The 72,089-nt window shown below is 32.4% G+C and overlaps 4 protein-coding genes across 4 annotated transcripts in view; 2 read left to right on the top strand and 2 right to left on the bottom strand.

Moving 5' to 3' along the window:
- Nucleotides 1–2,851: 2,851 nt before the first annotated feature.
- LOC132639850 (uncharacterized) lies at nt 2,852–21,624 on the bottom strand. The gene is made up of 6 exons (XM_060356246.1): nt 21,553–21,624; nt 14,980–15,102; nt 14,691–14,774; nt 12,888–12,940; nt 12,062–12,119; nt 2,852–3,232 (listed from the first exon to the last, which is right to left on the bottom strand). The coding sequence occupies exons 1-6, from the start codon at nt 21,622–21,624 to the stop codon at nt 2,894–2,896; spliced, it is 729 nt and encodes a 242-aa protein (XP_060212229.1). The 3' UTR covers nt 2,852–2,893.
- Nucleotides 21,625–23,211: 1,587 nt separating this feature from the next.
- LOC132641679 (nuclear poly(A) polymerase 1) lies at nt 23,212–32,937 on the top strand. Its single transcript, XM_060358744.1, has 12 exons — nt 23,212–24,002; nt 24,519–24,596; nt 24,674–24,781; nt 25,719–25,781; nt 25,871–26,029; nt 27,685–27,798; nt 27,876–27,938; nt 28,058–28,387; nt 29,867–30,031; nt 30,131–30,958; nt 32,253–32,323; nt 32,405–32,937. Exons 1-12 carry the CDS (start codon nt 23,913–23,915, stop codon nt 32,445–32,447), a joined length of 2,112 nt encoding a protein of 703 aa, XP_060214727.1. The 5' UTR covers nt 23,212–23,912; the 3' UTR covers nt 32,448–32,937.
- A 17,506-nt stretch (nt 32,938–50,443) lies between these two features.
- On the bottom strand, nt 50,444–55,186 carry LOC132642767 (zinc finger CCCH domain-containing protein 15-like). Its single transcript, XM_060359810.1, has 4 exons — nt 55,100–55,186; nt 53,760–54,189; nt 52,953–53,167; nt 50,444–51,311 (listed from the first exon to the last, which is right to left on the bottom strand). The coding sequence occupies exons 2-4, from the start codon at nt 54,148–54,150 to the stop codon at nt 50,994–50,996; spliced, it is 924 nt and encodes a 307-aa protein (XP_060215793.1). The 5' UTR covers nt 54,151–54,189; nt 55,100–55,186; the 3' UTR covers nt 50,444–50,993.
- A 16,352-nt stretch (nt 55,187–71,538) lies between these two features.
- LOC132642768 (24-methylenesterol C-methyltransferase 2-like) overlaps nt 71,539–72,089 on the top strand; it is a 1,453-nt gene continuing 902 nt past the window's right edge. Inside the window, exon 1 of the mRNA XM_060359811.1 lies at nt 71,539–72,089. This exon is cut by the window's right edge and continues 902 nt beyond it. Coding sequence (XP_060215794.1) covers nt 71,556–72,089 — 534 coding nt within the window. The 5' untranslated portion in view covers nt 71,539–71,555.

Genomic DNA, 72,089 nt, shown 5'->3' on the forward strand with positions numbered 1-72,089 from the left:
TATTTCTTAGAGGAGGGTTTATTTCTCTTTTTAAAAGACCAATTGTCTTTGTATTATTAGAAGCATTATCTAAAGCAATACAAAGTGTTTTTCTATAAATGTTAAAAAATCTCGTAATAGTAGACATTGAATCGGCTAAAAATTTTCCATCGTGACGACCTTTTCCTTCGTCATATAAAAAAGCTATAATTCTTTTTTGCATAACCCAGTTGTCATCAACCCAATGACATGTAATAGCAAAAAAATCTAAATGGTTAATACTAAGACCCAAATCAGCGGTAAGACAAACATTACAATTTAAAGAATTAAATACATGACGCAAATAAAATCTATATTTTTTAAACAAATCTATAACATCGGCTCTACAAGTACTTCTAGGAATACCCTCAAATAACGGGTTATAACAACGTTGAATGTAAGTAACAAACCCCAAACCCGAGGGAAAGGAAAATGGTAAACAATCATAAGCTACCATTTTAGCTATTTCTACGCGTTCTTTTTTCTTGTCATACTTAAAATTTCTACCGGTTCGTGGGTCTATCGTCATTTGAATCCCCCCCACATTTGAACCCGTTTGCTCTCCCCAAACATCCATATGTTTGGTTCTCATATGAGCATTTAGTGTACCCGTTCCACCATCCTTACCAGTTCCTTGCTTAAAACTAAATACTTGTCCACATAGGGTACACGTAGCTGTTTGGTTTTCCCTATTCTTAGTCATAAATTTCCAAACTTTAGCTGTTGGCTTACGAGTTCTAGGCGGTTTGTCTTGTGTATGTGATTGTGCAGGACATGTATCTCCTATGAGATTTTCGGGGGGTTGTGTTTCATCATCATCATCTAAGTCTTCATCAAAAGTGTCGATAAAATGTTGTTGCATTGCCTCGTGACCTAAAAGTGGATTATTTCCACCAACATCAATACCTAAATTAGGTGTTTCTTCCACAAATGTTTCCTCATTAAGCGCACCCCTAACAATACGACTACTACTACCGGCACCACGTCTTAATCTCTTTGACATTATTAAATAGAATTAATTTAAATCACAATCAAATAAATCACAAGAAAATAAATTACAACAAATTAAATTGCTAGAATTAAATTGCGTAAATTAAATTGTGGAAAATAAATTGCTAGAATTAAATTGCGAAAAATAAAGATAGAGTTGGAACGAAGGTACCAAATTGCCGGATTAATTTCCAACAAAGTGAAGGCGGCTAGAATTGCAAACCCACCAAAGCTACTTCGGATTGTTGCAAAATCACCAACTCCACCAACAATATTATAATTGCAAAATTAATAATTGAAAGTTGAAACCATAATAAGACTTTGTGGCTAATTATTGCAAAGTAACTATAATTGAGAGATTGAGATTTGAGAGAAAGATGAAGAAGAGTGAATTGGTGTGAATTAAAATGAAAATGAAGAAGGGTTTATATAGGGGTGGGGGATGGGTTAAAGTGCTTAAAAAAAAAAATTGGGGGCCAAAAATTAAGAAAATGACCGTTTGGCAACGACCATTTTTGCAAATGGACCGTTGCCAACGGTCCATTAATAACGCACAGGCGGGTGGCCCAACGGCTCTTTCCTTTTTTTTTTTTTTTTTTTTTTTTTTTTTTCACCGGTTAAACCGGTTCCGGTTTCCAAAATATCAGAACCGGACCGGTAAACTATTACACGGTTAACCGGTTAACGGGTTCTACCGGTTCTGATTTAACCGGTCCGGTTACCGGTTAAAACCGGTTAACCCAAACCGGTTGCCACGTTTAGGTCATGGGCAAACATTAACTTATATTGTAAACCCATGTATATTTTAAATTTTTTATTGAAAAAAAAAGTTGAAAGCTTAAAAAATTGTAAAAAAAAGATAAATATGAATGGTGGTCATAGAGAGATGCCACATCACCCTATCTATGCCTAGCTTTATTTGTATATATATATATATAGATATAGATATGTTGGCTCTTATTCATACAACAACAACAACAACAGCCCAGTGAAATCCCACATCTTGGGGTCTGGGGAGGGTATAATGTACGCAGACCTTACTCCTACCAAGGTAGGATGGCTGTTTCCGAGAAGTTGGCTCTTATTCATAAGAACAAGAAAATGATGTCAACGCTGAGAGAGGTTTAAGGTCAGGCAACCATAGGTAGCTTTGATTAGGACTAAAGTTTACTTTGCATGAACAAGACTTTTTTAGACGCACATTAACATTGTTGACTCTCATGGTCATCGTCCTTTCTTTCGAAGATATGAGGTGGTTTAAAACCACTCCTCAATGTCCCATTTACAAATTACAATATACTGCTTTTTTTTTTTATGAAGGGGTAAAGGTAAGAGAGAGGAACTGGTTTACTAACCTGTGATATTAATAATTTACTTTTGATTACTTGATATAGATGAAAATAAAAATCAAGATACTCTGTTTATTCACATTTACTTATCCAAAATGTACTTTTCACTCCTTAAGAAACTAATCTGGTGTTATTCGAGTCACACGACTTTGTCGGACTGTTGCTTCCTTATCCACCAACAAAGCCATCAAACGAATAGCGCAAACAAACATATCACTCATCCCCAACACGTAATATCAATTATATTATGATCATGAAATGTATTAAAGACCAAATCAGGGTTCATACGGAGTTACTGTTATACACGATTATATCATACTAATCTGATCTTAGATCCAATTTATTATAACAATAATCAATTTACTTATGGATGATAATTAAATATTTGAAAAAGTGAATATTCCGTGAATTGTTGTATTTCTTCTCTCTTTTTTCTCGACAAAAATCCAAACTTATTCTAAAAACTCAAAACGTTTTAGCCAAGAGATCAAACATAAGAAACAAGAACATAAATTAAAACTTCAGCTTCATAATTATCACCAATCATGATGCTTGAACGTCCAAAGATTTCCATTTTTCTGATGGTATCCCAAATAAAAACCGTCCGGTCTCACCACCCATACACATTCGGATTTATGAGCACTTGGAATGTCTGCCTTATGGACACACCTAAATTCGTCGTTAAACACTTCAAAACTATTCTCTTTTGAACCCCACCAGAAATGACAAAAATACATAGTACGTCTGAATTCATGCTCGCAAAACGACCACCTAAAGTCTTGGGTATTGGATAGAAAATGGATGCCAAAATCATCATCTTTAGAAGCACAATGAAGTTTCAGTTGAGGGGAACCGGAACCAAGATCGTCGATGACCTGTAAGTGAAACCTCGGAGGTGGAAAACAAGCTGTTATAAGCTGGTTAAGGGAAAAAATAAATAACAACATGAATAGGATGATGATAGAGGGATGACTCATTTTGGATCTATGTTAATTAAAAGATGTAGGAGGTGATGCAAATTTATATTAAAAAAATTCTCAGATCTTAGTAACAAAATCTTAGACAGATATAGAAAATATTTCTATAAGTTTAATAAAACCTCATATATTTAGTTTTGAGATAAATCTTTTTAATGGTTAGGTGAAAATATTTTTGTAATCTTAAAATAAATTCAGTAAAACCTCATATTAAAAGGGAATATCGGTTTTAATTCTATTTGATTTGATGTGGATTTGCACAACATAACTGTTTAGGAAAATTTAAGAAAATGGATCCGTCTGTGATAAAGGGGGGGAATCCATGATCTTTTCCCAAAATTTTGTTAATATAATTTAATTAATGAACTTTTTTTCTTCTTAAGAGAAAGAAAAAGAATAAAAAAACTAAATTTGTCTAGTACATATTATCAATTTACAAATTATACATTGACTAATTTATATAAAAATGTAAAAGATAAATACAATAATTTAATATAAGACGACGTAAAATGAGTTTAAACATTAAAGTGAGAGCAGAAATCACGTGCTTTCGTGTAAAATTTATGGATATAGTACTAACTTATTTATATACTCTGAATAATATTCTGGTTGGATTGTGTATATGGACTACCTTCTCTTCAAACTTTGAAATCAATAGGGAAACTTTTAGTACAGTACAACCAATATTGTAAGGAGCTAGGTTTCTATTTTTATTTTAAATCCGCAAGGACAGAAAAAAGATAACTACAATTTGTTTGATAATAGCTTAATTCACTTAATATTTCTTGAGATTTTATTACCTTTTAATTTTATATCTTGTAATGATATTGTCATCTCTACACCATTACTTTATTTGTATACTGTATATTAGAACTCTCTAATTGTGGTTCTACAAAATGAAATAACCAAAAAATTGGTGATACGGTATAAATTTTATAAAATAACCACCTGAACCGTACCATTGACACCCTAGGTAAAGTTAATGTGGCATACCTCTTTGGCCATGATCTCTAATTATCTTTTTTCTTAATTTTTTTAAATTTCCCTATTAAAAATATTGCATCAAATTAATGGTAGTCTATTTATTTCATTCCTTATTATTAATGTTAATCTCTTTTCCTAAATTTCCTTTACTTTCCTTGTATTGCCTTACGTTTCTGTTAGAAAAATGTAGCAATCAACGTAGTAATTGTTGGCATTCAAAAGGTAAGTTTCCTTACAAATAAATGGTAATCTATATAATTATATAAAGCAGGGCACAAGACCGCCACGTGGCACCTCTCATTGATGAGGAAATAGATTTATCTATTTTGTCAAATTTTTGGGCCTTTTTCTCTATTTTAAACCCAATAAACTTAATTACTCTATCAAAAAATAAAATAAAATTGGTATTCAGTTACAACTTCATCATAATTATGAAACATAGCGTCTTCCAAAACTCTCCACATCCCGTTTCAAAACAATATCTGCGCCACTCTCTTACAGTGTAATCAACGAAGAACAAACTCAACCCCTATGAAACACAAACTTCAATTCCAGTTGCATAGAGAAGAAATCACCATGGGAGAAAGGCTTGAGAAAGATCTGAAGGTACGTACAATTATATCTGTGTATTATTTGACACTATGCTTTATTATCACCATTGTGAATCGCAAACCAATTGACATTATTTTCAAAGGAATTTTAAGTGCATCCTTCAATTCTAGAGGCTAATGTTGAATTTTGAGGATCAATACGTCTTTGGAGACACATTGGCCAATTATAACATCATCCTAAAAATCGTTTCATATTGTATTATTACATGAGCATTTTAATGGAGACACGTTGGCCAATCTTTGTGTGGAAGAATTCGTAGTCTATTCACAGCTTGTCACACGTAATGGTTGCGTCATGATGATGTAACAACGAGTATTGTCATTTTCCCCAATACTTTGTTGACCTTAGAATAGACTGACAGATGCAATTTGGTCGAAGTTGACTGTAACTGATAATCCAAAAGGATAACTATTTGTATAACGAAACTATTTGTATAACGACTTAGGTCGAGTTTGCAGGAAAAAATGCACCTGTCATATTATTGAGAAACTTAACAACAACAATAACAACATACCCATGTGGTCCCACAAGTTTTTTTTTAGAATGATGAAGCAACAGAAGTTTTTTTGAGAATTAAGATATCCGCAGACCTTACTTTACCTTTATGGAGTGCAAAGACTAATCCGATAGATCCTCGGCTCGAAAGGAAAGACAGTGATGTAACAACAAATATCAAAGTAAAAAGCATGGCATCAACAAAAATATGGTAATTATTTGCTCTTGTGCTCCACATATTTTTATGTTACTTGATTTCCATCATTATATTTTCGATAGTTTGTCAAGAGTCCATCATCAATAATTTTAAATGTTTTGGTTCTTTGTGTGTTGCACCTCGATGGTTAGCTAAAATGGTGCACTATTATTTTCTTGGAAGAAGTTTTTTTTTAATTTAGTTTCTCTGACTTGTGAAACAAAAGCCAAAAATGGAACTTTGATATGTTATTGTCCATGTATAATTGGTTTGTTTACTCTGATAGTTGAAAAGAAAGAAATAACACCAGTTAAGACCTATTGTAGACAGAGGCGGATCCACCCTTTAGGGTGGGGGTGGCATGACACCCTCTCGATTAATAAATTTTTTATATACTTATGTTGTAATTTGCTTAAATTAGGTTAAATATTTGATCCTGCCACCCCCAATCTTAAATTAGACAAAGGTGTCACGGCTGGCTGACACAAGTTTGAATCTATCTTGAACATTTTTCGACTCCTATTTTTCTTTGCGCTGTTTACTTCCTTTGTACCAGTAATTCACTTTTCGGCCCTCCCAATTTTCTATTTATCTTTTTATTATTATATTGCCTTTCCTCTTTTCTATTATTTTATCTGTGATCTCTAGCGAGAACACACAAATAGAAACTTCAAAATCCCTTAAATTAGCATTTATCTTAATCTCAAATATGTGAGTATTTAAATCGAAAAACAAGGGTCTCAATGGAAATTTTGGATTGAGATCAAAATTCATTTTTTTTTTTATATAATTTCTTTTGTTTATTACTCCCTCCGTCCATGTTTACTTGTCTAGATTTGACTTGGGACACTCTTAATGAGCAATAAATAACATGAGAAATGAATTGGAGTACTTAATAATAAAATGAGAAATGAATTAGAGTACGTATAATTTCAATTTAAATCACTTTTACTAGTTAAATTGTGATGAAAATTTCGTAATCACTGCTTAGAAAAAACATGAAATTTATGATTTATTTTTGAGAACTTGTAGTTTATCTAATTCTACATTTACTTATGGGGTGTATTTACCTATTGAAGAGTTTTTCTATTATTTTTCTTATTTTGATTGGTGTAATTCTCTTATTGAAGATGTTATTTTACTTGTGCATTTTTTTTTTAATATACATAAAAGATGCAAGCCCCTGGTGAAAATGTTGATTTTACTTCTATTGTTAATGGGTGTTAATGAGTGTGATTCCTTGTTTAAGATGCTAATTATGTTCGTTTCTTGATTTTTGAGATATAATTTTCATATTTGCAAAAAAAAAAAAAAAACCTATTAATTTGACCCGAATAAATTAAAAAGAGATGGACCCGACCCAAATATACGTTTTTAACAAGATGTACATTGAAGAAAATAGTGGCACCCGCCACCTTCAAATTCTAGATCCGCCTCTGATTGTAGAAAAGTTTGGTGAAGAATGATAAGTCAAATAGTAACCAATTGAGGAAAAGTTCGGTGAAGAATGATAAAAAGAAAGAAAAAGATGAAATGGGGAGGAGAGACGGGGTTTAGGATTCTTATTTATCTTTTTCCTCCTATGCTTCCATTTATTTTACGTTGTTATCATAATAGGCCAATTTTTTTAAGAAAAACCATCACCTTTTAAAAGAAGCGCAAAAGTCAAAAGTTTCTAACGCTGGCTAAACAAGTGCTTCGAGAAGGCGAAAAATCTCTAATGATTTGATGAAACTGTTGTTTTCTATAGTATTATCGTATATCTTACGCACAATATCTACAGGCTATCCTATCATTTACTTCGATTTTGTTATTCTTCCTCCGCCCCTTAGATTGGCTTTTTCATTCTTCCTAACTTCAACTCTTATAGGTTTGTTAGGCTCTTGACCATTTCGATAGCAAGAAGGAAGGAAGACGGTTAGTTAGTTTGTAGTTTCCCTATATTTTTACAGCTTTTTATATGTGAATACTTAGGCTAAATTCTATTGAACCATAATGTTGATGTACAACAACTAAAATAGCTTCGGGATATATGTATTAGTTTAAATCTGCACTACTATTGATAAAAAAATTTAACATGTTATTCAAAAGTGCCGAAGTGATTACTCTTGAGTCTTGAAATACAACTTGATATCCTTAAGGTTGTACAATGTCCAAAGCTTTTCTTTCTTATTTTGTGTGTTCCGTTATTTTTCCCCAATTTCATAGAACTACAAAACAGGGACATCATTTTCGAAAAAAAACATGAACAAGTGGCGTATTTATTATTTTATGCTCATGCATATTTTGCTAATATTTTTCTATCCAACTAATATTTCCATTTGTCTTTCTTTCTGTTACTACATTTTTCTCATTTTTTGTCATGATTCTCTTCTAGCTGTTCTGTTTTCCACTGCATTAATTTTCTTTATTATATTTTATCTTGATTATAGATTAGGTGTAATTAATTTATAATATTGTGTGATACTTTTCAGCGTCCTACTTGAAGCTTCAATTTTTAGATATTGACTGCTGAAAGTTTAGCATTTTAACCATTTGAAATAGTAAGTGAAATATTAGGTGTTGGTCTTCCGAAAACAGCCTCCCTACCTAAGGTGGAGGTAAGGTCTGCGTACACCCTATCCTCCCTAGACCCCACGTTGTGGGATTCACTGGGTATGTTGTTGTTGTTGGTCTTGAATTTAAACACAATGCTTGAGACAGGGTGAAATGTTTATGATAGATAATCTTCCAATTAATTCGCCAGTATACTGTTGCTTTCTCTGAAACCAGTTTTTCATTACTTATAGAAGGTATTCTCTGAGAAGCAAAGGGTACTATATTCAAACTTTTCTCTCTACCTCACTTACACATCTTTAGATGAAATTATCATACATTCTTCCGCGCTACTCGAGTTAAAAGATTAAACGCTTGAGTCAATGTAATCGGTTTTCGAATCAAGCCGACGTCATATGTCAAACCACAAGCAGGTTAGTCTTTTGCCATCATTTTCTCATAAAACATTTAAGTTGTACTTATTATTCTTGAATTGAAAATTTTGCAAGCATGATCGGTACTTAATTTTCATTCTAATGGTTGAGACAAGTCTATGCTATTTTAACTATTCTTAAGAGATTTAAATAGCAGGGTAATTTCCTCATTAAAAAAGGTATATGTATTTAACTGGAAGACCATTCTAACTCTTGGTGCTTATCCTTAAAATAAAATATTTTCGCTTCGAAAATTAAGGTTGCTTACGAATGTATTATTGATCTCTAATTTGTGAACTTTGTGAATGATATTTACTAACCGGTTGAAAAATAAAATGAGAAAGAGCTTATTGATCACATGAATGCATTTTAAATTATATTATCTTGGCACCAAGAAAATAAAAAGGGAGGTTTAACCAAGTATGATACCTATAGAAGGCCTGAGAGTTTGGGAATCTAACACATGTACTCATTAGATAGCTTACTTTACAGTTATATGTATATTCTATTTTATAGCTCGCTAATATTTAGTTCTGCACTTCTCTCAATATCAATTTTTGTATCTATTGGTATTGAATTCGTTTTTGGAGGTATTTTAAATATCTCATGTTCACTGAAGATGATGAATTAATATGTGCTTAAAGATACTCGCCGATGTCTCATTGGATAACGTGGAAGACTCTGAAGAGGATGAACATGTTGATTACGATGTTACGAGTAGGAAGAGAACAAATTAATCATATATGACAATGAAGTTGGTGAGGGAGATACAAAAAATGCATGATGTAGTGTTAACTATTGTTTTTGGACTGTTTAATATTGTGTGAGCTAAGACAAATATTTGCCCCTTTTATGCTTTTCTCTTTAGTGTCTAGAGTAGATGTGCGCTGATGAAGAAGTTACTCTACTATTATTGTCATTTAACTTTTACTTAAAGTGATGAAACTATATGCATGTTTGAGGGTAGTGTTGTTGGTATGTCATCTAATTGTTCTGAGTTAACTTTAACTGCTTATGCTTGGTTCAAGGATGGAAAGGATGAGAATTTATACTCATTCGCCTGATGGAGGTATTTATATCCTTTATCCTTTCTTTTCCCCTTTTCTGGGGTAAGAAACAACGAGAGTTTTGTAGCTTCTAAAATAGTTCTGTGGCATGATAATCAAGTTTTACACCTTCTACTACCTCATTTCGGTCAAACGAAAGGCTGCAACTAAGCCAAATTGTAAAGTGACGGTTGGAAGATCATATATTTGGTTCAAAAAATACTAAATTTCTTCTCCAATCAGTGGTTGGGTCCAGCTTATTAAACTTACTATTAATCTTAGTCGGCGATGATTTTAGGAAATCTTTACATGACGAAATTCTTGAGAACAAGTACAGTATATGCGCTAAGGTCGAGTATTCTAATACTTTTGCTGTACACAAAAGTAGAAATAGATTCTTGATTATTTCATAAATATAAATCAATATTGAGAATGCAATTATCTAGGAAAAAATGTTTCAATCTAAAAGTTTGTGGACTGCAATTTTTCATAACAAGTTCTTGAGATATATTAAGTATTAACAATGTCAAATTTTATTATTTAGAATGTTCTTAATTAATATCTTTATTTTTTCATCATTTTTTATATTCAAATCTGTAAGCTTAATGAGATCATTTCGCGCGGTCAAATTACCTAGTTTATATCTATATAAAAGAGGAAATGGAAAAGCTAATGTGGATACCTCTTTGGCCAGGATCTTTAATTATCTTTTTCTCAATTTTCTAAAAGTTTTCCTTATATTATGATTAAAAATATTGAATCAAATTGATGGTAATCTATTTATTTCATTCCTTATTATAACTACAGATATCTTCTCCTAAAATTCCTTTACTTTCCTTTTATGGCCTTAGGTTTCGGTTAGAAAAATGTGGTAATTGTTGTATTTAAAGGTAAATTTCTTTACAAATAAATGTTAATCTGTGTTTATCTATATACCTATATAAAGGAGGGAATAAAAAAACTAATGTGGCGCACAGGCCAGGATCTCTATTTATCTTTTTTCTCAATTTTCCCTTATATTAGGATTAAAAATATTGCATCAAATTAATGGTAGTCTATTTATAATTAATATTTTCTTAAGGGTGTGAAAAAAGACTTAATGGACATTCATTTTGAATCGGAGGTATTACATTATTTTAATGCTAAGAATAAACCAACATAAATCGGCAAAATAAATGGATAAAGATAGAAATAGATCTTATTGATTTCTCTTGATATACCAAAATGTACGAAACTAACAATTGACCAATTATCAATACATAATTGTGTGAATTTTGTAAATGGCATACAACATATAATGAATAGTTAACGCATTTCTGAAATATTGATTGACCATTTATTACATTATTTTGGAATAATCACTTTGTTAACTACATAAATTATTCAATAATTGTTTTTAATAAATTATATTTTTCATATGGGAGCTTAGTGCTCTAGGCGCCCTTTTTTATTTTAGAAATGTGATTTATAAATATATTTTATAAATCTGAGTGAAGCTAAATACCGTCTTTCAACGTTTTATTATTTCAATTAACTTAAACACATGTATAGTATATCACATGCATTTTAATATAAATTTTGCATATTTAGAATTCTGATAACAGTTGTGAATTATTGAAGTCAAAAGTTCCATACTTTGGTGAAAAAAATAGAAACGAAATACTCAGCAAATATTGCTGAGTTATATTTATAAACATTAAACGATAAGATAAAGGAAGCATATTGTCAATGACAAGTCTACCTTTTACTTGTTCTTGCAAAGCTTATCAATGACAAACTAAGTAAATCTCTAGGTTAGAGATGTTGCAAACCGATATGTTCATGTTATTGTCCTTAGTGGAGTGTCAGGGAGATTTTTTTTTTTTTTTTTTTTTTAATTTTAATGCTCCTGCGGCTAGTGGAAAAAATTTCATGTTGTGCAAGAGTTCTAAAAGCGGGGGTAATCTTTTATTATGTGCCATCAGTTCTTATTCAATTCTTATTTATGTAGGAGCGGTGTGTGTTTATACATGAATAAGTAGATATGTATTGAACACTAATCCAAGGGGGGAAGTTCGATATTTTGGGTCAACTCAATATCTCATAAATAAAACAACCCCCCTGGCCTCACAACTTAAGATAAATGAAAAGAATAAAGGAATGTTATGGTAAAGGGTGAACTGGAAAAGAGGAAAAAGGAGAAGTAGAATTCGCATGCAGACACCCATGAACAAATCAACACTCAAAAAATTAAAGCAGCAAAGAAAGAATGCTCAAATTTGTAATACTGAATAATTCACTTTGACAAGATACATATATCACTTGTAGATCTTAAGGAAAATTATGAATTTAGTGACACATAGCAGAGAGTAGTATATAGGAATCACACCCTTTCTAGCAATACCGAGAAATTTTATCATTCAAGAAATCTACTTAATTAACTCACCGAAAGTGCACCGCAAAGGCCTTGTTTTATGTGCTTGGAGCTTTCATATCTTCTGTATCTGCATCATTATGCATTGAATAAGATTAATCTGTTCGTAACATTGTTTTATAGCTTAAAGTCTTTGCAACCAATTTCTATACATTTTGAAGCTAACCACCACAAACTCCTCCTACAACATAATGCAAAGAATCAATTATTGTGATTTGAAAAGTAAAGAAGAAGCTTCCATTGCAGAAGTGGTATCCCCTCTCTCGGCTGACAAGAACACATAGAGTACCGCTAAGCATAACCTTTTGCACATTAACAAAAGCATGTACTATGGTTGTTAACGTTATCAGAGTTTAGTTCAACCAACCATTCTAAGAAGAAGTTGGTTTGTTTCTAATGAAAATAGCAGCTTGCCCCGTTATCATTCTTTGAGGTTCAAAAGAAGAATAAGTTTGATCAGAATAATTAGTAGTAGAACTTTCAGAGAGACAATGCCATCTCACATCATAGTCTCTCGACTGTCCTTCTAGAAGTTGCTGCTTTTTTTTAGGTTTCATTGCTGTGTATGTGATATAAAGCCTATGTTTTTGTCACTATTTTTGGAACAAAAACATGGATGTCTGCTGTCTGCTCAATTTGGGCTACGTCCATCTTTCTTTTATTGTCAGAAATCTGATTTCATACGTTTATCGTCAAAGCCTACATTCTGTATTCTTAATATTTAATTTAGTCTTCCGAAGTACATACATCTATAGTGTATAACATGAAATATTAACTCACAACCATTTTTCATTGTAACAAAGCATATAACATTAGAGCAAAAAAGTGCAGAAATTACCTTACAGTCTCAATATTGTCCCTTAATCTAGAGCATATTCCACTTCCAAAAGCCTGTGAAACAAAATTTGTGTGACCATTATATTTATTTAATTCCAACTAAATGGATCAAATTCGGCAATGTCAAAATAGCAACAAACTATTCAGTTTGGTCAGTCAAATCTCACCAGAAACAAAACAATAAAAAATTTGAGGGAAAAAGAGAAGGAAACCTAGCTGAAGAATACTGCAGTGATGAAAGTAAAATTGGTTGATGGTGAGGGAAAAAACAGACACAAACAAATCCGGTAAAATTATTGGCATGCATTAAAAAACTCCCAGAAAAAAGTACCCAAAAGAAGAAGATAATATATGTATATATTTTTTGAAACAGGAGAACCGAAGGCTAAATTAGCAAATGCCCGGAACTGTAAATTAACTTCCATTATTTATATGAAGCCCTAACCAACACATGCAACACAGCAAAAAACAGAAAAAGAGGGAAAACATGATTAAAATAGATGCATGGTTAGAGGAAATAAAAGATATTCCATTGTTGGACAAAATCGAAAAATCACCGATGAAATCCACCCAAAGAGAGCAAAGGTTAGCTATTTGCATCTTTCAACTGCTTCCACCTTCTATCTTGCTCAAATTTTTCAGAGCCGCCATCTCTGCATACACATAGTAAAGATGACGACAAATAAGTTGAGATTCAATTTGGTAGGAGAAACAACAAAAAGTCCCAAGTCATGGACCCACAAATTTTGGTAACCAAGCCCATGAGAAGTTCATTAAAGCAATATTAAGAGTCGAGTCTTGATGAGTTAGAATTGATAATTATGACATGGCATTAGCCACAAACAATTAGTATCAAGAGATAACCATATCAAAAAAATCCTCAAATCTTTGAAATGAAATGGATCAGTCTAGACCTTGTTCTCTCCCGGTAATCTGTGGTCATAAACAAAGTATCCAAGTGTTCTGGCAGAACTTATTTTCCTTCATGCCATACACTAAGTGAGGGCTGAAATCTAACAGAATGTTGTTGCTCATCTCACTCATACAAAGTTGGAAATTATAAACTTGGAGCAGCAAGAATAGTGACAGTAAGAGTGATATAGCATTGGTATTTGGCTTCCATTGAAAGAATTTAATATCGGATGATAGTTACCTCTACTCCAACAAGTATCATGAAACTCAATTGCTAACTGTGCAGGTGAAGCCATGATAGAAAAGCTGATTTTTTTTGCTGTGCCTTCGCCTTCTCCTTCCCGCGTGCCAGTACAATCCAATGATATACTATAGCCACAATATTCAGTACGGTGCAAGAAAGCAAAAAGGTAAGCATCATTCAAGCTAATGACAATACCATTTATATTCTAAGATTTGCACTAAGACAGAGAGAGAATAAAAACAAAAAGAAAGAAAAATACACAAAGAAACTAAAAGAGAAAAGATACTGAAGTTTGTTAACAGTACCAATTGCAGTATTGCCTTGGGAAAGAAAACTTGGCGTGCCACATGTAAATCAATATCTAACAATGGTTTCAACTAAACCACTCCAGAGAAACAACGGTTGAGACAAAGAAAGTCAAACAAAAGCCAATTATAACTTAAAAATGAACTATAGTCTATACATAGGCTGAAATTTATCATTAAGATTATTGAAGGGATAAGCACCAAACAGCATCACATATAATGTGACTCCACAAGACCAAATATCTTCCATCTTCACATCCAAATAGTGACACATATATATTGAAGTATAAGTCAATAAATTAATGCATTAATTGAACTCTTCTTCCAAAAGTCATTATCATACCTTTTGGTCGTACTTTTTCTTGATAAGACTCCTGCTGCAATACAGGCCGGAGTTCCTATTGCAGATTCGGTTGGAAATGCAAAGCTACAGAATAAACAATGAAATAAACCAGTCAGAAACTGAACTAAAAAAGAAACCAATCCCAAAATAGATCATAGTTCTGGTTCATTGCCTTTCTTTTTGTTTAAGGTAAGTAATTTTATTAATAATGGGAACACCTCCCATATACACGAGGTAATACCGAAAAGTAGATAATCTACATAAGAACATGATTCTCTATGAAAGAGACCTGTTTATGTACACTAACAGGAATCTTAAGATGCACCAAAGAGCTGGTTGACTGCCTTGGAATAGCAGAAACGCATATTTTCAGAAATAGTGTAGAGCTTCCATCTAACAGTCTATTCTCAAGCTAAGATATGTAAAAAGTTACTGCTGATAATAAGTCTCTCTCCTGCTTCTCCGTAGCTCCAGCTCTACTTTCTACATTTGAAATAACCTAATCAAGCATAAGTGTCTAGAATATGAAAAGCAACTCCAAAAGGCAAATTTGCACAGCCTATAGAATTATGAGTACTGGTATACTGAGATACTGGTTCAATTGAAACTAATTTTATTTGACTGTTCACTTGGGCGCAACCACTTAAATGATAGCTGACCTCATTTCTTTGGAATCTTCGAGCTAAAACCTTAATGCCAGTTCAATATCTTCTTCTCAAGTGATACATGCACTTGAATTCTTCTATCCGGATAAAAATAAATATTCTATCCTTCATTAATCCTGTAACCATCTCTTTCTATTTATATGAAGTGCTTGAGCAAGATTTCCCTTGCCTCTCTGTTTTATGTAAAATATGAATCGATCTTTTAATGGATGACATCTACTCAAATTCATTAGACAACTTTTGGTAGAGTTAAAGAACTAAAAATAGGATACTCCAACGGCTCAAACAAATTTAGTTAATTATGCTCATATATACACGAACATACAGACCACAACAATGAGCAGAAACTGTAATCAAGATGAAACAAAACAACAAAATAATATCAATAGACAACCGCAATTAAAAAACTGCAGAAACAAAGGGGAAAGATTAAAATTGGCATGCGTGAACAAATTCGAAGAATCAATTACCAAGGAACTATCTAAAAGATTATGAAAACCAGCATATATAGCAAGCAACAAACAAAGAATACAAAAGAATCCTCAAATTCCATACACAACTGAGACAAACTAAAATAACTGGAATATGAAAAATATAGTTTTGAGGTTGTGGAATTCAAATATGTTATGAATTGCTTTCTTTGTTATGCCCAAAGAGCAATTTTCTGGACAAATCTCATCTATCATTATCACTAATAATTTGCAGTGAGTTATAAAGAAAGAAAAGAACAAAGTTATAACATTTCATAGGTACCATACACACTCCCCAGGAATCATGCTAAATCATCCTTGTTTTGTTTGTCCTAATCTTCACAAAAGAGAAAATACCTCATCCTATATAGCACAGTGTATTATAAAGTTCACAAAAAAGACTTAATAGCTAAGCATAGCAAGTCCTAATTTTAACAAGTTTAAATATAAATGCTATTCTATATAAAATCACCAAATCTATGTAGCCAAATAGAAATACCACATATGCATACTCCAATAAACTTCAAAACTAAAAATGAGATGATCAGACCATTTTCTCGTAGCTTTGTTTGTTTCGATTGTCTTGCAACTGGATATGTATATGAAGCACACGCTTCAGTTTTTATTTGGTACCAAAATTGAGAGAAGCTTTACATGAAATTGGAAGACCCGCCTGAGAAGATGAAGCGATTCAGATGCTTCTAGAATTCGGTTGAGTAGTAGTATAAAATTAGGGAAGAAAGAAGATGCATGCTTCGAGATTTTTTTTTTTTTTTTTTAAATACGTGTGTTGTAGAATACCGAAAATACCCCTGAGGACCAAAGCCACATTTACTGAATTACCCTTGGTCGTCCAAGGGACTCATGCTTATTAGATAGTTAAATAAATTAAATATTATATAGTAATTTACACGTCAACTGTTTGTATTCAATAAACAAATACATAATAAGCTGATTAAGGCAAAACCTGTTACTGGGCTTTATTGCAAAGGTTTTTGCTTACTGCTACGCGGGGAGTACTACCTTTATTGTATGAACCTGTTATTAATCCATAGGTTAGTAGAAGAAATGAACCAAAAATGCTGTAAAAATGAGGAAAATGCCAAAAAAAAAAAAAAGGAGAAAAAAGTAAATGCAAATGTTGGTTAAAGAGATGTGCCGCATCACCTTGTCTATGTCTAACTTTATATTATATATGGATTGAGGATATGAAGACTGAAACTTCCGTATGTCATTCGAAGTGTCAAAATTCGATTTAAATATTTTTAAAAAGAGATTTGTAGTCCTCGAGTTTAGATAGAATTGATTTAGATTTATTATTTTGTTTCTCCTCAATTAGAAATTTTAAACTTAATTAAAATTTTCTATTAACTTTTAAAACTACATTTTTTATAATTTCTTTGATCTTCTTAATATGGAAACTACATAAAATCATACGGACACAAATTTTTCATGTTGGAATCAAGTTGCTATTTTCTCACTTTTTTTCTTATTTAATTTTTCTACTTCCCCTCTAATTTGTTCTACATAAAGGAGGAGAAAATTCAAATGGAAATAACACCAAAAGAAAAGCATGCACACATTTCGTTCACTAATTTTGTACGTTAGAAATCAAGTTGCTTTTTTTCTCCTTCTCCTCATTTATTTATTTTTTCTTCATTTTTTTAAATCATTTTTTCATAGCACCTTTCTCGTAATTATAATATTTCTTTTTAACTCTTTTTCTAGATAAAAAATCACACTCTCAAAACAAATATTGTGTTACGACAAATGAGAAGGTAGAAGAAGAAAAAGGAAGAAAAAAATGTTTCAGTGGAATTCTCTAGATTCATGATCTATCAAAACCTGAATTAAAGATGAATAAACAAGAAATAGATTGTTGGTAGCTTATAATTTTTCAATACCCCATAAGAACAAACCGCACATGTAATTCAAAATCCTCAAGTTATAACCCTGAAAATTCAAGTATATCCAATATTGTAACAGTCACTAAAAGACGGACAAAACGAAGAAAAAAGAGTTGGGACACAATTAATTTTGACAATAGATAGAAGATCAAAACATATTTAATTGAACATAATTCTCAATATTTTTAATCATCATCTCAAAACCACCAAATCTTTTCAGGTCCTAAATGTTTGCAAGAGCAGCGAAAGAACAAAAGAATCTACAATCTAAAACTTGCAATAGGGAAAAAGTGACCAGAACGACTAATAATAAAATAAATCAAATCAATTTTATACATAAAAAATAACGTAGGAAACAGAACAATCCCAACAAAAAATAAATAATATCACTCACTCAGATTGCTGGAAGATTACAAGAAATTTTCAATACTCCTATTATATGCAAAAAATAAATTGGATGAAGAAACTGAAAGTGGATGATTGTTGTAGATTTCTTTTTTCTGACTTATATAACATAGATGAATTCTTTTTCTTTAGTATTAATTAAGGAAAGTGAAACGGTTATTAGGCATTATTAGGGAAAGCAAAAGGGTGTAACCGTGTAAGTGACTTAATTAGGATAAACATGACATTTAAATCTTTATTTATTTAATAAATATATTATGGATGACTAACTTTATAATATACATGGAAAAAAAGGGTAGAATAGAAGGAAAAAGGGGATTATGGAAAAGAATTAAATGAATTCACCATTAATTATCATTTACTACATATGTTTATTGCCCTTACAATTCATTCAAAGGTAAATTGCTCATGCTATGCCTCCTCACATTTTTAAATTTATATACTACGATCCTTTATTCTTTATGGTCTTTATTATATGAGCTTTTAAATATAATTAATGATAAAATTGATGGGGAAAATGTCAATGAAAAAGGAGATAAAATATAAATGCATTTGGAGGCCTTAGAGAGATGTCACGTAGGATTGATTGTGCATAGCTTTATATTATATATAGATTAGCATCCAAATTTTACCCTTAATGACATGACATGATTGGACCCACATAATATAAAAGTTTTTTTTTTCCACTAGGATACAGGAAATGAAAAGATATGTGAAACTTTCACCATCCCTCATTTAATTATTTGTAGTTAGGCTAATCTTGGTACTTTCAGCTCATGTGTGAACGTAAAGTATCATTCAAACAAGGAATCCAATCCTCTTTTGTTAAATATAAACTTCACCAATAATTTATTTTCAAGAATGATTTAAAAAAAAATTAAATCAAGAAAGCAGACTAAACATATAACCTGTTTGGCCAAACTTCTAAAATCAGCTTATTTTAAAAAGTGTTTTTTTTCAAAAGTACTTTTCAAATGTTTGTGTTTGGCCAATTGATTTAAAAAGTACTTTTGAGCACCAATTAGTGTTTGATCAAGCTTTTAAAAAGTGCTTATAATTGCCCAAAAAAATACTTTTGGGCAAAAGCTGTCATTTTTAGCTTCTGAAAAACTGCTTTGATACTCCTAAAAATACTTATTTTCTCCCAAAAACTGATAATTTTTTTTAAAATAAGTATTTTTGAGAGAAAAATAAGCTCGGCCAAATAAAGCTAATATTCATGATATGGTAGTCCTTTTTAGCACTATAATGAGCTGTGGAGAAATTTATCATTTTTCAGTTCCCACCTGCGGCCCCCGTTCTACACCCCTAAGTACCTTTATTCTGGGTCCGGAACCTAAATGACCCAATAAAAACCCAATTGAACCAAAATACCCAAAAAAATAAATAAAAAAAATTACCAAAGTACCTTTAACACATTTTTTTCCTGCGTTATATAAAAGTGAGTTAACGTCTCACGTTAAAATCCGTTACCGATTTTTCTTAAAAAAAAACAAAAAACAAATTGCATAACACATAATTTTACTGCGCTATGCAACCAGTTCAATTTCCTGGGTTCGGCCTCGTTGAGTTAGGCCGCGTCAATATACTTGCTAATCCAACCGTATTCATTGCAAATCAAAACTATGCAAAAGTTTTCATTTTATAATGTTTCTCCGTTCACTTTTATATGTCTATAATTCTAAAAATATATTTTTCACTTTTAACATATTAAGAGAAGATATTTTTTTCCTGTTTTACCCATAGTATTAATTGTTCATTTCAAATCATTTTCAAGTCCATTAAAAATATGCATCAATTAATATGAATATCGTGATAAATCTTGCATTTTATTTATTATTTCTTAAGGGATGTCAAAGTGAACAGAGGAAATATTAATTTATTTTTTATCAAAATATGTATTATCTTATCTTTTGATACTTATGAAAAACATTTATTATTATAAAGAGTATTTATTTTCTTACTTTTTGAATAAATATCTTTCAACAAATTTTTTACTGTCTTGTTCATTGACTTGTTGCTCTTTTTTCTTAATTAATGTTTATTTAGCTAATTCTAAAAACAACCGAGTCTAAGATCTATTTACCGATAAAAGTAAACAATTTTTATTATAATTGAGGGTTAATTACGTTAAATATTAATGTAATAAGAATTAATTCGAGATACACACCTTGTATTTTAAAATCGAACATTTACACCACTTATACAATGAAAATCCTATCTTCAATTTTAAAATACATGGTGTGTATCTCGAATTAATTCTTATTACATGAGTATTTAATGAAAAGATAACTAGAATTTTAACAATTTGGCAAAATATTTTAAAAAATCTAAATTATAGTGATGTATTCCCATTTTTTCAAAATAAAAAATAAAAAATTAACTTCCTAAGAAATCCTATGCTAATGAAACTTTATTGGAATAAGTAAATTAAAAATAATTTTAAAGCGAAGAATAAATAAAGAAACTAAAGATGAGGAATACATTAAAAAACTCTTCATCTTTAGTTTCTTTATTTATTCTTCGCTTTAAAATTATTTTTAATTTATTTATTCCGATAAAGTTTCATTAGCGTAGGATTTCTTAGGAAGTTATTTTTTTTTTGAAAAATTGGGAATACATCCCTATAATTTAGATTTTTTTTAAAAAAATATTTTGCCAAATTGTTAAAATTCTAGTTATATTTTCATTAAATACTCATGTAATAAGAATTAATTCGAGATACACACCATGTATTTTAAAATTGAAGATAGTATTTTCATAGTATAAGTGGTGTAAATGTTCGATTTTAAAATACAAGGTGTGTATCTCGAATTAATTCTTATTACATTAATATTTAACGTAATTAACCCTCAATTATAATAAAAATTATTTACTTTTATCGGTAAATATATCTTAGACTCGGTTATTTTTAGAATTAGCTAAATAAACATTAATTAAGAAAAAAGAGCAACAAGTCAATGAACAAGATAGTAAAATTTTTGTTAAAAGATATTTATTCAAAAAGTAAGAAAATAAATACTCTTTATAATAATAATTTTTTTTCATAAGTATCACAAGATAAGATGATAATACATATTTTGGTAAAAAATTGTCAAAAGATTCTTTTAGTATCAAAAGATAAATTAATATTTCCTCCGATCACTTTTACTTGTCCACAACTTTGACATCCCTTAAGAAATAATAAATGAAATGCATAATTTACCACGATATTCATATTAATTGATGCATATTTTAATGGACTTGAAAATGATTTGAAATGAGCAACTAATACTATGGGTAAAATAGGAAAAAATTGTCTTCTCTTAATATACTAAAAGCGAAAATATATTTTTAGAATAATGGACAAGTAAAAGTGAACGGAAAAGTATTATAAAATGAAAACTTTTGCTTAGTTTTGATTTGCAATGAATACGGTTGGATTAGCATGTATATTGACACGGCCTAACTTAGCAAGGCCTAACTCAGGAAATTGAACTGGTTGCATAGCGCAGTAAAATTATGCGATATGCAATTTGTTTGTTTTTTTTTTTTTTTTTTTAAAATCGGTAATGGATTTTAACGTGAGATGTTAACTCACTTTTATATAACACAGAAAAAGATGGTCAACGATACTATGGTATTTTTTTTTTATTGGGATATTTTAGTTCAATTGAATTTTTATTGGGTCATTTAGATTTAGGTTCAGACTCCCTTATTCTCTTGCTCTATGAATAGTCAAGAAATCAGACTCCACTAAGAGCCCGTTTGGATTGGCTTACAGCTTAAAGCTGTTTGCAGCTTATAAGCTGAAAAAAATAAGTTGGGGTAGTCCAACTTATTTTTTTTGGCTTATAAGATGTTTTCAGCTTATAAGCTGCTTTAGATAAACTAAGTCAAATGGGTCCAATTATTTTTTTGAGCTTATTTTAAGCATAAAATGACTTTAAGCTGGCCAGCCAAACACTCAAAAAAGCTGAAAACAGCTTATAAGCCAACTTATAAGCCAATCCAAACGGGCTCTAAGTCTTTGTCCTCTAGTTGTACGAAAAGTCATACATTTTTTTTTTTTAGATAAGAGAAAAAAGGACAGTTTTGCTTTTTTTTTTTTCTTCTTTTCTATGGCTGTCAGTTGTAGACTGTAGCTAGTAATACTAGAAAACATTTACTTAAGTTTTAGATTATATACACGCAAGAATTTGACCATCACGTTTGTATTTTGTATGACGAGAGCAACACTTTTGCAAACGACGATCCATGCAAAAGAAAATTTATTACTCGTATATATCTGGGTTTAAATGTATATTTATGTGCTAATTAGTTATTTTCTAAAGCATCCATATTCCTTTTGAAGAAAAACTACAACTAATTCAAAGTTCAAACACGTTTTCTTTTTCTTTGGTCAAATTTTCTTGTCTCTAAAGCAATTTTCTTTCCACGACAGTATCACTTGTTCATTAATGTATCACGTTTATGTTAAAATCGCATATATTCTCATAAATTAATATTTTATTTTTTTGTTCTTAAATGACATGCTCCTAGTTATTATATGAGTAAAATTCTTTTTTCCTCTATAAGTATGAAAAGATTCCTAATATTCCAGCTACAAAAAATAAGTTATAGGACGTCTTTTTCAGATTTTCCAATTTGTTTCATATTTTTGAAGAGAAACAAAAAGTTATTCTCTTGACCTGTAAACATAAATATTCAAATCTAAAATTAATTGAACCAATAAATATATCTATCAAATACAAAAACATACAAAAATATAATATGCGAGCATGTGATCAGTTACATAATCCCTATCACCAAAACTAGGCAACAACGAATAAGGTCTGTAATATATAATCTCTTCATCCTTAATTAAATATCTCGAGTTAAGTCATGAAATAAAATAATAGTGATAAGTCTTTTTTAAAGATTAGAATAAGAAATTTATTTTTTTCATCGTACTTTCCGGAAGAGGAATTTTGGAAAAATTAGAAACTGACACGAAACAACAAATAAACATAATTTTATTAAAACAAATAAACATATTAAGAACTAATATTTTTTCGCCTATATATACATTACTAAAAAAATATCTCCATTATTTATTCTTCGTGGCTTCTCCTCGTCTCTCTCACCTGTCAGCTTCATCTTCAATTCACTTTTTTTTTTTTTAATTTTTTAATTTTATGTTTTTGCATATTAATCTCAATTAGTTATATGTTTTTGCATATTAATCTCAATTTCAATCGGTTAATTGCTTTTCTTGTTGTATGTTAAATTCTAGGGTTTCGATCCTGCGAAGAACGAGGCTTTAATCGAGCGAAATTTGGGGTCAATTGAGACAATCGCAAACTTTTTAGGGGGTTATCTTGCAAAATTCGAGCAAATTGTTGGTGTTGAAGTTGTATTAGAGGAAAAAAAAAAAAAGGAAACAAAATCGAGAAAGTTAGGGTTTTTTTTATTAGTTGTTGGTGTTATTTTATTGTAATTTAGTTTCATTTTGTAGTAGCATCTCAGAATTTAATGAGAATTTGTCTGAAGTATAATAGTACTCATAATTTTTGATTTTTTTTTACCTTTTTGTTACATTTGATTGTTGTATTTGTAGTGGATTTATTGGAGGAAAAAAAAAAGAGAAAATTTGTGATTGAAGGTTTATTTTTGTTATTATATGCAAAAAAAGATTAGAACTTTATAGAGTTTACTGTGTTTTCAATTGAGTTAAAAAAGGAAAAAAAAAAAGAAAAGAAAAGAAAAAGGAAATAGTAGTTATTTGTGTTGTTGTTTGTGGAAAGAGGAAGCACAATGAGTAGCACTGCATATGGAATATCTGAACCAATTTCAACTGGTGGACCAACTGAATTGGATGTTGTTAGAAACCGCGAATTGGAAAAGGTTTGTTCTTGATTAATCTTACTACTTAGACTTGTTAATTTTTGTAGTGTATGATTGCAAAAAATGCTTTTTCCTGCTGTGTTTGTGATGGATATTCAGATTATGTACAAAGAGTATGATTAACAAGGAGTTAATGGCCAAACACACACCTGAACTATTGCTCTTTCGCGAGTTTCACACCCCCAACTATCCGTTGTTCCCTTTTCTTGCATGAACTATCACCATCTATGTATTAAAAAACACCTCAACTATCAGTTGCAGGCAGGAAAAGGAAAAGGGGAACAACTGATAGTTGTGGTGTGAAACTCGGGAAAGAGCGACAATTCAAGTGTGTTTTTGACCATTATCTCTTTAACAAATTAAGGAGTTTCCCCTGACTTTGAAGTCCTGGTAGAGTTGATTTTGCTTAATTAAAAGGTTATAAACTGGGATGATAAGTGTTAACACGTACGTGTGTGTGTGAGAGAGAGACTGTAGTTTTAAAAAAAGTATCTGACAAGGACTGCACTTTTTCAGCTTCTTGCAGATGCAGGCTTATATGAAAGTCATGAAGAAGCCATTAAAAGGGAAGAAGTGCTAGGGAGATTAGACCAGGTTGTTCTTATTTTTGAATTTAGGATTCTTAGTCTACTATAACAAAGTCATTAATTACTGATTTTGGAGTGAAACAGATTGTGAAGACGTGGGTGAAAAATGTCTGTCGTGCTAAAGGCTTCAATGACGACCTGGTCAATGAGGCAAATGCAAAAATCTTCACATTCGGTTCATATCGGCTTGGTGTATGTCTCTTTTCTTCTTGCTTACCCCCTTTCTGGATTCAACTGGTGGTATATAGTCTTGGCGCTTCAGTTTGCATGTCCATGTCTCAATACTTGAACAAGTTTAAATGAAATTTAGGGAGTACCAAGTTTCCAGGCTGTTGCATATATAATGAATTTGTCAAATCTAATACGGTCTTGGAGCTTCAGTTTGCATGTACGCGGCTCAATACTTGAACAAGTTTAAATGAAAGCTCTTTTTTTTTTTTTGGTTTTGGGGGGGGGGGGGGGGGGGTGTTATTTGCTTGATTAGATTTTTAGGGAGTACGAAGTTTTCCGGGCTGTTGCATATATAATGAATTTGTCAAATCTAATATATTACTTGGTTGAGGAGGCATATTTTTTTTTTTTTTTTTGATGAAGTAAGAAAAGTAACCAATCTGCAAGGGCTTGAAGAAAAGTTTTAGACCAAATATGCCTCCTGTCCTTGCAGATCGGTCAGTTTATAACAACCTTGTGACTACTTGAGTTAGTAAGAATAATTAGGTGATCTGTTCTTCCTTTTCCCGTCAATTATATAGTGTGCTACGATTTTTGTGTTATTTATGAACCCTGTTGATTTTGCAACTTGGTCTTTTCTCATCATTGTGGTGCTTAGTTTTTCAAAGTTGGATGTCATGGGGAGGGATTATGCAGTGATACTTTGTAGTAGTTGGGAACCCTTTCTGAGGCAGGACTGAAAACTGGAAAGAGGAACTTCAGATAGTAATATTACCTTCTGGTATTGTGAATGTACGTATTACTTTACACTAAAGATGATTTAAGTCTATAAAGACCAAAGGAGTATTTTGTATATTATATTGGTTGGCTTTCAACGATCTTCGGGTTTATCTTGCTTGTCGGGTATTCTTACCCTTTTACTTTATCAAGTTTAACTTTTTTTTGTTGTTTTTAACAGGTGCACGGCCCTGGTGCTGATATAGACACACTATGTGTTGGACCTAGGCATGCGATGCGTGAGGTAGGATGACAGCCTTTTTAGTTTGCATCCTTTAATTTTAGGATTCTGTGCTGAAAATTCATGCATGGAATATTCCTCTTACATTGCAGGACTTCTTTGGTGAGCTTCATAGAATGCTTGAAGAGATGCCTGAAATACTAGAGCTTCATCCTGTTCCTGATGCTCACGTTCCTGTTATGAAGTTCAAGTTCAATGGCGTTTCTATAGACCTTCTTTACGCGAATGTATCACTCTGGGTTATTCCTGAGGTAGGATTCTCTTGTATGTGACTGATTATACACTTGCTTTGAGATGCACCATCCTTTATAGTTCTAGAAAATCCGTTTTCTGATGTGCATTTCGCTTTGTTATATGCCGGTGCATATCATCTTCATAGTTGGTTGAATTGGTGAACCTAGCATGGTGGGGTTCAACATCTCACTTTGATGCATTTACTTATTCATTTTTCTTGATGAATTTCATTTACTTTTCCATTTTCCTGATTAAATTCTGAAGTAGCCAAGTAAATGTGCGATATGTATTTTTAAACTTAGTTGGGATAAAGTAGGTCGTGTGGCATATCCTTAAGTTAGCTTATTGCAGTGGTATGGACGGAGACAAAGTGGAAGTAGGAAAACAGAATTATGGCCTTTGTAGCAGTTTGTGGATTAACTATGTTGCTCGGACCCTTCACTTTTGCCGCCGTACCCGTGTCCGACACGACACGACACGACACGGGTTTGGGTACGGAATTCGTGTCGGATCCGGTCAATAGAGATTGGATACTTTGACCGAAATTCATGACCAAATTAAAGAAAAAATTTGAGATTATGATTTCTCAAGATGACAAAAAGTAGAGATTTGAAGACATGAGATGGCATACCTTCAATATTATGTAGAAAATTTAACTAGTTTCTCGGAGCACGCAGTCTAGCACCTAGTAGAATGGAAGATTGAATCACGTGTTTGGTACAAACTACATGTAGGTGCTTCCACAAAAAGCTCTCATAATCTAGGCATATTCTTGTAGCTATATTATTAGAATTTTGAATTATTTTTGCCGAATCCCCGCACCCGTATCCGTACCTGGATCCGTACCCACGAATCTTAAAATTTAGATCATGCCGAGTCCGACCTCTAGATCCATACCCGTATCCGACACCCGCACCCGAGTCCGAGCAACATAGTGTGGATATTGTGGAGATAGAGGATGTTCTGGAGGGAATTCGTCGCCTACTTAGAAACTGACGTCTATTCAGCTTTTTGGTGTAGAATGTTACTTGCAAATGACATGCATGGCTCGATAGATTTTATTAGCTCCCTTCATTTTTGATCTTGATGTAAGTTGTAGCTGGTCAAAAAGAAGCTACTGTGGTTTTGCTGTATCTTTATTCCATAAGTATCCACTTGATGCTTATTAAATAACAACGGATAGGTGTTGGAAACTGTTCCTGGTCATCTTATGAGGATATAGGTTTCCTTTAGGCTCGTAATACTAATTGAACATCTGAAAGAGAGGGGGGTTCGTGAAATGTTATTACTGTAATATATAATTAGTTGCTACTTCTCCTGGCTCTTGCTTGTAAAATAGCGCGCCCTTCTCTGCAATTGCATGAGGGCTTCTGGAACTCTTATTAGTTTCTTGTTTACTTTTTCCAAATCTGAAATATAGACTTGGCCATTCCTACTTACTATTCACTAGCGTTGTTGGTCATTAGTAGTGTTCAGTTATCTTCTATCCTGTTGTGCTGATGAGTATACTGTTTTTCTTGTATTTGTAATATCATAATTGATAATTCTAACCAGAGTTGTCGTCATCCTGTTAATCTGAAACCTTACTTGGTATGCTGTTGACGTAAACAGCGTAATCTGTAAATTTCTCGAGATGCACTGCTTTACATTTAATCCTATTTGTCTCTTGCAGGACTTGGACATCTCTCAAGAGTCCATACTACAGAATGTGGATGAGCAGACTGTTCGTAGTCTTAATGGATGCAGAGTAACAGATCAAGTTTTGCATTTAGTACCCAACATTCAGGTTTTTGCCTCACAATTTGTAAATGCATTTGATTTGAAACCTTAAGCTTAATCTTCCCCCCATTTTGGTTCCTGTAGAGTTTCCGTACCGCACTGAGATGCATGAGGTTGTGGGCAAAAAGACGTGGAGTTTACTCAAATGTAAGGATCCAACATGACTCCTTGTATCATCTTACATGCCCTTGAAAGGTACAGTAACTGTCATCTTAGTGAAAGATAGTTCGCCTCTCTTAAACTTGTGTCACTTCTGTTTTGACCAGGTTACCGGATTTCTTGGCGGTATAAATTGGGCGCTACTTGTTGCTCGGATATGCCAGCTTTATCCTAACGCAGCTCCTAGCATGTTGGTCTCTCGGTTTTTCAGAGTCTACAGTTTGTGGCGCTGGCCAAACCCAGTTTTGCTGTGTCCAATAAATGAAGGATCTCTTGGGCTTGCCTATTGGGATCCTCGGAGGAATTTCAAGGATAGGCAGCACCTAATGCCGATAATAACTCCAGCGTACCCCTGCATGAATTCTAGCTACAATGTTTCAACGAGTACCTTGCGTGTTATGATGGAAGAATTTCATAGGGGGAATGAAATTTGTGAGGTATTTATGCATGCTCAGTTTTTGGGGTTTTACTACTTTTTCTGGTGTACTTGCACGCAATCATTATGATCTGCAGGTTTTATCTTCCTATTGGTTCTATTTATTTACCCCATTTAGTTTCTGTTGTCTTTATCTAAATATGCATCAAAAACAAAATTATGATTACGAATGTTGCTCCATCATGTTTCTGAATTGAGTATGGCATTCTGTGGGGAGTACCATCTTTGGTTTAGTAGAAGCACTGGCTCAATTGTCTTTATCACTGGATAAACCACTTGCAGCTTACTCATAGTTTCAGTTCCATGTTTTCGCTGCTTAATGCATGTCATAAATTGCCAGTTTTAGAGTCAGATTTAAGTAGCCTGCATTAATGTAGCTCCATTATGATCCAGAATTTTCCTTAATGGCTATGGTTACCTTATGTCTCCTACATCTTTTTGCAACAAGTGTGACTTAAATTAGAGCTATTTAAGTTCATCACTTTCTCTCTTTATTTTTCTTTTAATATACTGCAACAACCACAACATACCCAGTGTAACCCCACAAGTGGGTTCTGGGGAGGGTGGGTGTATGTAGACCTTACCCCTGCCTTGTGACTTTCTTTTAATATACAGAGGACCTATTTTTTCAATTCTAATAAACCTCGGTGAGAAATTAAGCTGAGATAGTAGCAACAGAAATTTACTTGGTGATAATATTCAATTCTAATAAACCTTGGGAGAAATTAAGCTCAGCTAGTGGGACAAATATCAACGGTTGTTTAGCCTTAATGTTTTAGTCCTGATTTGTACCGGTGCATTTTAAGCATTCAGCTGTAGTCTCTGATCCATGGTGCAATCTAGGAAGAAAGACATTTTCACCGTAAGAAATTCTTTCTTTCTAAATTGCACATATAAGTAAAATAAGAACTTGAGTCTTATGAAGGTTAGAAGCAGAAAGCTCTGCTGTCAACAAAACATCACTTCATCTCAGTTCCTTACTGGATTCACAGTTGTTGCTCAACTGATGTTGTTTCTTCCATAATTTCCCTTAAATTTTTGTTTGACGGTTCAACCATGCCTATATACTGAATTTGGTGCTCATGGTTATTGTTACCATCTCCCCCCCACCCCCCACTCCCAAAATAAAAAATAAAAAAATAATTGGGTGCTCATGGCTGAGATACGTAATTCTCTCCCTAATGTCTTTTAGACTGTACATTTGTTTTTTTGTGGCACCAATGCTCTACAGTTACTTCTATTATAATCCTATTGCTGTTATCGTCCAATCATTATTCCTATTTTTATAGGCCTTAGTGGGTTTGTCTCTAGTTTATACTTTTAGTTCGGATCCACTGATGTAAACACTTCATTATGGTTTCCAACACTTTGTGTTGATGATTAATATCCTGTCTGTTACCTTGTCAAAAAAAAATAAAAAATTATTCCTATTTTCATCAATTGAGGTCTTGTTTCACTGACTTAAATTTTGTGTCTATAGGCAATAGAAGCTAACAAAGCTAGCTGGGGGAGTCTATTTGAGCCTTTCCCTTTCTTTGAAGCCTATAGAAACTACTTGCGAATAGACATAGCTGCAGAAAGTGAGGATGACATGAGGAAATGGAAAGGATGGGTTGAATCTAGGGTACGCCTGCTTACTCTAAAGGTGATGTTTCTTTTCTTCTGCTTCACATCTGATGTCTTCGCCTCTATTGCTTTGCCAAAGGGACTGAATTGATGAACCGTCCTTGCTCTATTCATCCAGATTGAGAGAGACACTGCCGGTGTTCTTCAATGCCATCCACATCCGGGTGAATTCTCAGATAAATCTACGCCATTTCACCATTCTTATTTTATGGGATTACGTAGAAAACAAGGTACTAATCCTCAACAAGGTGAACAATTTGATATAAGGTTGACAGTTGAGGATTTTAAGCGAGATGTATATCAATATTCTTTTTGGCAATCTAACATGAGGATTCATGTGTGTCATGTAAGACGAAAAGATCTTCCTAACTTTGTTTTCCCTGGAGGAGTACGTCCTGCTCAGCCTGCAAAAAGTGAAAGTCGTTCAAAATCACTTGGTTCTGCTAAGACAACATCTCCAGATGCTGCTTGTAGCAGAAAGAGAAAACATGACGAAGTTAATACAGGTTTTAACTCTAAAGAGTCCCTGGCCGTGAGTTGCAGTGATGCCAGCTCACCAGGTGAAACTAGAGAGTTGAAACGGTTTGAAGCTGATATTGGTGATACCTTGAGCAGTAGTGGTACACTTGTTGATAACCAAATTGAAGTTTCTGTCAAAAGTACATCGCCTGTGTCTGCATCAGGTGCAGCTGTAACAGAGACAATAGCAGTCATTCAATCTGCAGAACAGACTGGGGGCCAGCAAAGTGCACCTCATGGTGTAGAAGATCTTGGGGATGAACTGGAGTTGACAAATGGAGTTAAGCATTTTGATGGAGCCAATGAGCTGCAGACGGAGCCTCCGACAGCAGAGCAAACAGTTGAGGCAGCAACATCAGAGGAAAAGGACATAATTGGTGGTTCTAGCCATAAGGTCCTACAACCCGAAGGCTTGGAAGAACTTGAGGTTGTCTTCTAACTTCATAAGCATTTTCTTAATTGAAAAATATATCAAATACTTATCTCTTTGATCCATATTTTGTGCACCGTCTGTCCATCTGCAGTTGCATCATACAAATCTCCTTGATCTTTTTCTTCTTTCAACTTTTTGGGTGCATCATACCGAGAGTTTTTCAGATAGATAATTTATCATACCAAGACTAACATAGTGGATCTTTGATATTTTGCAAACCAATTGATTGTGCTTTAAAACTAGTGAACTATGCTTTTCTTTGATGTCTGGTGTGCGTTTTGTCCCTAGTCGAAGGCTCTTACTTAAACTGCCATGTTAGGAAGGACATCTGATTCTTATTGGCCCGAATCTATGAGTACTATTAGTCTTTTTGGAGTTCATTGTGAATCTGGCCGCATTTTGTTGCTAGCCACTTGTATTTTGCTTATAAGTTGCTAGTGACTTGTATTTTGCTTATAAGTTGCTAGTGACTTGTTGAAACAAAAAAGTAAACCAGACTTTTATGTGGAGCATGGAATATGCTTAGAAGGCCTCTTTTCTTATTTGTTCTTATAAGGCGTCTTTTCTTATTTGTTCTTCCAGTTCGTTTTCCTTTTTCAGCTCCAAGCTCTTAAAATTTGGTTGTTGCCATCAGGTGTTTTATTGATCTGAGCTTAACCTAGTCTTCAGAATTGGGATGAAAAGTGTAATTTGGCAAGTTGCTGTAACCATTTTGAGAGTCCGCTATAACTGATTAAGTTTTTTATGGGAGTCCATTATATGGCCCTTATATTTTAATTTCAGAGAAACAGAGGGAATAATAATGGCCATTTAGGAATCTCTCAAAATATCTTTTGCTTTGCATTCTGTTCAAATCTCCCTTCTGGATTTCCTTTAAGAAGAATTTGTTAGTGTCACCGCCAATATTTTGTACATTTTGTTGCTAGTTGCAGTCTGAGTTTTGGTAATTTGATAGTTTCAAAGAAATGTAATGTTGCATGTTGGTGTGACAGAAGAAAAAGAGCTTGACCTGTTCCAAGTAGTTTTTATGAGTGATAGTTTTTAGCTCATTTTGTCCTCCACCTCTTTTCTTGCCCTTCTTCAATTAGTCTGCGCACAGAATAATTTTACAGGAAGTTGAATGGAGAGGTCTCCGCAAGACCACTCTATTTGTCTGAGTGGATTGTATGCTATAAGCTTGTCTGCTACATCATACGAGCAAATGTCATATGCAAAATTTTGTATACTATGAGACACGAATACAGCCGAAATTCTAATGTTTTTGCTTCTTTTCCCTTGCCCCTGAAAGCCGATTGAGCCAGCATCCTCCTCCAGCATAGCATCTGCTGCATTTGTTGTTCCTCAGAAGCCTCTCATTAGGTATTGTATCTACTCTTCCAAATTGGAGCGAACCTTTCTAGAGGCGCTTTTTGTATTGGTGATATCTGCACTTCTTTGCAGATTTAATTTTACTTCTTTGCGGAAAACAACCGAGAGCACATGAAGAAATGTGCACTGACAATCACATGCTGGAGATCGAGTACGCGAAGCACATCAGAAACTTTTTACTGGTTTAATGGAAAAGTCTTGGGAGAAAAATGGAATGAAGAAAAAAAAAAAAAAGGAGAGCTCTAATCCAATTTTGGCTGGAGGGTGCAAGTACATCTTGCAATTCTTAGGCTGGTTCAAGTACATCTTGCAATTCCTCTTGCAATTCCTAGTCTAAGCCATGAATGTTTCTAAAGCTAAAAGGGAAAAGGAAAAAGAAAAAAAGAACTGAATCCCATTTTGACTGAAATTGGGATTTCTTGTAAATTATCAGTTGTTTCTCGCTGTTGAAAAAAAAAAAGAAAAAGAAAAAAAAAGTTGTTTCTTGCTCAATTCCCACCTTTCATAAAGACAAGAACTCATCCTCAAGTACCTTTTGGGTGCTTATTGTAAATTATATGGATAATATCTATATAATATTTACCTGAATGCTATGGTTTATGTAATGTAAGTGTGAAATTCTAAAAGCAAAACTAATCGTCTGTGTGGTTGTATGTGGATTTGTGCTAGGAATAAATAGTATTGTTACGTTGAACTTGTACAATAAATAGAAATTTAAGTTGCTACGGTTTACTTTTTCTTTTTGGATCATTTGTTGATAGCTATTTTCTTCAGTGCGTTTCTTTCTCATCTTAAAATGGAATATGTCTAATTCAGGCAGGTAAAATTTAGGTGTTTAGTTCAATGAACCTGTCAATTTGGACTATTTCGTACCTTTGGCTTTTTGATTACTCTATCTTTTGAGTTTTGTCGTGAGTACATAGTGCAAACAAACATATCAATAATGGAAACAAACTTGGTAGTAGTTATCAATAAAAAATGTTGAAGTTTCTCTCAGTTTGTGTGTCATCTTATTAACATAAAATAATTCCAAATGTTGCACTTTGAAGGTACTGGAGGTCAATGTTCTGGACGTTTCTCTGGTCTATAGACATGTGACCCTTTTTTCTTCTCTGAATTGGGTGTTGGGGTCCAATTCAAAAAACTTAACGAAGAGAAAAAAATGGACTTAAAATATATAACGATTTTTTAGGGCCTGTTTGAAAGCCACTTGGTAATTGGAATTGGTGTAATCAGTAGGGTAGTAATTACACAACATAGTAATTATATAGTAGTGTAATTACAACGATCTGTTTGTTTGTCATAACGTAATTACAATGCAATTACAAGTGTGTTGTTTGGTTGCACAAGTGTGATTACAGGGTTAGTTTAATTTGAAAATAAAATTTAATTATAAAAAATTTAAAATTAATATTTAAAAAATATTTGCCTTTATAAATGAATATTTAATAACACATTGTTTCTTGAAAATATATTAATTAATAATTATATATTTGTAGCTAATATTCTAAAAAATAATTGATATATATTTTTCAAATTAATAATATTTAGTTTTAATTAATTATAAAACTTAAAAGAGCACTTTTTTGGTGAGAACGTCATGGATTGGATGTTTGACAAAATTTTTTATTTATAAATATAATGCCATAACATTATTCAAATGTTTGAGACAAAAAATTCATCAAATGTAAGTGAAAAATAAACAACATGCAATGTGAAAAATAAACAACATGCAATGTGAAAGCAAATAACTTAAAATTAAAAATATAACCTAAATTAAAATTCCAAAAGAAAAAGTTTAACATAATACTCTTAAATCAAATTCCGACATTACATAAGTAAGTTCTAACGTAATTTAAGTAAATAATTCAAAAGAAAGGAAAAATATAAGTCTATAACCTCATTCACAACGAAATTTTACTTTAATAACGTCACTCGTTATATGCCATGTTTCTTAATGACTCATTCTTTCCAATATTAAGAGGTGTAGTTTTAAAAGTTAGAATAATAACACGGTTATGCTAAATGAATAAAATAAAAAAAATAAAAAAATACGAGCAATTACATGGTATTACAAGAAGTAAAGATTGGGAATGAGAAGAAAGGAAATGAAAAATAAATAATATAAAAATAAAAATACATTTTAAAAAATCAAAATAATTAAAAGGTAAAAAATAAAAAAGAAATTAAAATAATAGAAATAAAAAAATTTAAAATAAACAAACTAAAAAGTAACCCTGTAATTATAGGGTGTAATTACACCCAAATCTCAATTCCCCCCTTGAGAATTGGAGAGTGTAATTGCACCCTCTCAATTACACTCAATTTTCACCTAATTGTGTAATTACTTAGTCAAACAAACAGGCCAAACTGTGTAATTACAACCAATTACATCCAATTCCAATTACCTGGGTAACTTTCCAAACTGGCCCTTATAATATTTGTAAGTTTACTTATAGTAAGTTACTTATCATCTTTTTCGCGTCGCCCACTTAGGATTGTCATAGAGCATTTTTTATAACTTACAATGTTTTTAATGAGAACATGATCAATGAGGATTCATATAGCCGAATAACTGATCATCAATTGCTTGGGACTAAGGTACAGCGAGAAACTGAGAATAATAACTTATTGTTGTTGTATATGTGGTTTTAATATATAAGAACTAAACTGAAATGATTTAGGAATTTCTTTCGTTAAATTTTCAAGAGGTAATAAAGATAGCAATTTTGTTTTCTTGTTTCAACTTTTCATGATCAAATTAAAGAGTTTTGGTGAATATTTATGGACATATATATGTTGAGGTAAATATCATTGTGGAAGGCAACAAAGAATTGTACTCCAATTGGCACGCCCATGTGATAATGGTGACTAATATTTTTTTGTTTTTGTTTTTATTTGATTTATTACTTTACACATATCATTGAAAATGATATGACATTTTGGTACTTTTTCAAGGTCAAATTTGATTATTGTGCTTAATCTTTGACTTATCTTCTTAATGGTGTTGTGGTTATCGTCTTAAATTGTTGTTACTTTTTGTTTATTTAGTTAATTATCTACAATTTATATATCTTCTTGAGTTTGAACATTGAATTTTGTGATTTTTTTTGTTGTTTCCTGAGCTTCTCCACATAAAAAGAAAATATATTAGCTATATATACCTACCTACCACTGTCTTCTCTTTATTTTTGTTAAGTTTAAATAGAGTCAAATTGCCATTATGATGTGAGTTTACGAAAAATTGACCTTGTTCGCAGCACAATTTGTGGATCATTATACAAGTGTATGCCACTTATCTTTTACTGTATAAATATTATTTTTTACGTTGTCAGTAAATTTTAATCTGTGCTAGCAAGTTAGGTTGTATTTTTATCAGATTATTAACTACTAATATTTATTAAGAGATTTACTTATAATTACTTAATAGATAACCTAATTATGTCAATACTTATTACATTAATGTATATAAATTAAATTCTTACTTTTAGTTGTTATGATAGTCCACAATAGTGAGAGAAGTAACTAATATAAGCTGAAAAAAAAAAAAGAAGCTCAAACATGATATTGGTCATATCTAATATATCCCTAAATTGCTATTTTTTTTTTTTAAAAAGGTGATGTAATGTATGGCACATAAAATTTCCTAATTTAATAGGCATTACAAGTCCTTTTCCATTTTAGGTACTTCTTAATGGAAATTAAAGAGGAAAAGCAAAATGGAACACGTTACTTATTTTTATTCCATGTTTGAAATGATTTAGTTAGAGAATAAATTGCATTTACAAGATACATTCAAACATTTCTATAACAATCATCTTGTATAATAATATTTCAATAGTTACCAAATTTTCTTTAGACTCGATTTTTCATGGTTATGTTAGTATTATACATTCGGGTATAACAATATTTCGCTATAGCAATAGAAAAATCCATACAAACGACACATCATAGAGAGTTTTGATTGTAATTGTATATGATATAATAATAATAATCACTATCATGTACAATTATCCTTTAAATACTATCATTATCACCTTTAATTGAATTCTATCAGGATAGTGCCATTGACCTTCACATGTTCAAAATTAAACAATTACAATTATCAAATCAAAATCCTATTATTCAAAAGGTTAAGTGGAACAAAAAGTGATTAGCCATTTACAATTTATTAAAATATAATATTAGAGTGTTTGTGCTGGAAAATTTTCAAACAATTTCTAATTAAGAACATTCTTGAACATTCAAAGTAGGTATAGGCTTTTCCCTGCCTAGCTACTAAATATCTTCAAGTTTAAGTTCCGTGCACTGACGTTATATAGGACTTTTACGGTATTGGGACAAATTGTATGTGAAATTAAGAGGTACTTAACTTTTAGTAATAAACTCAATATGGTAATTTGAAAGATAATATTAAACAACTATAACCGATTATAGCATAATTTTTCTTACGCCGTGTCAGTATAATATATATAACTTAAATCCAATCTCATCATTATCAAAATTTATTATTTAAAATTCATTGCCTTTTAGTTAAATAACTATTTTGACTTCCTTACCTGTTTTAGGAGTTTGTAGGAGATAACGGTTGTTGAATCTGATATTTTTTGCTGTCCTTATGCCTAACTTTGAACAACCATAATTATAAATATAATATTGCATGTTAGAGCTATCACGCCCCGAATCATGACTTGGGCGAAACACGGCACTCGGTGACCGAGCGAATCACATGGCTTGCTGAATCATCATGAGGCAAAACATGAGCGGAATTTAACGTGAATGCATGATGAGCCTTTATAAAATGCAATAAGTCATAATACTTAATCAAAATACTTGTTTAAACATGAGTGCGGAAAAATAACATGAATGAGTTAAAATGGCTATACGCCTCCGAAAGTGTGACATGACATAACTGACTTGTCTAGTCTATGAAACCTCTAACATAAGTCTGAACATGGAAAACATACTTGCTGGGACAAGGCCCCTATCATATCGTAGATGCATAGCTAATCATAAAATAAAGAGTTGACTAAACCCCGAATAAGATGGGGCTCACCAATAAGCTGATACGAATGCTGTCATACTGAGCAGATGCACCATCCTGTAAATTAGTACCTGCATTGTGAAATGCAGGCCCCCGGGCAATAAAAGGGGACGTCAGCACATTGAATGTACTGGTATGTAAAGCAACTGAAAGAAATAACATGGGACATGGAATAACATGATAAGAACTGAAACTGAAAACCTGGACATGAACATGAGCATGAGCATGGGTGTATATATATATATAACATAAGTAAAACATGATAAGTAGGGAGAACATTTCATAAACCGACCATGTGATATCACCACGTGGGTACGTGGAATCTGGTACCTCGCCGGACCAGCACCCATACCTTGCCAGGGTATAAGGTGGTAACGTGCCTGATGGATCCATTCAGTGTAAATTAAGGAATCGTCCTAATTGGGCGGAGCGATCCTTGTCCTACGGTGGCTACGTAGTTTCAGGCTATCTGAGCCTTCTCGGTAATTCGTGCAACTCCCAAAAACATGAACATGATATAATTGGCTAAGAAGTCCATGATTTTCGTGAATTAACTTGTACTTGACTTGTAATAATGATTTCACGAAATAACCTGTAAACATGGTTTCATGAAATAACTTGTAAACATGGTTTCATAAAATAACTTGTAAACATGGTTTCATGAAATAACTTGTATTTAGCATGTATGTATCTTGTATCATAGCATGAAAGTAATTATATAATATAGTTGCATGAAAACTTGTAGACATGTAGGATATTCATGAAATAATCATTCTTAGTTAAAAACATGCATGCAAGAACCCATGGAATACAAGATATGGGTTTTCATGGATTACAGACTGATTCTCAATAATCATATGGAGTTATTAAGAACACAATGAAAGAATAATAGTAATTCATACATAATCTATTCATGGACATGGACCTAGGGTTGTCATGAACATGGTGTAGAAACCCTAGTTTTAGTAGAGAATCATAATTTATGGATTATGAGGCGTGGAGAAGAACAATGATGTTTCCCACACGTAGATAGTAACTCTACATACCTGGTAATGCTCCAAACTTGAATTAAAGATTTTAACTTTGAAGAAGATTTCCAAAATCTTGAATTCTTGAACCTTGAGATGAGTTTTCTTGAAAACCCTAGTTTAGGAACAATGATTTATTGCTTAGATTATTAGAGTATATGTTAGAATTGAGTTGGAAGGGTTTGGATTGACTTACCTTGATGTTTTGGATTGTTGCTAGGGCTTGGAATTGTGAATAATGAAATAAAAGAACTGAAGGCTTGAATTTATACCAAAGTGAGGCGGAAATTATATGGACATATTATACGGTCCGTATAAAGTTATACGGTCCGTATAATATAACCATATTTTATCATGGCTGAAAACAGAACGTCAATTTGAAGTTTCATGAAGTACGAACGAGTTATACAGTCCGTATAAAATTATATGGGCCGTATAACAAGTTCGTATAACATGACCAGTGAACGGACTGCTCTGTAATCCTTCAGTAAAATGACCATAACTTTTTGTACATATGTCCCCTTGACCCCCATAATATACCGTTGGAAAGGTATTTCAAAGGGCTACAACTTTCAAAAAGGAATCTTTCACAAATTCCTGACGCAAGTACCCGAAAACAGGCCATAAGTACAGACTATCCTAGACTTAGACGAATTTAGAAGGCCTTAAGAACTTCACTTTTTGGTTTGACTTCAAAACAATTGTTTATCACCCGAGTTCATCCCAAATAGATTCGTATAGCTAAAATATCACCTTTATACTAGATTCATACATTTATACCTAATTCGGATTTATAGGATGTTATAACATCTCCCCCTTGGGATCATTCGTCCTCGAATGATGGGTCTTGGTTAAGAATGGGACTGGACATGGCTTGAATACATGAACGTGAAGAAACATGACATGAAACATAAAAGCTCAACATGATTACGTGGGAACATGGTCATGGATCATGAGAACTAAATATGTCATTACATAGAAACATACACGGGAGCATGAAACTGAGTCGTACCTACCTGAATGAGAATCGTGAAACAACTGTCCTTGATTTATGAATAGAGGTTAAGAATCACTACTAACTACGGAATCTAGAAAATTTTATGGTAGGACTTCCTTCATAATTCAGACCCTCGCGACATTTCTCAAACGCCTACCAGCTAACTAAAGTACCAACACACAACTCACAAGGTATCTTATTATGCATGATGTGACTTAACATGATTTCTGAATCTTGAATGTGACTAACATGAATACTGAGCTAGCTTGAACACATGGATATTGGCTGAATGATTACATGATTACTATACATGGGGTTTGGAAGAAAATTCGTAGGCACGAATGACATGAGTACTGGAAATAGGCACGAACATGACATGATTACTTGGGCGTGAGACGCATGACATGGTACATGAATACATAAAGACTAGATGACATGGATACATGAGTGCTAAACTGTCATGAGATACAAATACGTGTAAACATGGATATCATAACATGAGATCTGAATATCGAAAACATGATTGTTACAGCAGGGGATTTGTATGATGAGCGGAGATGAGATCTGAACACTTAGAGGCTTGATTATAGATGTTCGTATATCACCATCATGATTGACATATAAGATATGAGTACGACTTAGGCTTTGAATGTGGGCGTAACTCGGTGCGAATGAGACAGATTTGAGTCATATAATAGGAATATTATTCTACTTACATATTCATAAAGGTCTAGCATAGGCATGACATGAATACGTCGAATCTGAGTAGAATACTCCTGAGATAAGCCCCATAGGGTGAAGGAAAGGAACTCTTGTTTGCTCTGTAATCCTTCAATAAAATGACCATAACTTTTTGTACAGATGTCCCCTTGATCCCCATAATATACCGTTGGAAAGGTATTTCAAAGGGCTACAACTTTCAAGAAGGAAGTTTTCACAAATTCCTAACGCAAGTACCCGAAAACAGGCCATAAGTACAGACTATCCTAGACTTAGACCAATTTAGAAGGCCTTAAGAACTTCACTTTTTTGTTTGACTTCAAAACGACTGTTTATCACCCGAGTTCATCCCAAATAGATTCATATAGCTAAAATATCACCTTTATACTAGATTCATACATTTATACCTAATTCGGATTTACGAGATGTTACAAGAGCTAGGTACTAGTCTCATTAAAAAAATGTTTAACTTACTAATTAAGGACCACTAATATAGGGCCAAAGTGCACAAGTATCTGATTTTGGACCTCCATTTAAGTTATATCTTTCATGCGTAATCATTTGCAAATCTACCGGCTTCGTAACAGTTTCAAACAAAATATTTGAAGTTTTATATGTTTAAAGTTCAATCATTTTCGCCTGACTTCAGGCTGTGCATGTTTGAAGTTATTCCGAAGTGGATAGACGTGCAATTTTTTTTTTTTTTTAATACAGGTTAAATATATAGCGGTGTCCAAAACAAATATCCAATAGTATAATTTTACCTAATATTGACAAGTCACATTCAAGGGGAGGTGCCTTTGTGCATGTTGTTTGCGGATGATATTGTACTGATCGATAGGACGCGGAGCGGGTGAACGCTGGGCTAGAGATTTGTATACAGACCTTGGAGTCTAAAGGTTTCAGGTTGAGTAGGGCTAAGACAAAGTACGTGGAGTGCAAATTTAGTGCGGTGGCGAGTGAAGCTGAAGTGGAAGTGCGGCTGGACTCACAAGTTGTCCCAAGGAGAGGGAGTTTCAAGTACCTTGAGGCCATTATTCAAGGTAATGGGGAGATTGACGAGGATGTCACACATTGTATTGGAGCAGGGTGGTTGAGATGGAGGCTCACATATGGTGTTTTGTGTGACAAAAAGGTGCCACCAAAACTTAAAGGTAAGTTCTACAGAGTAGTGGTTAGACCGACGCTGTTGTACAGGTAGAGTGTTGGCTATTCAAGAACTCTAGAAGATGAAAGTTGCGAAAATGAGAATGTTGAGATGGATGTGTGAGCTTACTAAGAGAGATATGGTCAGAAACGAAGATATCCAGGATTAAGTGGGAGTGATCTCCGTGGAGGATAAGATGCGGGAGGCGAGGCTGAGATGGTTCGGTCATGTCTAGTAAAGAGACACAGAGGTGCCGGTCCGGAGGTGTGGGAGGCTGGAGGAAACGTAGAGGTAGGCCGAAGAAGTATTGGGGAGAGGTGATCAGACAGGACATGGCAAGTCTTCGGCTTACCGAGAACATGGCCTTATATAAGAGGGTGTGGTCAAGGATTAGGGTAGAAGGCTATTAGTGAGTAGATTCACATTTTGCTTTTCCTTACCCGTAGGATTAGTATCAGTTTCGTTATTTTTATTAATTAGTTTTCTAGTATTCCTTATTCTTTTATCGGAAAAGGATAAAAAATGCCCTCCTTTCATAGTTCGGTCCAAGAATGCCCTTAAACTATACTAAATTGAAAACAAATACCCCTATTGTTACTTAATTTGGTCAAAAATGCCCTTTTCCTAATAAACATATTATTTCTTTTCTTTTAAACACATTTATTTTTATAAAAATATTATTTTTAAAGAAACCTTTTCTTGTTTCTTTTCTTTTAAATTTCCTTTAACTAATAAAAAAATGGGAAGTAATTTCTTTTATTCTTAATCTCGTTTTATCAATTAAAATAGAATTACCCTATGTACTTGTTTAACTGATAATATAGGTCATCCATATAAGATCATAGTAACCCCATTACTATTTTTCATTTTTGTAACGATAAAATTCTATTTCCTAATAAAATAGAAAATATTTTTATTTCTTAATCTTTTCCGAATTGAAGTAGGATAAGCATTTGCTGATATAATCCTTGGTCAACAATGACTCCATCGACGATATCTTAAAGATATTTTGTGATTTGAAACAATGTAATAAATTTTCTTGTTTTATGACATTATGATTGTTGTATTTAACTTTAAACCCAAGGATTACATCAGCAAATGCTTATCCTACTTCAATTCGGAAAAGATTAAAAAATAAGAATATTTTCTATTTTATTAGAAAAAAGAATTTTATCGTTATATAGATGAAAATTAGTGATGGGGTTACTATGATCTTATATGTATGACCTATATTATCAGTTAAAAAAGTACATACGGTAATTCTATTTCAATTGATAAAACAAGATTAAGAATAAAAGAAATTACTTCCCACTTTTTTATTAGTTAAAGGAATTTTTAAAAGAAAAGAAACAAGAAAAGGTTTCTTTAAAAATAATATTTTTATAAAAAATGTGTTAAAAGAAAAGAAACACTATGTGTAATAGGAAAAGGGCATTTTTGACCCAATTAAGTAACAATAGGAGCATCTTTGTTCAATTTGGTATAGTTTAAGGGCATTCAATAAACTATGAACGGAGGGCATTTTTGTTCATTTCGCACAGTTTAAGGGCGTTTTTGACCATTTTCCGTTCTTTTATTACTAATTGTTACAAATCTTTTCGTGGTTTCCTAATGCTTATCTATAGTATTTTGCCATGCCTTCTCTACTTTCATTGATCCTTGTCTGGCCTTTTTGTCATGTTTTATCTTGAAAAGAGGGTCTTTCGGAAACAAGGTAGAGGTAAGGTCTGCGTACACTCTATCCTCCCCAGACTTCACTTGTGAGATTACATTGGGTATGTTGTTGTTGTTGTATAGTTGGAACTGAAGTAAATAAATTAGTGAAAAGATTTGTTCGTGCAAAGAGTTTTTTTTTTTTTTTTGCGAAGACCTTCGCAAAGTTTTCAAAAGAATTTATTGGTTTAAAAAATATTTTAGGTGAAAACGCTCAGAAAAAACTATAGAGAAAAACCTTATAATCTATTTTCTGTAATCTAGTTGACTCATGGTCAGTGTTACCTCTCACATAGCTTGAATACTTCCATATTTATACACACCTAAAAATATCAGAATAAATGATTCTCGGTAAAATACCTAATATAATTGGTGATTAAAACAATCAGCCTGATAATGAATGAATCCTGATGGCCTGCTAGTTACGTAAACTAATGAATCTATTGAATATATGATACATATCTTCATATATATTTTTATTACTTATAAATCATAATAGTTACTTAACACACATTTTCACCTTCATTTATTACTCAATCATATAAATTAGTATGATTTGGTGTAAACATCAGATAAGTTTTTAGGGGTAAGTATTCCATTATCCTTAATCAGAGGTTTAGATTCGAGTTTTAAGAGTGCAGTCGCCTTTGATAAGAATCATTTTACCTCTAAAATGGGACTTCCCAATACAAATCCAGTTCCGTCAGACCCCTAAATACTGATGCATTATAATGGTTTTCCAAAACGTTGGGTACTGATAAACGTTTACTCATAAGTGCTCCTCCCTCCTCAATCATAATAACGTTTAATTATGATGGAATATTTTACTCCATAAAATTTGGGTATTTTTCTAATTGTTTGTGTGTATCAAGTGGGGTTTGTTTAGGCGATTATAAGTGCAGTCGGTGGATTTGCAAATCTTCTTAGACTGTGATGATCTTGTTTGGTACTCTCTCATCACTCAAATTAATATTTTTCTCCCTATTAAACTATACTCTTTATTATTAATTAATTAGTTCTCTTGGTTATCTTTACTCAGTTTCCCTTATTTTAAATTATTGGTTTTAATTTTGTAACTTGTGTTCCCACTGATGGTCCCCTTCTCCCAAATGGTCTAATCCCCCACCGTCCTATCGTGTTTTAATTGCGTGATTAACAATTAATCTCTTCTTTGGTAACCAAATTACACGAAGCTGTTGAAAAATGAAAACAAGTCAAATATTTAGCATTTAATTAATGTATTTAGGGGGAATCATATAAAAAGAGTATCAAAGCATAGTCTTAATATGTATGTATAGGTTTGAAGAAATAGAAACAACCAATTTTCCTTTTTAGTTTTTTATTTTATTCTAAAATTTAGCTTTTTGTTTAATTAGCCATGCGCGCGAAATACTTAAATTAGTAGGGTATTGCTTGCCACCCACAAAGCAACATGTTTTTGCCTAGCCAAAAGAAATTACACATTATAGTATTTTAGTCAATAGTAATAAATTTGGTATATGCTATACAATATTCTTTTATGGTTTAGCAATATTTTCTCCCAGATTTTTATCTTGAAAATTTGGATTTTTTATTACTTACGGACCAGTAACATTATTTAAAAGCCAGAATACAAAAAAGCATAACAAAGTGTTTATATTTGGATTAAGAAATTTAAAAAAAATCACATAATAGGTGTGAGTTTAGATATCAATTACACCACGCTCCCCCCCGGACCCACCCACACCCCGCTCTCTGTTCCTGTCCAATGTAATGGAGAAAAATATATATATAGAGAGATAACTCTTTAAAAAATAAAAAAAATCGAAACTCACCAAACAATATTATCAATTCAATCATAATTGTCCACAAAATATAAACCAAAGCCAATAGAAGTAGGCAACGAAGTCAAATGCTGCTCATCATTGAAAGCACTACAAATAAATCTATAATAATCATATTAATATAATCAGAGTAATAGAGTTCCACAAATCTTCCTTCCTTTCTATTAAAGGAAGTCACTTTTTAGTGTGTCATCTGGCGCCCGATATTATATTTGATTAATTCACATCGTAAGGTGTATTAAAGGAAAGAAATATTCTCTACCAACATTTTATTTTATTTTTAGTGTTTAAGTTCGAAACCTTTAATTAAGAGTGGAAAAATTTCACCATAATCCTTCGTGGCTTTAAGGAAGTCTATCTTATTTTTTTTTCTCATCCAATATTTGATATTTATTTAGGGTTCAATTAATTCAAATTTATATCGTATAAAGCTTATTAAAAACGAGAAACGTTCCTCCCTAGAATTTATTTTATATCTAAAATTTAAAAACAAAACTTTTGACGAAAGATGAAGGGATACCACCATGGCCCTCCAAGTTACACGTAAGTCATTGTGAAAGACTTATCCCTTTTAATTTGAGACGTAATTGATCATTTTCAAACATTTTTTGGAAAGCCACCCAGGTAATTGGAATTGAGTGTAATTACACAGTTTGGCCTGTTTGTTTGACCAGGTAATTACACAGTCAGGTGGGAATTGAGTGTAATTGACAGGGTGTAATTACACTCTCCAATTCTCAAGGGGGGCTGAGAATTGAGTGTAATTACACCCTGTAATTACAGGGTTACTTTTTAGTCTGTTTATTTTTTTACTTTAATTCATTTTTATTTTTAATTTATTTTATTTCTATTATTTTAATTTTTTTGATTTTAAATATTTTTTTATTTCTATTATTTTAATTTTTTTTTTTTTTACTTTTTTTTTTTTTTTTTTTTTAAAATGTATTTTTTTTTATATTATTTATTTTTCATTTTCTTTCTTTTCATTCCCAACCTTTACTTCTTGTGATTCCATGTAATTGCTCGTATTTTTTTTATTTTTTTATTTTATTCATTTAGCATAACCGTGTTATTATTCTAATATTTGAAACTACACCTCTTAATATTGGAAAGAATGAGTTATTAACAAACTTGACATATAACAGGTGACGTTATTAAAGTATAATTTCATTGTGAATGGGGTTATAGACTTATATTTTTCCTTTCTTTTGAATTATTTACTTAAGTTACGTTGGAACTTACTTATGTAATGTTGGAATTTGACATAAGAGTATTATGTTGAACTTTTTCTTTTGGATTTTGAATTTAGGTTATATTTTCAATTTTAAGTTATTTGCTTTCACATTGCATGTTGTTTATTTTTCACTTACATTTGATGGATTTTTTGTGTCAAACATCTGAATAATGTTATGGCATTATATTTATTAATATTATTTTTTTGTCAAACATCCAATCCATGACGTTCTCACAAAAAAAGTCTTCTTTTAAGTTTTATAATTAATTAAAATTAAATATTAATTTGAAAAATATATATCAATTATTTTTGTTACAATATTAGTTACAAATATATTTTCAAGAAACAATGTGTTATTAAATAACTAATTTAATATCATTTATAAAGGCAATATTTTTTAAATATTAATTTTAAATTTTTTATAATTAAATTTTATTTTTAAATTAAACTGACTGTGTAATTACACTTGTACAACCAAACAGCACGCTTGTAATTACACTGTAATTACGTTATGACAAACAAACAGGTCGTTGTAATTACACTACTGTGTAATTACTAGGCTGTGTAATTACTACCCTAGTAATTACACCAATTCCAATTACGAGGTGGCTTTCCAAACAGGCCCTAAAAGTCGAGATTTCTATTGGCCAATACTTCTTCTCAAGTGTTTACTCTTTGCTTAATGGAATCCATAAACAATGTTTAATGAAACTCTCGTTCATTGGATAAACAATCTGATAATCTCGTTCATTGGATAAACAATCTTTCCTCTTTTAGATTCATGCGACCTATATTTTTTAATTCATCTAAAAAATTATGACATACTTTAAATTTTAAAACGATTAACTTAATTTACATAATTCTATCTTACCTTTAATGAAAAGTTTTTATAATCACATAAATGTTATTATATGTTTCTATGATAAGTTTTAAATTTTTCATAGCTACATAGATCCCTATGACAAGTTTTACACCACTGTTTTTTTACAAAATTAATCTTTTTCTTACACGTCATGCTTAGTCAAATAAATTAAACTGAAGAGGTGTATTTTGGAAACAAATTGTCTCAAGAATTGCTCTGTTTACGTATTCACGATCCAATCCCTTAAAAACTAATTGCATGACATTAAATTGAAATGGAATATTGCTAGGGATATCCCCGCGTGCAGTCAAATATTGAACAATTTTTTTTTCTCATCTATTTTTGTGGCTCGTAACGAACTAAGAACAAATCTTTGAAAAAAAAAAAGGCAAAAAGAAAACAGATACATCTGGAGGAACATACAGCTGGTGGTGCCTGGTTGAAAATATTCGAAGCTGAGTTTACACAAAAAAAAAAAAAAAAAAAAAAAAGAAGAAGAAGAAGCAGAAAATGCATTTTTATTGCAAATTCTTGTTTCTTTATGTGACTTTGCTAAAACTTGGTTAACCAAGTTTCTCAACTTTGTCATCCAAGTATTTGTAGAAAACTCAAAATCTGGAGTTAAATTCTAATGGAAATAGTAGCTGATTTTTCATATTTGTCGAAATTTCGGTGAACAAAACTATTCAATACTTGTATTGATCGAAAATAATATGTACCACCTAAATTTTGGTGGGAGATAACATATATCGCCTCAAATCTTAATAGACATATATAGTTACTACATATTTGTACTGGTGGCCCTTGGAACATAAAATATACCGCCTAAAATTTGGTGGGGATAACATGTATTGCTTAAAATTTTAATGAACAAAGTTACTCGATACTTATGCGGGTGAGCGATAACAAGAACTCAATAATGAGAACTACTATTAAGTATTCGCGAAGATAATATTGGCGAAAGATAGCAGCAACAACAACAACGGCAACATATATACTATAATTTCATAAGGTGGGGTCTGGAGAGGGTAGAGTGTACGCAGATCTTACCACTACCTTGGGAGGTAGCAAATTCGATAAAAATAATTGAAACACAAAAAATCCAACTGATTCAGACACTATGATTATACTAAAAAAATTACTCCTTTCGTCCCAATTTAAGTGTCTTAATTTCCTTTATGATATGTTCTAAAAAAAGTTCATCTCTCTAGAATTAAGATTACAAAATTAAAAAAATTCTCTTTATTTCTTAAATTTCGTGCCTAGTTACACTTATATGAATGGAGTAAAAAAAAGAAGAAGCTTCCTTCACATACTCAAACCACCCACCCGTCATTTCTTCTCCTAACCACGTAATTCCCCCACCACAAGAAAACAGTATAAATATACCCTCCACACGGTTCCACAAAAGAGAAACAAAAAAAAAGTGTTTAGCAAATTCTAAAACCATATACTATCCCAAAATATGGGATTACAAAGCCAGCTAAATGACATTTCTACTGAATCAATTCCAATATTAATAGTAATCCTTTTTGCTAAAGGCATTAATTATCTCCGTTCCGTTATCTTTACTTTCCTTCACTCTATTGGTTTCACTTCTTCCCAATTATTTCCCAATCAAATCGATGATTCTTTTGGGTCCGGTTTAACCGGTCTTATTTACCTATCCGAACAACTCAATTTAAACAGGCTATTATCTTATGTAAAAACCGGTTCCGGTTCGGTTAGTTGTGTGGTTTGTTTGAACAGGTTAAGTGATGGTGAACAGGTGCGTATGCTAGCGTGTAAACATGTGTTTCATAAGGAGTGTTTGGATGGGTGGTTTAATACGATGAATTTTAATTGCCCACTTTGCCGGTCGGGTTTGGTTTCATGTGAGCGCGTGGTGAGAACGCGCCGGCGAGTTGCCGGTGATATACTTGCTTGGTTCTCGTTGAACTGAGTAATGAATGGTCGATGATGATGATGATGCGACTTTTCGCTTTTCTTTTTTTTTTCTTTTTCTTGTTTTTAACACATTTTTGTGGGGATAATTTTTAGTAGTTGTTTTTTGGGAAATTATATTGTTTCCTCTTTTGTTTTTGTTTTTTTTGAAGAGCATTGATGAGAAGCTCTTTTTTACCACCGAATATTGATGTAAAATAGCTTTCATTTTTGTTAGTAGTACTTATTGTAATAAGCTGGTTTTTTTATTTTATTTTAAAATTTGGTACATTTTTAGTTACCTTTGGTTTGAGTTGCTTGTTTTTACTCCGAGTGTCTACCGAAAACATAAGGTCCGCCTACACTTTGCCCTCTCCAGACTATATATATTACTGGGAATATTGTTGTTGTACCTTTTGGAGGCGTTTTTCGTGTGAATGAACAATGTTTTTTTATAAAATAAATCATTTTGAAATATTTTGTTGTTAAAAGCCATGTTTTAAAGGAGGCGAGTTCAACTACTTTATTCGGGTTTGAGATTTACTCGAGCCTAGTTAGTCAGCTTTGTGATTTTACTTAGCTTTCAAAATTATTAAAAAAGTTATAACCTTTCGCCATCTAGGCTTCCTCGACGAAATGGTCCTATGGGCTTCTTCCTAGAAGCTAATGTCATTGGAAGAAATTAATTAGGAGGTCGGCACACCCTAATTAAGAAATGGAAGTAGTTATTTGGCTAATTTAGTTGAGTTTTAAATTGTTGAAAACTTTTGGTAATTAACTCTTTTTTTTCAAGAAAAAAAGACATTAATTTATAACACAATATTCTACTTCAATGATGAGAAGATCGAGGGTTGGTGCTGTAGACAAACAAATTGATTATGTAGTTATCTTATTTGAGTCAAGTGGCATGTTTCGGTGCGCAACCTTATCAAATGGATTTTGAATATGTACACTACACTGGTACATGACTATTTTTTAACAATTACCTCTTATAATATTTGCTCATATTACTCGCCCCAACTTATTGAAAATTGACACGTCTACTAATTGTTGTTGTATCACTTTATTAAAAGTTTTTATGATTTTACTTATCTTAAACTATCTAAGTTGATGCGACTCATCAGTCAAATCATATGAACGAGTATTATGATGATATATAGGAATCAACAAATTGAAGTTTAATCTTTAGGTGGTTACGCGTAACATAAACCTTGAATTTTCAATTATGACATGGATACTTCTAAAAGGATGATAATAGCGAATAGTTCGCTTAACAATGAATAGATGAAGCTTAAAATCAACTAAAACATTGGTCTCTAGTGATTCCCTATTTAAGACACGCTCTAAAAAATATCAAGAAGCCAGCTATATATGATATTATTGTTTATATTAAGATGCAAAGTAACTAATTGCCATATACATATTTAAGTACAGAGATTTGAGGTATACCATTTTTCTCTCAAGCGGTATTTAATTCTCGCACAGCCTATTTGGTCAAGTGGTCAAAATTAACTCACTAACAGAAGTACTTTTTGTTCTGTTTCCTATCAATAAAATGTTAAGCATTTTTGGTAGTTTGACTTGAAATAAAGAGAAGTATATAACAATGGAGATGATTACCATGACAACAAGAAGGCGACAAACGTAAGATTAGGAGACCATGTTAACCACATTTGCTAGAAATATACTATGATTACATTTCCAAAAGAAGTACTCAAAAGAAAAGAAATCAGCAACTTACAGTGGAGTCTATATTCAACATTTGAATTACAATCAAAGACATGGTTGGAGGAATTAATCATCAATAAAGGGGGCTTTATCTAGGCTTTGGAAGAGACAAAACAAACAAACACTTGGTCAGAAGTATCATTATGTATCAACAAATGTACCATTAACGTAAACGCAGTTACTAGAATAATGAGTCCAGCAGCATCCACCTTCTATGCAATTAAGCCACTCTCTTTTATCACAACACCAACCCCCTCTTGACTTGTGATGCATTTATTCTTTTACTTGCAGAGCCATTTTCTCAATTTGCATTCATTCTTTTTTCACGAGTGTTTCAATTATTTTACTTGGTTATAAACAGATCTTTCAATTTAAGTTGTATTGGTTCTCACCATCATCAAGTTATTATTATTAGTTTGATCATTTTGAAGTGTTTGTCAAATTAAGGCCTGGAAGTACTGTTGAGTGATCTGATGAGTTTCTCTTGGTCAGTGAGTGTGTGGCGAAAATGGCAACGATGTCCGTAAGGGCAGGGATCACCATTAAGGACCATGCGGCATACCTCAGTCTTGTAGCGTGGGTGGCGTAAGACTGGACGAAGCTCCTCAATGCCATGAGCAAATTGGCAGTTGTCTCCATATGGACATGCCCCTGTTTCTTGCCATTTGTTGCAGAGTTCAGTCTTGAACATGCCTTGATTGTACACGTCTAACTCAAGTGGTTGCTTTTCCTTTTTACCTCCTTTTACATATACCCTTTGCTGCATCGACATCAACACCAAAACATTGAGTTAGGCACAAATTAACCATCAATCACTTGGACTGAATATGTGATTCTAAACAATATCTACAGGGTAAAAAGTTAAAGAATACAAATATGATGTTTCTTAGTTTGCAAGCTGATTAAACGGAGCTTTCTGACTGTCTTGATCATCCTAATCTTGTGGAATCCTTGGTATCATAAGATATTCTGGCTACGCAAAATAATGGAACTGTGTGTCATTTTATATTCATGCTGTAGGCTGTAGCCTAACTTCTTGTCAAGAGGAATATTACTACTACATGAAATGGAGTATTTTCTAGTGCCCCATCATACTTGATACCAACTCATTGTACCACTGACTGCATTTTCAAATTACCAAATGATAAACTGAAAAAAAATTCCCCAGTTTTATTAGTTGTAGTTTGACTTGCCACAAAATTTAATAAAAGAAGAAGACTTTTCAAAACTTGTAGTCATAAATATTCCATAACATATGCGTGGCTATAAAACTTTCACTTTATGCATGTGTTAGGCCATGCACAAATTAACCATCAGTCTCTTGGGCAGAAAATGTGATTCCAAACAATTTCTACAATAAGGTCAAAGCTAAAGAATACAAAGATGGTGTTTTTTCTTAGTTCTCCTCTAATTAAGCTTTCTGACCGAATTATTCATCAAATCTTATTAAAATGTCACTTTTGGAATCATCAGATATCTTGATCAAGCAAATAAATGCACTTTTTGGTATTTCATATTTATGCTGTAGCCTAGCAAACTTACAGGCAAAAAAAAAGTTGTGGACGCAGTTTTTATTTAGAATTTGTCAATGATCTAAAAGAAATTGCTGAGTTGTGGACGCGGTTTTTATTCAGAATTTGTCAATGATCTAAAAGAAATTGCTGCAGTACATGAAATAGAGTATTTTCTAGTGCCCCATCTTACTATAACCAACTATTCCACTACTGACTCCATTTTCAAATTATCAAATGATAGTGCGAAAGAACACTACATTTTGTTATGAAGAAACATTATGTAATTAGTAGATCTCTTATTGCCAAATAATGACAGATACAAGTTAGGCTGGGGATTTCAATTGATACCCTTTTGCTAGAAAACTATATTGTATAGATAAGTAAACTTTTTAATGAATATGTACTATGTATTGAATTTTCACGATTTCTTTTATGTGTTTATTTATTTATATTTTAACTCTCATTAGTGAAAATTGTGGCTGGCTATATGAATCCTTAATGTCAATGCTTTGTTATCCATAATATTTCAAGACAAATGCATGACAAAGTACGTAGGGAAAATTACAGCTCAATAGCTTTGGTTGATCTAGTTTACAAAATAGTCAGCAAATGTATGTATATTTATATTTAAATATACATATAAATACATATACTATACATTTGATATACATATACTCTACGTATAATATTCATAGCAGTGTATAGATTTTTTAGATGGTAATTAAGTTTAGTAGACGGTACATATACATAAGAGTCCAAATACGGAACTATAGTCGCCATAAATAAATAAGATTCATGTTTTATTCTTATATGGGGATACTGTCAACATACTTAATATTACTACCAAATTATTCAAAACCAAAAAATAAGGTAGAAGAAATATGTACCGCTGTGTGGACTGATGATTTGGTCAGATTCTTTGGCCTACTTCCACCAGCTGCATGAATACTTTTCAAGTAACCATTAGAACGCACTGATATACTCTTGGGCAATTGTACCCGATCCACACCATCTGCCCGACCCGAGTCCATCACGCTAGTTGGGCTCAAATGACTATCCGTAACTACATCTTCCCATGAATGCCCATCACTCGACGTCTCCTCTTCATGACCAACATCAACATGCATGGAAAAGTAGTAATAAGTAGGCAATATACACAATAAAATCTTATATTTTTGTAATATTAAAAAAGTAATACTCCCTCCATCCCAATTTTATATAGCACTTTTCGAATTTCGAAAATCAAACGACATTTTTTCTGTGACTGCGATTTTTTCATGTCTTTTAAATATCCTGAATTGTTAATTATTATGATACTCAATCCGTTCCAAAGAAATTGTCTTACTTTCCTTATTAGTTGTCGCAAAAAGATTGACACATTTCTATATTTAGAAACAATTTAACATTATGAGATAATTTACTGTCACACAAATATATAAGGCTTGACCACACATTTCAAAAGTCTTCCTTTATTTCTTAAACTTTGTGTCAAATAAAACCAAGACAATCTTTTTGGTACAGAGGGAGTATATAGTACTTGTTACGTAGTTTCCAAATATATAAACTTAAAAGATTCTATGTTCGATTTTACAATTAAATTAAAAAAATCTGACTCTCGGAATCTGAATTGTGCCACATAAATTGGGAGAGAGGGAGTATTATCTATGTATTTAAGTCTTAAAGAAAGGTCTTACCACGTAATTTAACCGGAAAATTCGAACTTTGGCCATAATAATCTGAAGAAGCTTTTAGCAGCAACGAAAGTCGATTATTCAAATTGAAATTCACCATTTTCAAGTTAATATTCTCTTGACGAAGAGCTAGAGTTTTCTTTTCTGTTTCAAGTAACTGAGATAACACTCTGTTATGACGGTCCATTAGATCTTGTTGATAATGCTGGTTAATATTTAGTAACTGATTAGAGCTGTTATTTTGACGGAATCGTGGTGACGTCACCGTTAATGACGTGTAAAGTGACGTTAGATCAAAGGCTGTAGGTTGGCTGAGTGCCGACGGAGATGATAACGGAGTGTTGTTGTAGTTCCACGCGCCGCCGTTGCCGGTGGTTGAGATTTCTCTCTGCATTTTTAATTCTCTCGTGCTTAAAAATCAACGTGCAAGTTGCTGCAGATATAAATAGACGAAAACATTTTTCAATTCAGTTATCTGAAAATAGAACAATTTGTTTTCCAATTTATAGATGTACACAGTACTATACATTCATGCATACGATAGATTCAGTTATTAAGGACCCGTTTGGCCATAAGAATTATTCATTTTTTTCGGGAATTTTTTTTTTCACTTTTTCCGAAATAAGCGTTTGGCCATGAAAATTTTAAATACAACTTGAAGTTGTATTTGAAATTTGAAGAACAAGAAAAACTTGTTTTTCACAACCAAAACAAGTATATTTCAACAAAAAAATACAATTTAAAAAACTATAGCCAAACACAACTTCAATTCCAACTTCAGCTCCAAAATTCCAAAAAAAGTGAAAAAGTTTTTAATTTCTATGGCCAAACGCCTACTAAATCTCCAAAAAATCCTCTCATTGAGTTCCTTTGACAGATGCAAATGAATCATTTTTATACTGAAATTTAGAGTGAAAGTGATTTTACAATACTAATTCTGCGGTCATAATTCTATTTTCGTTATAATTTTGTCAATATTGCATCAGTTTGATAACAATAAGAGCATAGTTACAGCAATATCGCACCAAAAAAATCTCTTTTAACTTGTCAAATACACAGTAAGCGAAAACAGAGTAAAGTTATTTCACTTCAATTTGTAAAATTTTACATTTCAAGAGCAGTTTTTCGTCATATACACACAGTGAAAGTAAATTCACTCAAATATTTATGATCATTATATCACTTATAAGTTCGATTAAACAGAATTACATACAACTGAATCTACAATTGAAGAAGCAAAAAATGCACATATAATCGAGCAGTAATTGAAATCTACAAACATTTATAATCATAATTCAACGAACAAATCGAACAATTATGAAGATGAAGAGTTTTTTAATCACCTGATAAAACAACAACGAGCAGTTTAAAATGAGCAAGAGTCTCCTAGAGAGAGATATTAAATTATAGAGAGAGAATTTATGAACTTGATATAATGGGAATGAAAGAGCTTCATATATATACTTGTAAGATTTTTGGTGATCATGGAGGGGCAATTTGGAAATAAAAAGAAGAAGAAACCGTTCAGTATACATATACAGCTCTGTATCTAACTATAATAACAGAATCGTAATTCAGTTATTTGACAATAATTGCCCTTGATTGATATTTTTTTTTTTGGGGGTTTTAAGGTTTAACCACCTGATATTCGTAACAGTGGCTCGACTAATTCGGGTTTGCATTGGGTAGGCCATCTGTTTGGATGGTTGTTTCCCGTGGTTAATTAATGTACAGTATGGTATGGTACAGAATGGTGTTGTATTGTATTGTATTGTATTAATGAACACAATGTTTGAATAGACTGTATCGTTTGTTGTGGTTTAATAACATTTGTATTATTTGGTTTGACTGTATGGTACTGTATAATAACTTGTAAGTTTACTAAAATACCCTTAACTCTTAATTAGAAATTAGTTTATATATACTAATAAAACTCAGGTAAAGAATAAAATAGGAACTTTAAAAAATAAGTAGGTAGTGAGTGGGGGTGGTGGAGGGGTGGGTAGGATGAGGTGGGGGTAGTGGGTGGTTGTGGGATGAGGATGGGGGTAGTGGGTGGTAGGTTGGGGGTAGTGGTGGTGAGGGGTAGTGGGTGGTTGTGGGATGAGGATAGCGGTAGTGGGTGGTAGGGTGGGGTTGGGTGGTGGTGAGGGGTAGTGGGTAGTGGAGGGGTGGGTGGGGTGACATGGGTGGTTGTGGGATAAGGGTGAGAGTGGGTGGTAGGGTAGGGGTGAGTGGTAGGGTGGGGGTGGGGGTGGGGTGGGGTGAAGGGTGAGGTATAATGGGAAAATGAAATATGTAATCACGGAAAAACCACCAAATCCGTGGTTACAAAAATTGAGACTTTTCATGGTTATATAACTATGGGATGAACCACGGGTTTACAACACCATACCACATAATTTTAAGAACAATGAAAACAAACATGATTTCATACAAAACCATACATTAATGAACCATGGGAAACCACCATCCAAATAGGGGGTAAAGGGGTAAAATGATCCCTGCTAAGAAGTTTTTCATTTTCAAAATTCGAATCTAGGGGCAGAGCTTTCTAATTAAGTATGAGTTCAAACGAGTTTAGTACCTTTTCTTTAGACTCCTGTATTTGTATTAGATATCCTTTAAATATATATTTAGTTGCGAACACAATAACTAAAATGAATTATGAGTTCGATGGTAAGTTTAGAATTCATAAACTTCAAATGCTGACTTCGCATGTGTTCAAACCAGAAACCTCCGATTAAAGGGTATAGGATCACACCCAGGCGTGGTATATATCCTCGTGGGTGGAGCTAGCCCTTTGGTGACGTTGTGGTTCAAACTTTATATTTGTATTAAAAAAAATATTGAACATTTTACAAATTATTAATTTAGAACCCAATAACTTTTAAGGACTAGAATTTCTAACCCATAAACTTAAATTCTGACTCCGCCTCTGTATACACTCAAGGCCTCAACTCTTGACCAATTGTGGTAAGTATCTTTTTCTTTGTTTCTTATTTTGGGTGAGAACATGCAAAATTTCCTTCGTTCATAGAAATTTACTAAAACAGATGAAGATTCTCAATTACAATGGGCACAAGGAAAAGAAGAGGGGAGTTAGTGAGGAGGAGAAGGGAATGTTTGTAAAAGTAATAATTTTTCTTTCTTCAAAAATTATTTGTAAACCATAACATAATTATTATGTCAACAAAGAAAGCAACTACCGTATATATTATGTTTGGTTTCCGGCCGTCTCAATTATATTGGGGTCTAAAGCCAAACTTCAAACATAGGCTCTAATTATTTCCAAAGAAAAAATCGTCATATATATTTTTATTTAAAATCTACTTTTCTAGCCTTTTTAGATGAGAAATCATTAATTGCTGTTTTATAATCGATTTATTCTAACAATTCCTTTTCAATTGATAATACAGCTAATCCATTCAATCTCTCTTGAGACATTGTTGATCTTAGATAAGATTTTATCAATTTTAATTTTGAAAATCTCCTTTCAGTTGAGACAACAGTTTATATATCAAATAAATCTTTAATGGAAAAATGGGACCCCAAGCGATTAATTTATTCGCCTTATAGTCGAGCTGCCCCTGCCTAGAAGTAATCAAATTCAAGAACTTTTTGTAGTTTAATTTGGTTCTACATTAATTTGGAATATTCTATATCCTAGTAATTGGATCTACAAGTAGCCTGATGATATTGAGTCTCAAAAGTCTAATATATGATTGAAGTTGATGAAAAAGGTGTAAGCTACAAGATTGGTGCAAGTACATTAGTACATTACATTCTTTGAGTTTGAACATCTAATTATATATTCAGAAAAATAACTAGTTAGCATGCTTAGGCTTTTAGGGTAAAGATTTTTATGAAATTATTAGTGATTTTTTTTCTTTCTATAAGCAATGTTTATTAAGATATTTATTTGTAATTATCTAATAAGTGATCCTATTGCGACTTTTTACACTATTAATATATAAAGAGTGATATAATTTAAGCATGTTCGACAGAATCCTAATAAAATGGCTTATTGGCAAAGTTTCCACTGGATTTTCGTCCGAAATCCCATATGTTCAACGATGTTCAGACGGAAACGTCAATTGGAAATTCACGTCTTCTTAGTAATAAATTATAACTACAAAATTTATGCAAGTAAAAACCATCCTAAACTTTTACTAACAAGCATAATAATAATCAATCTTTGATTAGGTGATTAATTATGTCACACTCATCCCTATCACTTATAATGCCTGTTACTCAATCATCAACTTATTAATCCATAATAAAAGAAAAGTAGATTTAACACTTCCATTCAATAGTTATCTAAAAACATTCACAGTTAAGAAACTTTAGAAAGACAATAAATAGGGTCCCATCACTTATCTCCTTTTTACTTCACAAAATCCTGTTATTTTTTTTCTCCATTATTTTCTTAATTTTTTTTTTAAAAGAAGACTTGGTTACAACTAAAAATTTCTCATTATAGCTTGCGGTTAGGGAAGACTATGTTGATTGCTTGTGTTTGCTTGATATAGAAGATTATCGAGATCTGTTTGGTGGTTTTGTGTTTCCAATTAATTTCTTTTTTGATTTAATTTATATATACTGACAGTGTAAAAAATTCTCACATATTCAATTTATTTTAATCCGTTATAGCAGGTTATAAGCATTATTTTTCAGGTTACTAATCTTACTCTATAGACAATTACCTATTAGTTATTTTAGTTTATGAAATCCGATAATATAAAATCTTATAATATTGTATAATTTTTACACCGTCAACATGTAGAAGCTAAACTCATTTATGTTTTCGTTCAAATTTTATACATTGTTACTGTAAGTAATTTCTCACACTATCAAATCATCTAAATGATATTTAAAAGTAAGCTTTCTTGAAATATGAGATTTGAAATCTAAAAAATAAAATATGTTATCTAGGACAACATGTAAGAATGACTTGATAATGTAAAAATATATTTATACTTACGGTATATATTAATGAAAACTCTTTTCTTTAGAGTCATGACATAAGAGGTGGTTAAAGAGATTTGCCATTTAGGAAGGAAACAATGATTTTCTTTGGGGGAAAAGAGAGGTTTGCTTCTTTATCACAACTTTTAACTAACAATTTTTTAATTTTCTCTCTCTTTTTTCATATCTCTCCAATCACAATTTAATTTGAATCATGTGTTGTTTGGTGTAAATAAAGCCAATATGATCCCACATTTGCCCAACTCAACCTCCAACTTACACACATAGTTCCTTTTTTTAAGTAATTTTCAAGGTTGTTAAGCTAGGATACTTTATTATAGTTTTAACTTCCTTTTCATTACAGTTTGCAATTTCCCACACAGAGACCCCACAATACAAGCACAAACAATACTAAATGAAGCTAATTTCAGCTCGTGTACATATATTCCATTTGTTTACTTTTTTTTTTTTAGTTAAAGTTGACGTAATATAAATATTAGGAGTTGTTTGGACATGATTTGAAATCATGAGATGAAATCGTGTTTGGACATGCAATTTGGATTTCTTAAGTTGTATTTTTTCTTATAGACATAAAAACCCCAGAAGTTGTGAAAATCATCAAAACTTTCCTACTTCATATACAATCTTACGAAATGAGCAAGTCAAAGTTCATAACAAAATTAATATGCTACTAGAAGGCCTTTTTAAAAAATACAACATCAATTGAGCAAACTTTAGTTCAATAAAAAGAAAAATTTAACATAAATAGTAATGTAACTACTCTTTAATATAATCCTCCTACCAACTTGCAGATTAATATTTGATATAAATGGTTGGTAAATATATCTACCAACTTATGGGTCTTTTTTTTTACAAAATATAAACTTATGGGTCAAGTTTTACATTTAAAAATTTTGAAATCATGATTTGAAATCCCAAATCATGCCTTTTTGGATGATTTGGGATTTCATCTCGTAAGATGAAATCGCATTTCCAAACGCCTATTTAAAGAAAACATAGTTGTTTTACACCCCGAGTTTTGTTATGATAATGGTGTTTGGACCAACTTGCTGGTATCTCAACCATTCCACTGGATACTTGCTACTTATCACTAGTACAAATATTGGGTGACTGCCCACCAAAATTTAGACAAAAGTGAAAGACATCACCTAGTATTTTTTGCTTCAGCTCAGATATGAATGTCACTACTAGTAACAGAGATTTTTTCCGCCGACATTCAGTGGAAAATTTATGTTATAAAACATGATTTTTCCACCTCATTCCTACCGCACTAGCTCACTGGAAAAATGCTTGGTGGAAACAAATTCCCATTGAACCACTGGAAAATTTTCTAATTTTTCCATGTGAAAACACTACTTTTTATTTTATTTTTTCCACCGACATTTAGTGGGAAATAGCCACTGATCATTTTTCAGCTGGAAAATACTCCCTCCATTCCATAATAAGTGACCTTTTAGTCTTTTTATTTTATTTTAAAATAAGTGACGCTTTAGGATTTCAAGAAGAAATTAATCTTATTCTTCCAAACTTACCCTTATTTATAATCCAGAATCATTAAATAACTTTTCTTTTTTTAAGCATTAATTGGGGGTAGGTTAGTAAAAATACTTATAATTTTCTAGAAGTAAGCAATTTTTTAAAGAGAGCGCATAAGCTAAAAGAGTCACTTATTATGAAACGGAGGAAGTATAGATTTTCTAGTAGTATGTGAGATTTGACTGCTCTTCTCTTACTTCATTAATTAGGCGTAACGGGTACCGTTGGATTTTTTTTTGTTTTGTCTTGCATCATGGCGTAATCCAATAAAGCAAAAATCAAGCAGGTGGGATTTTAATGATCAAATAATCAACAAAAAGACTAAACTTAAAATATAATAAGAAACAACAGGGTGAAATTAAGTCTTCTCATTAGCTAAATCTCGGTGGACAATATACAGTAAGCATAAATATTTGTACATATTCAATGAATTTCTCAATACAAATATAAGTTACTAGATTGTGCCAAACTCATATCTCAGCTTCTGCTTCCGAGGGGATTGTGAGAGAGCATATGTAGTTACTCGCAAAATAATCGAGATATACATAAACTGACTTGTACACCACTGATATTTTAAGGAAATGGAAATAAGTTGTTGCTTTCATGCTATCCATTTCTTGCTCGTAGAATCAATTAAAAAGAATGTTAATTCTACTATAACGGTATTGATACTTGCATAAGATTTATTCTGAATAATCTTGATTGCAGTTCAAATCCACATCTCTTGTATTGACTGATAGTTCAAGGCATTATGCAATAATTACGCAAATTAAATGGTTGAACAAACTGGGGTCCCTGAAAACTCAATTTAGCCAAGAACATTTTCTTGTTTCTAAAATGTGATGTATACCTTGAACATCTTGTCATGTTAAAATGATAGGCATTAATTACCTATTCATTTTGTCGGAGGATAGAGATGCAAGCGGGTGGGGTGTGTATCGACCCTTATAGTGTTGTAGCTAAAGTGTTAAGTATCCCGTCTGGGGAGTACTTATTTCAATAATGAAACTCAAAAGAATTGACAAGGACCCACATAACCGGTCGAATATGACGTTTAATTCGATGCGAAGGCAAGAACATTACTTGAGGAATTAGGAAGATGAACGAAAGAAACGCGAAAAAGGAAGCTACCCCATACACCAAAAGGCCATAGATCGATTGATAAGATCCAAGAAAATACAATACTCTTGCAGCAGACTCGGAAGACCTTTTAATAGATTGTTTTAGGCCCAAAATTAACAAGTACTTGTATAATTTTGACATATTTCTTCAACCCATTTTTGAAAAAGCTAGCCATAAAAGGAAACATAAGCGGGGCAGGATGGGTCCATGCGAAACAAGGCGGAGCGGGATAAAAATAAGGAAAAATGCTAAGCAAAGCGGGCGGGGCTGAGTTTAAACTTTTTCAGGATAAGATCTCACGACCCTCTCCGTTTGCCATCCTACTTATGTTGGACGGAGCCTCCAAAAATATTATTGTACCCAGGGGCGGAGCTAGCCCCTGGGGCGTGGGTTCGGAACCCAGTAGCTTTGATCTAAATCATAGATTTGTATTAAATTTTTTGTCAAATATGTACAAATTATTAATTTAGAGCTCAGTAATTTAAAAAAATTAGAACTCCGAACTCACAAACTTCAAATCCTGGCTTTACCTCTGATTGTACCCGTGTCAGATCCTCCAAAAATGCATAGCTTCTCGATGACGCACACCCAATAATATTTTTTGTAGAGTCTGAACAATATAGATCCTTACGGAGGGGGGGGGGGGGGGGGGGACATGAAGGTTGGGTTGGGGGTTGGGGTTATGCGGGGACGTGGGTTGCTGTAGATTTCAGTAGTCACACAAGTCTACTTTCAAGTATTACATCATCAATGGATAATGTCTATCACAAAATATTACTCCCTGCTATGTAACCACAACAACCAACACAACACAATAGGTAAAAGGTCAATATCTTGGAATGTTAAGATTCAGAATCAAACAAGCCTTCATTTCAGATGGACTATCACAATTTGTTTATGTTTTCCAGTTTAGCAAAAATGTACAGTCCAACTATCTCCATAAAACAAAATAGTTTTCATTCTCTAACTTCATTTATAACCTTCCAATAAAGTTTTATGATTTGGAATGACACCTAACAATTAAATAACTTAGTTTTGTTGGTCAATCTAAGAAGTACGTCTCTCTGTCTTAATTATTTATGTGAAAGCTTTCTCTTCTCGAGATTCGAACTATGTGAACTTTGACGACCATTTCAAAAGATATTTTTCATCATATTGACATGGGAAAAATTGGAACTTATAGTACTTCTCGTGTAGTTTTTGGATATCTGAATTTTGATTTTAAAATATTGAGTTGATTTAAGTCAATGTAGCTTCGAAGATTAGTCAATTGACTCTCGAGAAGCGAAAAGTACCACAAGTTGAGACAGAGGGAGTAATAAGCAAGAAAAAGACAGGACAAACGAACAGAAGAAAAGTTTAATTCTCTTTTAGTGTTTCCCTTCTTCTAAGTGCAAGCACAACATGGTATACTGTGTGATTGAGTCTGTCTCCACGAGTTGTTTCTAAAGAGCGTAGGATCTATGTCTCATGGACTCTTCAAAAATACTGCCAAATGCATTATGATCCTCCAAAAGTAGGCGTTTTTGAAGGATCCGGCAACATTTTGAATAATCCGAGCAACATAAGTTATAGACTTATAGGACACAAAAATAGCATATTTTCTGATAGAAGACAAATATTAGGCTTTACATGACCAAAGCAACCTCAAAAGCTACAAGTCACATTAACTACATCTGATTCATATTATCTGTCCGCCTTTAAAACTCGCCATTCCACTGATGTCTTCTTTAGATTTCATCCAGCAGAGCGTTGCAGATAGACGAAGCTGATGATATTTCCTTTGAAGAGGAGAACCTTTCATACGCGACATTCGATATCACTACAAGAAAAATCAGTTTTGTACTATTCAATATTTTACTATATATAATAAGGCCAATGTAAGGGTGTCAACCGGTTACAGAACCGGCCGGTTTCTGGTCTAAAAACCGGTACCTGACACCGGTTTCGATTTACCAGTTTGAAACCCCGGTTCCGGTTCAAAACGTCCAAAATCCTTTTTTTTTTTGTATAGTATATGTATATTATAGTATTTATTAGTATATTGTAGGTATATTTACATATGTCATATAAGTTTATAAGTAAAGTTTATATATTTACTGACTAACAGACTAATAGCAAGTCAGCAATACAGCATATACGTGTATATATATATTAAGTTATATGCTTAAGTTATACTACATATACCTAAAATATAGTAAGAATATACTTATATATATATATCAATATACTTAGGTTATATAACTTATATATATATATATATATATATATATATATATATATATATATATATATGTTTAAGTTTATAACTTTCTAGTTATATGTTCAAGTATATAACTTTCTAGTTTTTAATTTAAGTAGATGTATCATGTATATTATAAGTATATTCTTAGTATATTTTAGGTATATTCCTAACTTAATATAAGTAAAAATATGAAGACAATTAAATAGAAGAAAGTTCAATGAGCCATATATTTTATTCATTCTTGGATAACATTTATTTGCAAGTTGTAGTTTTTTTTAACTTGCAAATAATACATGAGTTGCAAAGAAATAGTAGAATAATAAAATCACCAATTCTGAATCATTTGGTTAATTTCCCCCATATCATATTCGGCCATGGAGATATCTTCAAAGTCTTCCATTTGGTCCGGTCCACTTGCTATCAAATCTTCAATCTCTTCCTCTTCGCCTTCCTCCGCTTCTAAGTTTTGGTTGCGTCGCTCCAATCTAATCCAATCGCGAATGCACACTAGTACTTGCAAGCTAAAGCCAGATAATGAGTGTCTATGGTCTCCAATTTGTTGTCTTCCCTGGCTAAATGCACTCTCCGAAGCCACGGTTGATACTTGAACCGTAAGGATATCTCGAGCCATTCTTGAGAGTATCGGATGACTTGCCTTGTATTTCTTCCACCATGCTAAGACGTCCAGCTCATTTAGTTCCTTGATATCCACATTTGGCTGCATCAAATAAAAGTGATATTCATCAAAGTTTGCATTACAAGAAGGAGTTGGATGTGAATGTAAAGCTTTTAAACCCGACAAGCCCTTTTTGCTACTTTGAGAAGTAGTAGGGCGTGGAGCAACGGGTGTAGCATGTTCTTCTAAACTAGAATAATGAGTAAAAACTTTTCTAAACTCATAGCGGTTTCGGCTTCAGCTAAAGATGGTTGCACTCCCTCTTCAATTTCTAAAAATGTATAAATTTGACCAACCAATGCTTTAGTATAAGACACTTTTAAACAAGGATTTAAAAGAGAACCCAATATAAATAAAGTTGGGATGGGAAAAAGATACTTCTTAAATTTTGTTGTCATATCAAAAATAGCCGCTTGATAACCGGGTTTATATTTATATTCTTGTAAAACTCTAGCTATTTCTGCTAAGTAGGCTAAAATTCCGGTTACCGTGGGATAAATTTTTTTAGAAAAAGCAAGAGTTGCACTATAAAATTTTTCTAAGAGTTCAACACATTCCTTAACATCTTCCCAATCCGTAAAATTTAATCAATCATCACTATTAATATTATATTTGTTGTGAACTTGTTGTATGGGAATCCCATACTCATATGCTTGTTGTAGCATAATGTAAGTGTAGTTCCACCTAGTCTCAATTTCTACTTGAATTTTCCTAGGTCTAAGGTTATTTTCCACACAAGAATTTTTAAAATCTCTAATTCTTCCCCTATTAGCATTACAAAAAAGAAACGCAACCGCGTCTCTAACTTTTTGAATAGAATCGTCAAAACGCATAAGATCATCTTTAACAATTAAGTTTAAAATGTGACAACTACATCTTACATGAAAAATATTTCTTAGCGGAGGGTTTAGTTCTCTTTTTAAAAGACCAATCGCCTTTGTATTATTAGAAGCATTATCTAAAGCAATACAAAGTGTTTTTCTATAAATGTTAAAAAATCTCATAATAGTAGACATTGAATCCGCTAAAATTTTTCCATCGTGACGACCTTTTCCTTCATCATATAAAAAAGCTATAATTCTTTTTTGCATAACCCAGTTGTCATCAACCCAATGACATGTAATAGCAAAAAAATCTAACTTGTTAAGACTAAGACCAAATCAGCGGTAAGAGAAACATTACAATTTAAAGAATTAAATACATGGCGCAAATAAAATCTATATTTTTTTATACAAATCTATAACATCCGCTCTACAAGTACTTCTAGGAATACCCTCAAATAACGGATTATAACAAAGTTGAATGTAAGTAACAAACCCCAAACCCGAAGGAAAGGAAAATGGTAAACAATCATAAGCTACCATTTTAGCTATTTCTACACGCTCTTTTTTCTTGTCATACTTAAAATTTTTACCGGTTCGTGGGTCTATCGTCATTTGAATACCCCCCACATTTGAACTCGTTTGCTCTCCCCAAACATCCATATGTTTCTTTCTCATATCACCATTTAGTATACCCGTTCCACCATCCTTACTAGTTTCTTGCTTAAAAGTAAATATTTGTCCACATAGGGTACATTTAGCGGTTCCGGTTTCCCTATCCTTAGTCATAAATTTTCAAATTTTAGCGGTTGCCTTACGAGTTCTACGCGGTTTGTCTTGTGTATGTGATTGTGCAGGACGTGTATCTCCTATGGGAATTTCGGGAGGTTGTGTTTCATCATCATCATTATCATCATCAATTTCATTAAAAGTATCGGTATAATGTTGTTGCATTGCCTCATGACCTAAAAGTGGATTATTTCCACCAATATCAATACCTAAATTAGGTGTTTCTTCCACAAATGTTTCCTCATTAAGCCCACGCCTAACAATACCACTACTACCGGCACCACGTCTAAATCTCTTCGCCATTATTAAATAGAATTAATTTAAATCACACTCAAATAAATCACAAGAAAATGAATTGCAACAAATTAAATTGCTAGAATTAAATTGTGAAAAATAAAGATAGAGTTGGAACGAAGGTACCAAATTGCCGGACTAATTTCCAACAAAGTGAAGGCGGCTACAATTGCAAATCCACCAAAGCTACTTCGGATTGTTGCAAAATCACCAACTCCACCAACAATATTATAATTGCAAAATTAATAATTGAAACTATAATAAGACTTTATAATATTTATTTGAGAGAAATTTAAAGTGGCTAATTGTTGCAAAGTAACTATAATTGAGAGATTGAGATTTGAGAGAAAGAGATTAAGAGAAGAGTGAATTGGTGTGGATTAAAATGGAAATGGAGAGGGGTTTATATAGGGGTGGGGGATGGGTTAAAGTGTTAAAAAAAAAGTTTGGGGGGTTTGGGTTGGGGGGGGGGGGGGGGGGAAGAGTTGGGGACCGTTTGGCAACGGCCATTTTTGCAAATGGACCGTTGCCCAACGGTCCAATTTGGGCCCAAAGCCGCAACGGCTACAAAGTATTTTTTTTTTTAAATTTCACCGGTTTACCGATTCCAGTTTCAAAAAAATTGAAACCGGACCGGTACAAAATAAACGGTTAACCGGTAAAACCGGACCGATTGACACGTTTAGGCCAATGTAACCTTTTTGTAGTCCTTAGTTAGCGTTAGTTAGAGTCCTTGATTAGATTACAACTGAGAGTTGCCAACTAAAGATTGTCTTTTTCCATATTTATCACTATATTTGTCTTTTATTGTTTCATATACTATAGGTTGTTTAAAAAAGACACTTTTAAAACCTTTTTGATAATACAAAACCCCTAGGCTAATTTTTTTAAGGTGATGTGACATGTACTAACTTCTTCATACTCCCTCTGTTTCAATTTATGTGAATCTATTTCCTTTTTAGTCCGTGCCAAAATGAATGACCTCTTTTCTAATTTGGAAATAAATTCACTTTATGAAATGATTTACAGTCACAAAAGTATTCAAGACTTATTTTGAACCATAAGTTTCAAAAGTCTTTACTCTTTCTTAAATGTCGTGTCCAGTCAAATGGGTTCACATAAATTGAAACGGAGGGAGTATATCTTATTTTTACTCCTACTTTATTTTCTTAAGTGCCACACCTAATTTTGATAAATTTAGAAAATTTTAAACTCTTTTTAAAAGGCTTAAGAAATTGTGAATTCCATGAAGTCAATTAAAAGAAACACGTCACTATGCGTAATTTGAATGAGAGAATACACCACATTTGCAGTTACCTTGATTAAAACATGTACTGCACCCAAAAATCGAAATTTCTCTAATTAACAGCTCTTTAATTGCTCAGTGTGAAACTTTAAAAATTTAACAGATAAAATTGGTTTTCATTTGGATTAAATGTTGTTACCTAAAATATTTATTTTTATCTAATCATTTGTTAACAATATTGAAATATGAATCTTCATTGGCATATTATGTTGGTTTGCAGGTTAATTAGCCATATTGTTCATGTTTAACAAAATTAACTTTCTTTTTTGGATATTATTTGGTGTATTATAATATTTTTTTTTTTAAATTTGATACACATACTTAGTGATATTTTCTATGCATAACGAACAATGTAAGTTGTAGTTTATACTCCATTCATCTAAAAAAATAATGCAAGGCGTACTATTCGGTCAGTCAGTTCAATATTTGGTATGAATTCATAAATATATTTCTTAATATATATTTACACTTAAAATTTACATAAAAAGAAATTATAATCTGAACTTGATAGAGTAGTTAAAATATTGAGAACATCTTTGAAAAATATGTAGTTAATGAAGCAATTTTTTGGTTTCTTAGGCAGGATTAATGTCAAACAAATTGTTACAAAAGGGAATATACTTTTTATTTCTTTTATATATCTTTTTTTGGGTGGGTGAAAAAATGTTAGGTAGTGATTGTTAGCATAGGGAAACATGATTAAATGAATCATGAAGCATTGAATCTTCATTTGTGTTTGAGAAATAATTAAAGTATACATTTTATAAAATAATATTCCATTTAAACTAACAAAAGGAAAAATGTCATTTTCTCATCACGTAAATTTTTAGAAAGTAGCACAAAAGTCTACTTATATTAAGAAAAGTAATTAATTTTCTTCATACCCCACATGGTGAGATTGTACTGGGCTTGTTGTTGTTGTGTTGTTGTTGTAATTAATTTTCTTCATCTTTTCGATATACTTTGTATAATTTAATTGAAATTGACATCTACAGACATTAGTAAGTATACAATTTTATTTTTATTTGTTTGAAAGTTATCTTTGATTATAAGTAACCTCATTAAAATCTCAAAAAAAGAATAAATATAGCATAAATAGTTGATGTCTCTAGAACAATACTATTTTTCTTCTTTTTGGAAGAAAACGGTATAGTTCATATTGGATGTTGTTAAAAAATTAAGAGACTTTATGTCATATAGTTGTTTTCAGGTTAAAAAAAAAAAAAAGGTCTCAATTTTTAAATATTTTTTTGCAATCTAAATATATGGAAAGTCTTTAGTTTTTAAGAGTTTGCAGAAAATATCGAACTAATCTTTCAATAAATTAATATCACAAAAAGGAAATTTAACTTTTAATCTTAGTTTTGGGCCTGTGCTAAAGTTAGCCGAAACTATCAAACTAATCTTTCTATAACTTAATGTCACAGCGAGCGGAAAAAAAAATTACAAATTTAACTTTTTATCTTAGTTTTGGGCTCGGGCTTAGCACGGGCCAAATGCCACTAGTTATAGAACATAAGGATCAATATAGCATATAGAATTTCGATTTATCACAATTCTAATACTAATATTATTAAATGGTGATTGTAAATATTGTTGATATTCTTTTATTTTCATTTCTCCCCCCTTTAGGCGAAAGTGAAGATAAAAAATAAGAATCGATCGTTCAAGTATTCCAAATTGAATGACAAAATGACAAGAAGAGAGACATATGGATGGGGTTATATATCCATCTATATTGAATTGCGGATTTCGTAATGATAAAATCATTTTTGATTGGAAAAAAAAAATTCTGGATAATTTGTCATGGATTTTGGGCCGTCATATAACTGCTCGTCTTTAATTTTTGTGACGAAAAACATAAAATTGTGACAAAATATTTATGACAAACAAGTCTTTAAGTTCCAAGAATTAGATTTTCCACTTCTCGGAACTACATTTATCATAGCATAGATACTAAAGAAGTTTAAAATAATGTCTTTTTTCCCCTATTTATTTTATTCGCATGCTAAAGATTGCAGCCACAAAGTTGGCTAACAGTCCAGACAAATTTTCATCGTATACTAAATAAAAGATACGGATGTTGGCCTGTTCTTATATCGATGGTCCTAACATAAACTAAATACACAAAAGGGGATTGGAAAGGAGAACAGGAGTCATGCAGAAGAAAGTACCATAAGGCCGGGTGACTGTAATTTGTTCAATGAATACAATAGAAAATGAAATTTTTTACCTAAAGAAGGTGACGACTATCGTACATATTTTGCCATCAGTGTATGCATTATTCATCATAAATTACCTAGTTTTACGCTGACTGTCAGTATACTACCCAAAAGCTTGTAGTTAGTCTAGTATTATGAGTTTTGAGGGGGCAGGGGAATTTATTCTGCTAATTACTGCTAAATATTATTGACTTCACTGTATGGGTATTTAACTTCATGTACCAATTGACATGGATTGATAGGAGTTAATGACATATGTTATATGTATCGAGAAATTAAATAAAGTTTACTTCAAATAAACTAGAAACTAAACAAAATCTCTGATTTCTCTGTCGATTTTCAAACTAGACCTCAATAAATATTAACAGGATAATGTTTTCGACAAAACTGCTAACATGTTAAGTGAAAATGATTGGGGAATACCAAAGTAGTTGGGGCACAAATAAGGCTCGCTGTGTATTAGGACTTAGGACTTAGGAGTAATAGATACATTGGCAGACTTAGGACCCTGCTTGGCCATAAGAATTATTCACTTTTTTGGAGTATTTTTTTACTTTTTTTTTTAAATCAGTGTTTGACCATGAAAATTCCAAATACAACTTGAAGTTATATTAGGAATTTGAAAAACAACCAAAACTTGTTTTTCACTTTTTTCACAATCAAACCTTGTTGAAAAAGTACATTTCAACAACAAAATATTATTTTCAAATACTACAACCAAACACAACTCCAACTTCAAAAATTCCAAAAAAAGTGAATGTGTTTTTGGTTTCTATGGCCGTTTACTTAGCGTACAAGCTATGGGTAAAAACTCTCTTATATGACGTTGTGTATTAGGAATATTAGATACAAGGATGGGTTTAGTGAACAAGTTATGGCTCAAACTGTCTCTTATATGCAGTGGCGGAGCCAGAATTTTTCTGGGGCCGGGGGAGCGGGGGTGGGGGTTCAAAATATAAGAAAATAAACACATGAAGAAGCAAAGAGAATTCTTTCGCTGAAGGGGGTTCGGAAACCCCTTCCAACCACTTGGCTCACCCCCCCCCCCCCCCCCCCTTCCTCCTGCCCGCTTATATGACGCAGTGTATAATTAGGAGTAATTAATGCATACATTATACGAACTTAATGTACAAGTTATGGGTCGAAACGCCTCTTATATGACGCTGTGTATTAGGACTACTAGATACATCAATGGCTTTAGTGTACAAGTTATGGGTCAAAACGTCTCTTATATGACGCCGTGGCCTGTGTATTAGGATTAATAGATACATGGACGGACTTAGTCTACAGGATTCACTCGAACCTACTAGCTTTGACTCAGACCATATTATATACTTTATGTATTTAAAAATCTACTAAAATATTTACAAATATTATATCTGAACATAGTAAATCAAATGAATTATTGGAAAATTTCAAACTCGAACCTATAAATTAGTAAAAATCATGAAACCTCTTATTAGATGTACATGCGTGATAAATTATTATTTTGGGGTCCGTTGGGGTGAAACTTTTGCTAGGGTGAAAATTATTTTCCTCCTCCTCCATAATAGATTCCGATTATTATTATTATTAAACGTGTGCTACAACGAATAGTAGTAAATAATCCAACTTGAAACTTAGTCAAAACCCTACTAATTAGCATTTGCTGAAGAAGTCATCCTTTTTAGCACTAAAATTAGGCTCTAATGAATCCTTTTGTTGCGCTATTATTGTTACGTAAAATCTCACCATAAAAACAGTACTCATTTCTCACTCTCTTCTATGCTCTCACTTTCTTTATTCATCTCTATAATATCATGGAATTTTTTAACGAATTACTTACCCTCATGTGTACCGCGGCAGTTGTTTTCGGCGGAGGCTTTTTTTATTTTGCTTGCCTCTTCGGCTCTGCCGAGCAGAAGGGTAAAAATGCCGTTCAACTTTCTGGTGGTTCTCTAGCCAAAGAGAAAGTTCAAGAAGGGTACGAACAATACTCGTCTTTCTTCCGCCACCCTAATGGAAATGAAATCGACACCTCCAATAAAGTCCCTGCCTTTGTTGACACTTTCTATAATCTCGTCACTGATATATACGAGTGGGGTTGGGGCCAATCTTTTCACTTCTCCCCTCGTATCCCAGGAAAATCCCATCGCGATGCCACGCGCATGCATGAGGAAATGGCTGTCGATCTCTTGGATGTGAAGCCCGGAGCCCGTATCCTTGATGCTGGTTGTGGGGTTGGTGGCCCAATGCGGGCTATCGCGGCCCATTCTGGTGCTAACATAGTTGGCATCACCATTAATGAGTACCAGGTAAAACAGGCCCGGGCTCACAACAAGAAAGCCGGGCTT

The sequence above is a fragment of the Lycium barbarum genome, chromosome 5, assembly GCF_019175385.1.
Source record: "Lycium barbarum isolate Lr01 chromosome 5, ASM1917538v2, whole genome shotgun sequence".
Taxonomy (NCBI): Eukaryota; Viridiplantae; Streptophyta; class Magnoliopsida; order Solanales; family Solanaceae; genus Lycium; species Lycium barbarum.

Coding starts and splice junctions, on each gene's coding strand:
- LOC132641679 (XM_060358744.1), top strand. CDS start 23,913: ATGAGTAGCACTGCATATGGAATATCTGAACCAATTTCAACTGGTGGA. Junction 27,799..27,875: donor ATTTAGTACCCAACATTCAG/GTTTTTGCCTCA, acceptor TGGTTCCTGTAG/AGTTTCCGTACCGCACTGAG. Junction 28,388..29,866: donor GGGGGAATGAAATTTGTGAG/GTATTTATGCAT, acceptor TTGTGTCTATAG/GCAATAGAAGCTAACAAAGC.
- LOC132642767 (XM_060359810.1), bottom strand. CDS start 54,150: ATGCAGAGAGAAATCTCAACCACCGGCAACGGCGGCGCGTGGAACTAC. Junction 53,168..53,759: donor TTTTCCGGTTAAATTACGTG/GTAAGACCTTTC, acceptor TTGGTCATGAAG/AGGAGACGTCGAGTGATGGG. Junction 51,312..52,952: donor AATCATCAGTCCACACAGCG/GTACATATTTCT, acceptor ATGTCGATGCAG/CAAAGGGTATATGTAAAAGG.
- LOC132639850 (XM_060356246.1), bottom strand. CDS start 21,624: ATGCAACCAGTTCAATTTCCTGAGTTAGGCCTTGCTAAGTTAGGCCGT. Junction 15,103..21,552: donor ATATACATGCTAATCCAACC/GTATTCATTGCA, acceptor TACATATCTTAG/CTTGAGAATAGACTGTTAGA. Junction 12,941..14,690: donor AGAAAAAGTACGACCAAAAG/GTATGATAATGA, acceptor TTTGTTTCACAG/GCTTTTGGAAGTGGAATATG.